We start from the raw sequence: 68,132 nt of genomic DNA on the forward strand, positions 1-68,132 counted from the left end.
CAGCATGCTAGCACGCTAGCACGCATAGCGCGCCAGCTGCTAGCTTGCTTGCGGCCATAAGCACCAGCCCCGCAAGCATGCCTTGCGATGTGGTTGGTGGCCTAGGCTAGCCTAGCACTCGCATGGCTAGGCCAATGCGAGGATACGGCTTAGCTCGTAATTTTCGCTTGCTTGATTTCTCGTCTTGTCGAATTCTAAATTCGACTCGACTTAAACGCTTGGTTTCGACGCTCTAAGCTCGATATCCGACGTCTTTGTTCGTAATACTCTAATGACTCATCTAATCCTTCGAATTGATTCGTCGTCTCGGATCGGTTATTCGATTGGGGTGCGACCTAAAGGGTGCAATCAAGATTAAGCTGTAATATCAATTATACTTTAATATTACTGATCGAAAGCGGCCTCCACCTAGGCATCCCGATCACTTGACCTCACTGAAGAATTAGCTATCTAATAATTCTAAACCCTCTATCGGAATAATACACTTGTTGGAAGGACACCATTCCTTTCAAAAATTTGTTCTCAGATGGTATATTATGTTAATCTCATTGTAACTGCTTTTGGTATATGTACTAGCTACCAATAAACCTTAAGATGGTATACGATATTCATACCAACGTATCGTGAGTTGGTATATCATGGGAAAACCAATAAGTCCTGACGTGATACATCATATTCGTGATTAAGTAAATACAATACAAAGTAATTACCACTATAATGAAATAGTACATAATAGCTATGTCATAGTAAATACAAGCCAAAGCAGTTAACACAAACATAGTAGTAGTTCACTTAAAGCAAAAAGTTGATGTATTAGAGACCTCTTACATAGTAATGAGGTAAACACATGTGATATTAGTACAACCTTACATAGTAAGAAAAAGGGGGTTCCTAATAACTGAGTTGTTTTCAACCTTAGCATACCAACGAAGACGTTACGTATACCATCACAGCAAACTTCGCCTTGGACCATTACTTACATACCTTTTTGGTATGGTTATCTTGTTCATCTTTTTTCTCCATTAGGAAAAGAATCACTTAGTTATGTTTTTTTTGAAAAGTTGTAAAGAAGAATAGAGGGGAGACCAAAGTGGTGTTGTTTTTTAATGAAATAGAAAGAGGGTTGAGTAGAAATTGAATGTGATGTTATATTTTATGTCACATTTTCTGTCATTTTAAGTGAGAAAGAGTACACCTGCATTGTTAAGGATTTTAATGCAAACATTTAATGTTCGATTTAAAGTTGTTATGTGCTTTGTATTGGTATGTGATTTCTACCATTCAAGATAAAATTTATACCATCCAGGTGAATTGTTAGCCTACCAACCGGAAAAGTATTATACCATTCAAGACAATAACATAATAAGTATTACACAATATCATAATGACTCTTACACAATAAGATAATACGCCAATAAGTATTACACAAGGATAAGCATAATAAATATTACACATTAACGTTATAACTCTTAAAATTAGTCTTAAATTTAATAGGTCATACATAATAACTACTACAATAACAACATAATTCTGAAAGCATAGTATTTCTGTTACTATTAAAAAATAGCTCCAGTACAATTAGTCGCTTGCCAGATGGTGTATAGTCAAATGTTACCATACTTCAGTTCTTGCAAGATACGCCTCACATTACTACACAAAGTCCACTTGTACATTAGATGGCATACCAACGGAAAGCATATGTCATTGTATTGGTATTATGATCGAAGATAGTTACACTAATGAAGAAAGTAAAAGTAAGTAGTACCAACAACCCATCTGTTAGTAGTACCTGGTTAATGGTAGAACCTGGTTATCAAACAATTACCTTATAGAGAAAGAAACATCAAACAACTCATTGTAGAACGGGTTGGATGTGAGGTTTGTAGCATCTTCATAACCATGAAAGCCTTACACTATATTACTACTCCCACAACCACAAAATCAACCAAAATCTTCATAATAGCGACTTTTCAACTCCAAATTCTAGTTATTAAACCATTATTACCAAATCATGAAAGCCTTTCCACCAAATTGGAGTCAGTGACAAATTTTATAACGAATTTTCATTTTATAGTAACAATTTTATACTATAATCAGATCAAGTTTTCAAAATAACCTATTTTAATACCACTTTTTCCCAATTTCAAGATACCAATCAATTTTTCCCCGGTTTCAAGATACCAATCAATTTGAAACATCAAAAACCCTACATTAAACTATATTATATCAATTAATAATCATACAATTACGCATATTCACACAAATAATACTACAAAATTTGTTTCGGAGTTTTTTGATGTTTCCTACGGGAGAGTTACAATTCCGAGAATGCCCTTCACCGCTTGTACCTGCAAAACCACGGAGTCTGCGATTGGTTGGAGATCCGCCTCCAATGATCAAGTCAGTAACGTACAGGAGGACAAGTGTGCGTAAGTAGGGAAATTACTTCTCACGTAATGGGAGAATTCTGCAATTAATATTGCTCAAGATTGATGTGTGTATTTTTTAATGTATTCAATGCCCCATTAATGAGGATCTCTCCACTATTTATAGTGGGGAGCCTTAGTTCCCCATTTAGGGGTCTCTGGACACGTGTCAGCAGGGGATTGGAGCCCTGCTGACCAATGGCTGGGTGCCACATGTCACTTGACCATTGGGCCACGTGTCTGGGGTATTTTTACCCCAAACATTTACCCCTCACAGGTGCTGACGTGGCAAACCTCTTTAGATTCTAACTGAGGGTAAGGAAGGAAAAGCAGAAGGGGAAGAGTCGCGACTCTTCGCCTTCTGGGATAAACCCTATAAATAGGGGAGGGTGCCCTCAAGCTCTCATTTACAAACTTTGCGAAATTTCTTGATTTTGAGAGCATCCGGTTTTCAGAGTTGAGAGTAGACGGAAATTTGATAGTTGAGAGCAGCCGGTTTTCAGACCGCTTGTGTTGTTGCGAGCAAGCAAAGAATTTTCGTGAGGGTACCCAAGAGAACTTAGCCGGTTTTCAGACCGTCTGTGTCTCCGCAAGCATCCCCAAGAGATTTCTTAAGGTTTCAACAAATTCTCAATTTCTTTAGGTACCGTCACTATTCCTTCTAGCTTTTCCATGTATTTCCGTTTGCGTCTTTTGCTTGTGCTTTTATTTATTAGTCCCATAAGTAGATGGACCTTTTATACCCATACCCGGAACATAGTTGTGAACTCAGCCGGTCAATTAGTACAGCTGAGTCTAGAACTGGATCTGCCGCCTCTGATCTTTGGAGTTTCCCCTTTTCAACGCCTATATCGATCGACTCCGTGTCTGTGCAGGACACGATGGCCAGGATTAGGGGAACAGCTACGGACCCCAATTATAGAGGCGGGAACTCAGATGAGTTGTCGCCTGAAAGACAAGCCCCGGACGAGGTGGCTAGAGACTCACCCGGGGGCATTCCCGCCACCTCAAGCGATAGCATTCTAGACTCCTTCACCAAAGAGTCTTCCTCTGCTCAGGAGGCTAAGCTGCAAGGATCCGTCAACGAGGATCCCAGCTCCCCATTCGGCTCTGATGCCGGTCGCATTGAAAGCAATAGTACTAGCTATCTGACCTCGTCTGAAGATAGCGAGGAGGCGGAGAGGCCTACTTAGCAAAGTAGAAATGACCCTCTCATGATTGTCGTGTCTACTAAGGACAGGGCCCTCATGCGGTCCTCCCTAACGGACTTCGTCACAAAGCGGCCGCTAGGAGAGGGTTACCAATTGTCGGTACCGGGGGAGTTTGGAACGGTTGTATGGGAGGACGACCAACCTCATGCGGACAGCTAGTTTGGGTGTTATGAAGCGGCTTTCCTAGCCGGGCTCCGCTTCCCTTTACACAACACAATAAAGGCCATTCTTAGGGGGTATGGCTTAGGCGTCTGGAAACTCACCCCTAATTCCTGGGTAAACATACTCGGGTATATCGCCACCTGCGAGATGCAGGATCTTAACCTCGGCTGGGAGGCGTTTGCCCACATGCATTATTTGAGTAGAAGTCCAGGCGGCTGGAGAGCCTGGTACACTTTGACGACTTATCCCCAATACTTGATGACGCTGGATAAGCCGTCTAAATGGTCGGACTGGAAGAACCGGTTTTATTTGGTCAAACCTCCGACTGAAGAGGAGAATAGGGAGTTCCGGACCTACAACCGTAAGCCAGAACTTTTAGGGAAAAAGTGTCGGCTGCCACCAGTGCCGGATAATGACAGGGAGGCCATATTAGACTCCGGATTTTTTGAGCTAGTCCCTTCTACTCTCTCAACTGGAGAGATAATAAGGGTGCCCAAAAACTGGGTGCCCAAACATGAATTCTTTAGGGACGAGTGCTTCTTGTCCGCCTACGGGCTTAGCAGCATGTTTGAAAGACGTAGGTTACGAGCCTCAGCCGGTTAATTTTATGCCGGCTAGCAATTTTCCTTTGATTGTAATGTGCGATATTATTATGATCTAGACCGGATGTATTTGATTTGTGTTTTGCAGAAGAAGAAAAGAACATGTTGCCCACCGCCAAAACACCCACTAAAAAAGCTTCATACATCCGGAAGGAGAATCTGGAGAAGAAACTTGCCGCTCAAGCGGCTAAAAAGGTTGGACCGCCTGACTCTTTCTTGATTTTGCTTATTCTGTTTTGGTTATTTCTTCTCCTGACCGTTTGTGACTTCGTTACAGGATGGGAACAAAAATCCTTGCTCCCTGCAAAAACAGATCCGACCAAGGCCGTCTGTAGAGGAGCTTGCACACAAGGTGCAGAAAACTGCTTCAACCGCCCGGGCTTCTACCAGCGGTAAAACAATAAAGACCCCAGGCGGGTCTAATACTGAAATGGCCTCGAAAGAGGTAACACCTAAAAAGACCACAACCGGTCCATCTTCTACGGGAGGCCAGTAAGGCTCCCAACAAGGTACAAACCCTTTCAACCTCACGTTGCTTGACCTACCCATGCGGGTTAAGTCATATTCTCAGTCTCAGCCGGGAGATTCTCCGATCAGCCGGCTATCCGTAGGAGGAGCATATGCAGCTTTCTCACCGTCTGTTTCTGGTGCAGATAATTCTCCACGTTGGCCGGATGCTACTCAGTATGCCCGGGCCATGCTGAAAGCCGTCCCCCGGGACGAGAAAGAGGCGATTCCTAGAATCAACACCTTCAATGCCGACCGTGTAATGGTCGAGCTGGCTGATGTAAGTTGATGAGTGCCCACCCGACATTTTTTTTACTATTCCATCCGGTTTTCTACTAACACTGGTTGTATTGATGCAGGCACTGCTCCGCGTGAAGGGGCTCAAGAAAGCCTACATCCGCAAACAAGAGGAAGTAAGAAGAGTCAAACATTCTGCGGATGACGCACATAACGTTGCCCACTATTCAATGATTGTGCATGACTTAGAAACTAAATTTATAATCATGCGACAGGCGGACCAAGTCAAGACCCTCCAACAGGCCCTCAAAGAGTCTAAAACCAAAGTAGACAATCTTCAGGCGGCTCTGGACAATGCTGAAGATGAGATCAAGAAGTATGAGGAGCCCCTCAAGCGGCTTGACCAGGCGGAGAAGAGCAGCAAACGCCTGCAACAAGAGAATGACCGCCTGGTCAAGGAGGCGGCTGCTGCATAGGGCAACTTCCAGGCCACCCTCAAAGCTGAACAGAGCCGGCTCATTGAGGAGAATGAGAAGGACTGCGAGAACTGGATGAAGAGGGAGTTCTCCATTATCCATCCGGGTACAGACTACAACGTCTGGGAGCTCGCCTACAAATACGCAAATCTTGTCATTCTGGCTGAGGAGGAGGGCAAGCTGGGGCCTGAACCTTATGAGCAGTGGGTTGAGGCGGAGTTCAAGCGGATGTAGGAGGAGGCGGCTGGCAACGAGGAGGCAGTCAAGGATGAAGTTGTTCACGGCTCCATTCCCGCCACCGACCCATCTCATCCGGAAGGGAACCAAGACCAGGCTGACTGGGTGACTGTGCAGCTGGAATAGCAGCGACCTCCCGGCCTGCGTGCCGTGCATTATTTTGTAATAGCGCCGGAAGGGTCTGCTTATTCTGCTGTTATTTTTTATTTTGAATATTGATATACATTTTCACCGGGTGTGCCGGTTTTATTTGCAAACAATTCCACCGGCTGAGCCGGCTTTGAATGAAGTTCCTCGTAATTTCTTCTGCACTTTCTACTAATTTTGCTTACTTTTTGCAAGTATATAATTTTGCTTACTTTTTGCAAGTATATAATTTTGCTTACTTTTTGTAAGTATATTTCCACATGATCCCCAACCGGACTGGGTGAGGCTAGGGTAATTGCCCCTGGATAGGAGGCTGGCAGAAGTGACATGGTGTCAGGCGGCTATCCATATTCCATAATACGAATATTAATAATTTAGCTGAATGAATGCCAGCCGGTTTCTACTAATCTGCCGGCTGGTATTTTTGTAGAGGTCTTTTCGTAGGCTTAGGGTGTCCATTTGCCGGTTGGGCTTTTGCAAGGACACCCTTACATAGGTTATGGCCTAAACCAAGTGTTTGAGGCCTGCCTTCTCTTAGTAGATCAGGCGGCGACATTGGGTACCGACTGTCTGTTTTGAGACCAGCCTTTGGTGGTACTTTTCCAAAAGAGTGAGCCGGCTGCATGTTTGGGAATGCTAGCCCACGTTTCTTGGGTGCAATGGATCAATTAGGTGGGTAGGGCTGCCGGGGTTTGATCACTAGAACAATTTTCCACCCAAATGGGAGATGTTCTCTTTGGTGAATTCACCCGTATGGGAGTCACCGGATAATTCGTTAGTTCTCAAGGCCGCTTGTGTTGAGCACAAGACATGGCGCATGTAAGCATAATATGTAGTAAATTTTTTCTCATTAATCATGCAGAAGATTACAAAAGCTATACATTTTCTAGAAATAGTACTTTTTGAGGTTGTCTACATTCCAGGTTCTAGGCAGCTTTCTACCGTCTGGGGTTTCCAGGCGGTATGTGCCGTCTCGTACTTCTTCAAAGATCCGGTAGGGTCCCTCCCAATTTGGGGTTAATTTGCCTTGCTCATTGGCCCTACCGGTTGCTTCCATTTTGCGGAGCACAAAATCTCCTACTTTTAAGGGCCGCTTGTGAACCCGCTTGTTGTAGGCTCTTGTCATTTTCAGACAGTAAATCTCATGACGCAAGGCTGCGTTGCCCCTTCGCTCCGGGAGAGTATCCAGTGCAAGCCGCATGGCTTCCAAGTTGGCCTCCTCATCATACAGCATGATGCGGAGGGTTGGCTCATAATGCTCAATGGGGAGTACCGCCTCGGTGCCGGATGCCATAAGAAATGGGGTTTCACCGGTCGCCCCTTTTTCAGTTGTCCTGATGGCCCAAAGGACATGAGGTAATTCCTCTGCCCATAATCCACCGGCTCTTTCAACTTTCTTCTTTATACCGTCTGAGATCAGCTTGTTGAAAGCCTCAACTTGCCCGTTTGCCTGAGGCCGGCCAACGGATGCAAAACAATGGGTGATTCCTTGGTCCCCCAACCAGCTCTTGAGGACAGGCGTTTCAAATTGTGGTCCGTTGTCAAAAACCATAGACACTGGAACCCCAAACCGGGTGATGACGTTTCTCCAGATGAAGGAGATCACATCCTTTGTTTTTATGCCTTTAACCGCCTCTGCTTCGACCCATTTGGTGAAGTAGTCTACTGCCACCAAAATGTAGCGGCGATCGCCTGATGCAGGCGCATAGGGACCCAGAATGTCCATGCCCCACTTTGCGAACGGTACCGAACTGTGAATGGCTGTCAGGTCTGTTGCCGGTCGATGTATCAACCGGGCAAACTTTTGGCATTTGTCACATCGTTTCACCAAATCCATGGCATCTGCCTCAAGAGTGGGCCAAAAGTACCCTTGTCGTCTGGCTCTTCTAGCTAGGGACCTGCCGCCTATGGGTGAGGCTCAAAAACCCGCGTGCAGGTCCTCTAGGACTTCTCTTCCCCTTTCCGGGATTACACACTTCATAAACGGCTGTAAGTACCCCTTTCGGAGGAGCTCCCCTTGGTGCATAACAAAACTCAAAGCACGCTTCTTGATTGCTACTGCTTCAGAAGGAACATCCGGTAGAGTACCGTCTGTCAAGTAAGCCTGGATGGGGTCCGTCCATGTGGCACTTTGGTCTAGAATTCCAATGGGGTCATGATCAATGCTTCTTTTGTCAATGACCTCCCAAAAGACTGTCCTAGGTGCATCACAGGAGGTGGATGATGCCAATTTGGAGAGGGCATTCGCCTGATTGTTCTCGGACCGGGGCACCTGACATAAATAAAATTCGTCAAGTGACCCGGCCTCTTCTCTGACCGCCTGCAGGTATTTGATCATAGCCGGATGGGTGGCCTCGTAGTCACCATGATATTGGCTAACGATCAACTGGGAGTCTGAGCAGGCGCTAACTTTCCTTGTCTTTGCCACCTTACACATGCGTATACCGGCTAACAGGGCTTCATACTCTGCCTCATTATTTGAGGCTTGGAACTTGAACCGTAGTGAATATTCAAACTTATCTCCTTCCGGAGAATGGCATATAACGCCTGCACCACAGCCGTTCACTGTAGAACTACCGTCTACAAATAACTTTTAAACCTGATCAGGATTTTCCGGTTGCACCGGTCTAGTCATCTCGACAATGAAGTCGGCAAACGCCTGACCTTTCACTGCCTGCCTGGGCTCAAAAGTTATCTCTAGGCTTTGTATTTCAACAGCCCATTTGATCATTCTGCCGGATGACTCGATGGTGGTCATTGGTCGTTTGAGCGGTTGGTCTGTATATACAACCACCGGGTGAGCCAAAAAATAAGGCTTCAACCGCTTGACTGCTACGAACAGGGCCAACCCAAATTTCTCGATCATAGGGTACCGGAGCTCAACATTTTTAAGAACATGACTGATGAAATACACCGGGAGCTGGTTACCGTCTCTCTCAACAAGGAGTACGGCACTGATGGAATGATCAGAGATGGCTAGGTACATGTAGAGAACCTCCTGGGGTAGGGGGCTCACCAGCCTTGGCAGAGAGTGCAAGTGTTGCTTTAGCCTCTAGAATGCCACTTCCGCCTCTTCTCCCCACTCAAATCTGGACCTCTTCCGGATGGCCTGGAAGAAATAGAGGCACTTGTCGCCTGACCGGCTGAGGAATCTCCCCACCGGTCAACTTCTGGACTTCTTTTACAGTGCGGGGAGACCGCATGTTCATGACCGCCTGTATTTTTTCCGAATTATCCTCTATGCCCTTTTGGTCGATCAAAAATCCGAGAAACTTCCCAGACTCAACACCAAACACACACTTTTTTGGGTTAAGCATGACCCGGTGCCGCCTGAGTGTGGTGAATGTTTCTCGGAGGTCCAGTAGGTGATCCGTCTGTAGCTTGGATTTGACTATCATATCATCGATGTACGGCTCTACATTCTTGCCAATCTGGTTGATGAAATTTTTTTATCATGCGCTGGAATGTAGCCGGTGCACTCTTTAACCCAAACGGCATCACCTTGTAACAAAATAACCCTTGATCAGTGACGAAGGCCGTCTTTTCTTGATCTTTTTTCCACAGGGGTATTTGATGGAAACCTGAATAGGCATCCATGAAACTCATCAGAGCATGACCGGCTGTCGAGTCGACCAGACTGTCGATCTTTGGAAGCGGGTAACTGTCCTTGGGACATGCTCTGTTCAGATCTGTGTAGTCTACACACATCCGCCAGGTGTCATTCGGCTTCTTCACAAGGACAACGTTTGCTACCCAATCTGGGTAGTAACAGCCTTTTGACCTCAGTCGCTGCCACCTGAGATCTCTCTTCACCGCGATCCCTCTTTTTCTGCCTGACCGGCTTCTTTTTAGGGTCCACGACGAGCTTGTGGACGGCTAGATCCGGGCTGACGCCTGACATCTCTTCCACTTCAAAGGAAAATATGTCTTTGAATTCCTTCAGAAGTTGAAGCAAATCTGCTTCCAACTGTTCAAAAGCAACCGTCCCAATCTTAACGGTTCTGCCAGGGCAGCCGTCGTCTAAGACGACATCGAGACAGTCACCAGCCGACTGAGGTCGTTGGTCATCTAACCTTTCCCCGGCTAGTGATTGTCATTTCTCTTGTTTGACGGGTTCCGTTTGGTCCGCCTTTCTTTTCTTACCGGCTGCCCTTGGAGCCGGGACTGCTATATCGCAGATATCAGTGTCTATGGGCTTGCCATCACCGGCTGCCCCCATAGTCGGCTTGACGTCAGAGAGATAGCACTCTCTAGCCGTCCTCTGTTCCCCCTTCAGGAAACCGACTGTACCATCATCCTTTTCAAATTTAATGAGCATGAGTGAGGGAACGATCACAGCCTTGGACTCGTTGAGGGTCGGACGACCAAAGATCATGTTGTAGGCGGCAAGTTCCTCTACAACTAAAAACTTCACCACCATGTGGCGTCCTTCCCCCTTTTCACCCAGCCGGACGGGAAGGTCTATGCTTCCTACCGGATGCACTACTCCCCCCCCCCCAAAACCAACAAGTGGGTGAGGCGCCTGGCGCATGTTACTGGGTTTGTACTTGAGCTTGGTCAAGCACTGATAACTAATTAGGTCAGACGAGCTCCCGGTATCTATTAGGATCCGACCAACCCTCTGATTGGCAACCTTACACTCGATGACTAGGGGATCATCGTGAGGCCGCCTGACCTTGCCCCGGTCCTTTTTAGAAAAAGGACCTCAGGGAAAGTGTCTTTCGACGCCTGGCTCTCATCCACTGAGTTGACCAGCTTCCTGATGTTATCTTTAGTGCCCCTAATGGTGGGACCCCTCCGAAAAAACCGCCTGCTATGGTGAAGATTGTCTCTTCATCCGTCTCAGAGTTGGTGAGCACAATTTTTGCCGTATGCCCCTTCTTTGCCTGTGTGTTACCCTTGGCTTTTGGCAGATAGGACTTCAGAGCCCCCTCATCAGCCAGACGAACTAATAGCCGCCTGAGGCTATAGCAACCATTAGTGTCGTGGCCAACGTCCTCATGATACTGGCAGTATTTTCTCTTGTCCCGGTTGCTTACGGGACTTTTCATTGCAGCCGGTTTTTCGAGAGACATCCGGTCTTTGATCTCCATGAGGATGAAGGAGCAGTCCTTCCTGAACTCGTACTTGGGAACGTACGGTTCAGATTTCCGTCTGAGCTTCTGAGCCGGCTGACCAGATCGGTCTGCCGCCCAGACCTCTTTTCTCTTCTTTTCTTCCTTTTTCGCCGGCTGCTGCTGTTGCCGGCTATCTCTTCTGTCGGATTTTTTGGAATCCGACAGCTGCTTCACAGCGCAAAGCTCCGTCGCCTGTATATAGGCTTCAGCTTCCATTAATGCCTCTTGAAGGGTGGCTACCCTTTTCCGGACGAGGTCGAACTTAAAGGTCGACCCATCCTTCAGACCCTTAAAGAAGTCTGTGTAAGCAACTTCGTCAGACAGTCCTTGAATCTGAATTCTCATCAGATTGAACCGTCTGACATAGGACCGGAGCCCTTCTCTGTCACCCTGCTGTATTGCCCCTAGATCAAGGCTAGTCTTTTTGGCAGGGATATTCATTGAGAAATTTGACGTAAATAAGTACGCCAAAGTTTTGAAGTTGTTGATGCAGCCGGCTGGTAGATTATCAAACCACCGTTGGGCAATGCCCTTCAGGGTAGCCGGGAAGCATCGGCACTAGACGACATCGTCCAACCCCTGTAGGTACATGAGGTTAGAGTAGGCCATTAGGTGGTCTTCTGGGTCAGAGGTACCATCATAGGCCCCTACCAACACGTTTTTAACCTTATCTGGCTGTGCCGCTTGGGTTATCTCGGGGGAGAACGCTATGGGTTGTTCTCCCAAATTTAGCAGGCGTAGTTGCCAGTCCATGGGTTGGTACGGCTGCTGCACATGCTCACCAAAGAGACCCGACTGGGTAAAGGGGATCCACCCAGCCCATTTGGCGAACCAAATAGACCAGGCTGGATCACTTGGGGTCCAGACCGGGCGGAGGGTTCGCCCGTCTGACTACCTAGGCTTGTTCCCGTACGCCTGTTAGAGGTGTCACGGAAGCTGTCTAGGAAGGTCGACGTTGAGGCCGACGCAGACGCTTGACTTCTCTTTTCCTAGAGGAACGTCCGGGCATCAGAGAAAATCTTCTTGGAACCATCCGGCTGTAACTGCCGGATGGGTTTTCTGAGTTCCGCTTGAGGGAAGCGAATCCTATTTTGATCGAAATTGAGGCCCTCTCCCTCCTTTGGCTTTGGGTGAGGGGTAGGGACCCGGTCTTTCATCGTCTTCTTCCCAGGGGAAGGCTTCTTGGCCGGCTGACTCTTTTTGGGAGTAGCTGACCGAATAAGGTTCTTGATCTCGCCCTTGAAACTATTCATGAAGGTCATGAGTTCGTTCCTGGTGACGGGAGCAGATCCTTCTGCCGCCTGGGCAGCTCCGACCGGGTTGCCGGCTGGATTTCCTGGAGCAGCCTGGTTGTTATCCAGTTCCTTCTTATCCCTGGAACGGGTGTGTCTTGTTCTGAAGGACCCGTCTGGGGCCACATAGGTGTTGACTTCATAGTCGTCACTACTTTCATGGTCCGTCTGAACCTCAGGCTCGGCCAACGGTACATGGTTAGAAGTCATCTCAGAAGTACTCTCCCCATAGACGACGCCAAATGTTTCGGGATTTTTTGATGTGTCCTACGGGAGAGTTACAATTCCGAGAATGCCCTTCACCGCTTGTACCTGCAAAACCACGGAGTGTCCGATTGGTTGGAGATCCGCCTCCGACGATCAAGTCAGTAACGTACATGAGGAAAAGTGTGCGTAAGTAGGGAAATTACTTCTCACGTAATGGGAGAATTCTGCAATTAATATTGCTCAAGATTGATGTGTGTATTTTTTAATGTATTCAATGCCCCATTAATGAGGATCTCTCCACTATTTATAGTGGGGAGCCTTGGTTCCCCATTTAGGGGTCTCTGGACACGTGTCAGTAGGGGATTGGAGCCCTGCTGACCAATGGCTGGGTGCCACATGTCACTTGACCATTGGGTCACGTGTCTGAGGTATTTTTACCCCAAACAAAATTAGTCCAATTTTCCCTAATTATCCACATCGCATAAAAACCCTAACTTCGAAATTCGTCTTCTACTTCAACATATATAAATAACTTACTCGTAGGGGGGAAGATTTCCGGAAAACTTGTTTGATTTCATCGGAGTACTCAGATCGCGCTTTGAATCGCCACCACCTTTTATTCGCCGTTCGCTCTTTGTATCTTCTCTCTTCTTTTAACTGGAACTCTTTTGTTTTCTCTCTCTTCTTTTAAAATCTAAATTGCCTTTTGATTTTTTAATATTTTTTTAACAATTTGCTCAGCAAACTATTTCAGAAAAAGGGATCCACCACTACACCTTTTGTTTTCAACAAATATAAAATTACTATTTTACCCTTTCTTAGAGGCATCTGGGATAAAAGTTCCTAGAGCTTGAGAAATGCTCATGCATGCCACCCAAAATGAATTAGAGGAAGTTATAACTTTATGTCAATTTCAAATACGGTCAACTTGAGAAGAGGAATCCTTTCAGTCTATCTTTTTTTATCGTCCTTTAGTTAAATGGTGAGATGGGCAAAAGTTATTACTACTACAACACCAATCAATAATAATATTGATACTAAAAATAAAAATACAAATAAAATAAAAATAAATAAATTAATAAAAGCAGATGAATGAAGGAGTTGATGAGGTCAGTGAGTTGGGCCATAGGACAAAACATTACACTAAAATAATAATAGCAATACATAATTATATCCAAACACATGGTGTACCAGATAGAAAGAGAAACACTGGGGTGGCCTAACGATAGAAATTGTTAAAAAGAGAATTTTTTTTTTTTTTTATAAAAGAATTTAAAAAGCTGCACCAGAGAAGCACATGGTTGAAATGTAAAGGTAGCCCATAAATAAAATAAAAAGTGACTCACTTTTCTCTTTCTTTTTTGGTCTCTTTTCTTACTTTTCTTCAATTTTAATCTTTACCAAATTATTATAGAATAGTTGTAGTATACTTCGTTATAGTGCAACACGTATGAATTTTATTAATTCTTAATTTCTTAGACACAAATATATATAAGTATATTATTTTTAATTATATATGTATTATCTATAAGTAAAAATGACTTGGTTAAAAGATGATAAGAAGGATATGAAATATATGTATTTATATGAAAATGAGGTATTTGATCGTAATGGATGAATGAGGAAAATTTTGGTGGATAACTCTACGGAATAATTACTTTTAATTTATGTAGGCAACCTCACTTATGAGTTTAAGGCTTTGATTGATTGATATAAATAAAAATAATATAAGGTTGTTATATTGAGTTGAGTCAGGAGTGTACAAGATCATATAGAACATAGTTTGCTTTTATAAAAACCATATTAATAATTAAAAAAAATTGCTGCATGATTTGTGTAATGGAGAAAATATACATCAAATTGAGTTTCCTAAAATATTAGCTTTCATAGAGGTACTCCACATACAATTTTATAATAGATATAATTTACAATAAACTATATGTTGTCCGATCCTTGTATCATATTGATTTTACTCTATGATCAATTTTGTTTTATGAAATGATTTCAAATAGAAAGAACAATATGATAAAATGGAGGGAATATAGATATATGTACTTCCCTTAAATAAAAGATAGATATGTGTACTTTATATTAATTACTTAACATCTTAAATCTCGCTCTTACGTATTATATGCATACGTTCATCATCACAATAAGTAATTGTAGTATTTGTCCATGCTACATATATAACTTAAGATGACAAAACATAATATGCGAAATATTTTGCGGTAAAATTGTAAACATATTAAGTGCAATAAATCCAACAAATTTTATTTATTTATTTTTATTTTTATGTTGTCATTTCTCTTTATATCTCTTAGGTTCTGTTCACTTCACCTTAAAAAAAAATATTAAGTAAAAATAATTTCAGTTCAATTAAAATAAGTTCAGTTCAGTAAAAATAATTCCAGCTCAGCAAAAATAGGTTCAGTTCAATAAAATTCAGTATCTTTAAAGAAGAAATATAATAGAAAATCAGTAAAAATAATTTCAGTTCGGCAAAAATAATTTCAGTTCAGTAAAATTAATCTCAGATCAGTGAAAATAATTTAAGTTCAGCAAATATAATTTCAGTTCAGTAAAAATAATATAAGTTCAACAAAAATAATTTCAGTTCAGTAAAAATAATTTCATTTCAGCAAAAATAAAGTGAAGTGAACGGGGCCTTATCATACATACATCTATATTTTTTTTCTTTTCATTATACACTCACACATAAATTTTATCTAGATATCCTAACAGCTTCTAAAGTTACAAATATTATGAAATAAAGATACTCGGTAATAAATTAATTAATATTTTGAAAATGATAATAATCCGGAGTAAAAAAGAACAGGAATCACACGTAGTTTTCCTAAAGACAATTGAATAAAAAATGAAACAAACTCAAACCTACGTCTTCAGCATCACTGGTCTCTGCATAAATAGAAAGATAGACAGTGATCATATTCATTCATATATATCATCTATCTCATGAATAAATCTATCTCTGAACTTCACTGATTCCCAAGAAGAGAGAGAAAAATGGAAAAGAGTATAAATGTACTCGTATGAATTTAGGGGAGAGTTTGTTTGTGTCTGAGAGGCTTTGTATGGTACTGAGAGCGACGACTGAATCTGTCATTAAGCGTTACAACTGTTGGCACTGAAAAACATGGTGTCTGAATCTCTATCAGCATTTATATGATAAACGGACCATCTTTATTTTTATTTTTTAATATTTAAAGAAATATGCCCAGTGATTAAAGTGCTTGTCTCTCTTTCTCAACATTCAAATCATTTCTCCGTATGTTTTTTTTATTTTTTTTTATTTTTTATTTGTATCTTTTCTTTTCGTATTAAATGATGTAAAGTACTCACAATTTGATCAACAAAATGAAAATTATACAGATCTTATTAAGCAGTGTTTCATGGTGTTAGATAACAATTTAAAGTGATATTACATATTATTCGTATAGTTAAATTTTGATTTTTAAGTATTAAATTATTAGTTTTTTCCACTCAACTTATCTAACAATGTCAGAAAGTTTGTTAACTTTTGTCTTTAATAAATTAAAATCTAAAATTAGTTATGCTTTTGTTTTCTTTTTTTAAAAAAGTTCTTAATCAAACTTATCAAATGAAACAAACCAAAAAAAAAAAAAGGAACATCAAATGTATTTTCAAGCTTGGCCATTCTTAAAACAAGGTGTCCACTATAATATAGCAATTAGGAAAAAAAAAAATTGTGAGTACAGAATACATGATTGTAACGTTATTCAAACTAAGTTGCTCGGTCCAATTTAACAAGTTAGTCCTTTATAAATAGGGGACAACATATATCTCAACCTCAATTTAGTGAGATTTTATGCAAAATCTTAGGATCTTATGAAATATAGATCCCTACTAATTAATACATCAAGTAGTACATATATAAACCATGAGAATTGTACAATCTGTACAAAAATGAGATTTTAAAGTCAAATTAGAGAAATAAAAATACTAATTAATGTTTTGAGGAGGGGTCAGGTCATCACCTCAACTCCTTATCTGAGCCTCTGACCAACTTCACCCAACAAAGATTTCTGAATAGTCCAAATAAGATTCTGACTCTCTCTTAATTCTTTTACCCTAGTGTTTTAATAAAATTTATATTTTCTCTTAATACCTAAATAATCGCAACAATTTTAACGGCTTAAACGATTAATAAATGATTAGTTTAAATGGAAAAATTAAAAAAAAAAAAAAAAACCACAAACTTATGTTAAAATAAAAAGTATTGCAATTATTTAAAAAAGACGACCTAACAAGATAAGTGTTTTAATTATTTATATTAATAGATGGAACATTAAATAAAATACAACGTACATTAAAGTAAACATATGAGATCTTCCTTTTTCAAGCTATTATTCTATGAGATTTTCTTAACACTAGAATGGAAATAATATTATTAATTATTCAAAGCCTTAATTCCTAATCTATATATTACAAACAAAATACCATACATTAAAGAACAAAAACATATCCTTAATGAAGGCCCTTTTTCTACCTACATTATTTATATGATTTTACCAAATTTAATCAACAAATTAACAAACCTCCCTCCACACCAAAAAAAAAAAAGAAAAAACAAAAATAACTAACATACACATGAACTCTAAGTACTATCATAGGATTCCCTCCATTTATATATTATGGTTAAAACCTCCAAAATGATATATTTAACGACACAATTAAGGGCAGGCAATAGTACAAGATAATGTGTAAAGAGCTAACGTCAAAAATTTTATTACATATTATTATCATCTTCAACCTGGCTTTCAGCAAGAGAGCTGTTCTGGTCTTCTAGATGAAGAGCATATGTTGTTGCCGTCGTCGTTGTTGTCACTGTCGTAGGCGAAGCGTTGAACTGTTGTTTACAAGCATGACAAGTAATCTGCATGAGAGTGGCACTGATTTGTTTCATAGCATGGTCTTTGAGTGTTTGAGCTTTGTCTAACTCAGCTTGCGCTTGCTGTCTTATACGCTTGGCGTTAGCAAACTCTTTCTCTGCTAGCTCAATCTGTCGTTTCGCCTCTCTTCTAGCGTCTTCTGCGTATGCTTTTTCCGCCATTGCGAGTTTAAGTTGCTCGCTCGCTTGCTCCTTGAGCGTTGTTGTTTGATGATGTGAAGGACTCGATGCTGAAGCAGCCTTCTTGTTTGATTTTGAGTTTGTTTCTGGAGTAGCGTTCTTTTCACCCATATCCGAGGTGGAACCAATGGATAGCTGAAGCTGAGTCGATTGGTTCTCGTGATCTGTAGCCTTAGGAGACACAGAGAGCTGGAGCTCAAGATTGTGAAGGTTCTCAGATAATGAAGGCTTTGTCATTGTCGTCGTCGCTGTTGTCATTGTTAGGCCAGTGTTATGCCATGGACCAGCCACATTAACATTGTTGTTAGTAGTATCATTCGACGGGCTAGAACTCGAAGCAGCTCGCGACAAACACACCGTCGGCTGCTGCTGCTGATGTTGCTGTTGTTGATGATGTTGCTGTAGTTGATTCGAATTATTGTTTCCGGGTTGATGATGATCTGTAGAGCGGAGACGTCCCATGTGACAAGCGTCTTGGTGTTCGATGAAGCTTTCAACTCTATAGTATTACAAAAGATGAAGACAAATGGAAGAAAAACAAAAAGAAAATGGGATTAGTCAAATATTCATGATGAGTAAGTTAAAATGAATAGTTTGTAGATGCTATACAAAAGGTAGAACAAAGTGGGTTTTTTTCAAAAGCAAGCTTCATTGCGTCGTTTGTCCTTATACAAAGAGATGAGTAGTAGTCTAGTAAAGACAAATAGAGGAAGACGAAATTTTGAGTCTTGTTGATTGACTTACATACGACATGTAGGGATTTCACAAAATTATTTTATTCTTTTTCTTATTGAACTTATGGAATAATCATCTCCAAAATCTTATAGTAATAAACTAAACACCATAAAATATTAGTAACAAAAAAACATATTAAGCTTGTTTATAAGATCAAATTTTCAGAGTTACGACGTGAGTTAGATCATAGATTTTGAACAACAAATTTTGAGATTAGAAATGGAAATTTATAGAAAATGATTATGCACAAAGCCAATGAAAACTTTTTCTACGAAGATGTGTACTTTTATTCTTAATTAAAATGGTAGCCATGGTCGTAATTAAGGAATAGGCTCCATTACATAATAACAAATTATTCAATAAAACGTCAAAATTATATAAATTTTATACTACTATGACCATTTATAGCGTATTTAATTAACAGTTTCAAAAGAATTCTTTAATATCAAGTCAAAACTCCCACGCCAAAAAATGTATTTTTTTTTTTTTAATACAGTCTTCAAATAATTCTGATTCTTAACCTTATAAATACTAAATCCGTTAATTTTTATTAGTTGCAACAAAGAAGTTTTTTATATTTTATAAATAATATTCTTTATTGCAACAAAAAATTAATAGTAGTATTATGATACCGTAGACGAAGAAGAGTGTGTAGTAGATCCTATAAGTACCTGGAGAAGACGCGGCCGCAATCACAGGAGTGGCCGCGAGTGCCACAAGTCTTGAGATGAGCTTTATAATCAGATTGAACAGCGTAAGCTTTAGAGCACTTATCACAGACCCATTGCTTATGATTACTGTGTTTACGGCGGAAGTGTTTCTTGATGCCAACCAAGTCGCCGAGTGCATGGCAAGGATCATGGTGAAGGCAAGTAGGTTCGGGGCACACGAATACTCGTTTTTTAACAACCGGATTCTCTCGCTTCAGTAGCTTCCATGGTACTTTATGCCGTCTTCTATGCATCTGTAAGTTTTGGTCCCTTTGAAACCCTTGATTGCAGATCTCGCAGACGTATCGGTCCGACTCTAGCAGTGTCTTCGGCGATAGCGACACCACCTCCGCATCTGGATCTGATTAATCAGACAGTAAAACATTCTCATTAATTAATCAGGATATTGTTATGTGATGATAAAAGGTATTATTATTATGGTAACAATTGAGATAAATCACCTGGAGTACCAGCAGGGCGGCGTTTGCGCTTGCTACTATTCCCGTTGTCAGCTGGACTATTACCACCCATATTGACATGCTCCGACGACGGAGCTGAGGACGAAGAAGAACCGCCTAACATGGTTTTGTTTATGTTTCTTTGATTCTGTTGTATGTTTGATCGTCTAAGAGTGTGATGGTGTAATAATATGATATGATATGATGTTGAAAAAGAAGAATTGAGAAGAAATGGTATAATTAAACTGAAAACGCTAATGATGAGTGTAGTGTGTGTTTCACTTGGGTTGAGATTTGGAGAGAAAGGAAAGTGAACATGGAAGAGGGGGAAAAGGCAACATCTTTCGGTTTTCAGCTTTCTTTAACTTTATCTTTAAAATAAGCTTTCAGCTTTTCAAATCAGCTTTTTTGCATTGCTCCTCATCTTCATTCATTAAAGACTTTATTTATTATAAATTATTAATTTTTATTTTTTGATAAATAAAACCGCTTAAAAAGTGAAGAGGAGAGGAGAGAGAAAGAGAGAGAGATTGATTTGGGGAAGCAGAGAGATCCAACCACGTTGGTGGAAAATGAACCCACAACTTTGCAACTGGACAGAAAAGAAAAACATCCCCGCAAAGAAACAAAAACCTCATCATACCTTGCGCCACTGTAAAATATATGCATGCACAAAAATAATGCAAGTATTACCTAAATCTCCGAGAATTTTGTATCTTCTTTACAAAAAGTTACATTTTCATTTGTACTTGGTAGTATTATATTAATATAATCAAATCTTTTAATTAGAGCATATGGGATCAATTTTTTAATTTTTTATTTGTTTTTAATATATGCGAAAATTTTAATACTTTTGGTTTCTAAGTATTACACTTTAACTAGAACATAGTTTTAGGTCGATTATTAATCAATCAATAACTATATATTATTGCCCTATTCATTTCACCTTAAAAAAATACTCTATTCGTCCCCTAATACCAAACCTTATTTCCTTTTTGGGTAAACCAAAATACAATGCCTCTTTCTATTTAAAGGTTGTATTTTTTGACATTATTACCCTCTTTTTGATGAGCTGTCATCTTTTTTCCTTTATTTACATTTTTGTACTTTTAATATCAATTTCCAACACTTTCGCTCTCTAACTCTTCAATTATTCTCAACTACTTTTTTTTTCTCTCTATCTCTCTCTAACCGCACATGCACTTATGTACTTTTAATCATTAGTTTTAAAGAATTTACAACTTTCTTAATTCCCGCGTAAAAACCAAAAGAGGCTTTGTATTAGGGGACGGAGGGAGTAATGATTAGTAAAAATATTTCAGTTCGGTAAAAATAATTTTAGTTTAGCAAAAATAATTTCAGTTCAGTAAAATTAAGTTCAGCTCAAAAAGAATAATTTCAGTTTAGTAAAAATCAGTAACTTTAAAGAAGAAACATAACATAGAATCGGTAAAAATAATTTCAGTTCAGAAAAAATAATTTCACTTCAGTAAAATTAGTTTCAATTCAGTAAAATTAATTTCAATTCAACAAAAATAATTTCAGTTTAGTAAAAAAAATTTCAATTCAGCAAAAATAAGGTGAAATGAACAGGGCCTAAAAGACACACCAAAAGTGACATGTGTCGTTTTTTGGTGTGTCTCTTAGTTTTTTCTTAAAAATATCTATTTAGGAAACAAATCTTATACGAAGTATATAAATAAAAGATTATAAAAGATTTAATGTATCCTTCCACAGTATATATTGATACCATAAACTTAAGTAAAATAAAATAAAAAAAAAATTAAATTCTTAATATAAATTGTGACATATATAGTGTTACGTACTATTTTACCATTATTAAAAAAGGATTTTTTTTGTAAAGTTTTATTTTATTTAATTATGTATAAAAAACTTGCCAAGAAAGATATGAAAAATTATTTTAAGTTGGTTGATTATTGAGGAAAAAAATAATACATAAGAGAGAATGAATAATAGTGTGCAAAAAAAAAATAAAGAAAAAAAAACAATTTACGGGTTAAATACATATTATTAAGGGTTCGTTTGGCATTGTTGTGGTTTTCTGTTTTTTGGTTTTTGATTTTCAAAATAATATGATATATGTCGTATAATAAATAAAAATTTAGTCAAATTTATTACAATCCTGATAATTTAGAAAACTGACAACAAAAAAGTGAAAACACTTTTTTCTTGTTTCCTGTTTTTGGTTTTCAAAAAAATTAGAAAACTAAAAACAAAAAACAATGCCAAACAATCCCTAAGATATTCATTTGGTTACAAGAAGAAAATGATATAAATTTGTTGGTGAAATATATACTACGTATAAATATACATGCATGCGCATTTCAAAATATTTTTTTCGCTAATAATAAATTTATTTTTACGAATGAATAACTTAGCCAGTTTTTTTTTAATCAAATATAATGCTAAATAAAGAATAGTTATTGAAAGTTACCGTGCATGGCACATTAATATATACTAAAAGACACATCAATAATGACACATGCACTAGTACATAATTGACTTTATGTAACATGTTATCGGTAACACTTCTTGAAATGCAATATATTAGATTAATAAGTAACACTTTGGTAACACTTTATTAGAATGTAACACTCAATGTAACACTTGTAACATAAGTAACAATCCATAGTAACACTTTTGAAAAAAGTAACATTTTATGGTAACACTAAGAGGTGTTACATTTTTGACAAAATTAAAGAGGTTGGAAAAATAAACCCATTCATCTAATGAAAAAATTTCCAACACTAACTTGTAAATAATTGAAAAATTACATCTTCCAATATGAAGATTAATTAAATTTCAATCACAAGTTTTGAACTTTTAGGAATTTAATCAACTCAAATATGATTAAATCCAAAAATTAGTTCACCTGGAATTTGGAAATCAAAGTTCCAACCAAATAACCAATTAAAGATTGGATCTTTAACATATTAGGGACTTTAAAATTGCACATTCACCATAAACATTCACACCTGAAGCAATTAATTTGCAAAATTGTGAAATTTTAAGTTTATGTGAAAAATGAGCTTTCCAATCAATTCAAGCACCAATTATGACTTCATGTACATGCTTAATAAGGTTTATTATTACAGTAGATTAGTGATGCAACCATACATTTAATCTACCTTTAACATGTCATAATTAATCAAGGTTTAAAGATTTAAAAATTTTCGTTAAAAACGAAAAACCCCTCGAAAAACATGTTTCTGGGTGGATTTTGGCTTCTGGACAGCCCTTAAAGAGAGTCAAAAACAATTTGGAACATCGATTCCAATATTTTTGGGTCGAAATCTGGGTTCATGAACCAAAATTAGTAAAATACAAGATTAAAACTAATAAAAACGAGTTTCTAATCTAATTAGGAAACAAAACCAGAATTTAAATCCATTTTAAATCACCTCAATTAATTATTAGTTACAATAATTTAAACGAGTGCGGCTCCGATACCATTGTTGGGTTTTGTAGCGTCCAACACTACGCGGAAGAGAAACTTGCCCAAGACCCGCCCACTAATTAAAGCAACTAAGAGTGTAATCACATAATTAAACAACAAAAGAAAGAGAAAGGGAAATGACATTCTTACCCTCGACGCATGCTTCGCTCCTATAGAGCTCGGACTTCAAAGCCTTAGCTCCGCAAGCACGAGAGCCTCCGACGGAGTCCACCCTCGAGACCCGACCCGAACGGCCTCTACCCCGAAGGTTAGTCGGGGCTAGACCAAGAAAAGACTAGAGTATTACGAACTTAAATGTTTTCTCACCTATAGGGAGATGCCTTATTGAGTTCAACTCAAGTGATTTTTAATTTCCCAAACCCAAAACTTGGGTATTTATAGGGAAAGGAGACTAGATCTCTCTTCTCCCATCAATGTGGGAGAATTGCATTTTTCAAATGGAACCGGGCTGTAGATAGCCGTTAAGTTTGTGGCCGGGCGGTGTATGAGCCGGCCAAATCTTTGACACTTGTCACACTTTTTCACCATTTCCATGGCGTCTGCCTCAAAAGTAGGCCAAAAGTAGCCTTGCCGTCTGGCCCTCTTTGCTAGAGTTTTGTCGCCTATATATGATGCACAAAAGCCCGAGTGCAGATCCTCTAGAACCTCTTTGCCCCTTTCACGGGTAACACACTTCAGCAACGGCTGGAGGTAACCCTTTTTGAAGAGCTCCCCCTTGTAGATCTCAAAGCTCAAAGCTCGCTTTTTCAATGCTGCCGCTTCTGAAAGGGCATCCGGCAAGGTGTCGTCTACCAAATAATCCCAGATAGGATCCATCCAGGTAGTGCTTCGGTCCAGAATTCCAATGGGATCATGTTCAATGCTTCTTTTTTCCATGACTTCCCAAAAGACTGACCTAGGCGCATCACAAGTGGCGGATGATGCCAGTTTTGACAGCGCATCCGCCTGATTATTTTCTGACCTGGGCACCTAACTTAAATGAAATTCGACAAGTGTCTCGACCTCATTTCTGACCGCCTGCAGATACTTGATCATTGCCGGATGGGTGGCCTCATAGTCACCATGGTATTGACTAACGATCAACTGAGAATTTGAGCAAGCGTCAACTTTCCTTGCCCCTGCCGGCTTACACATACGTATACCGACAAGCAGGGCCTCATACTTCGCCTCATTATTTGAGGCTTGAAACTTGAATCGTAGTGCGTATTCATATGTATCTCCCTCCGGAGACTTGCAAATCACGCTTGCACCACAGCCGTTCATAGTAGAGCTCCCGTCTACATACACCTTCCAAACCCGATCAATGTTTTCCAGCTGATCCACCCTTGTCATTTCAACAATGAAGTCAGCAAACGCCTGACCTTTCTTGGTTCGAAGGTTATTTCTAGGCTCTGCATCTCAATAGCCCATTTTAGCATCCTACCGGATGACTCCAAGGTTGTCATTGGCCGCTTGAGGGGTTGGTCTGTGTAGACCACCACCAGATGTGCCAGGAAGTATGGTTTTAGCTTCTTTATGGCCATGAAAAGGGAAAGGCCAAAATTTTCAACCAAAGGGTACCGTAGTTCGGCATTTCTAAGCACATGGCTAATGAAGTACACTTGGAGCTGATTGTTGTCTCTTTCAGCTAGGAGAACGGCACTGAGGGCGTGATCTAAGACGGCTAAGTACATGTAGAGAACCTCCCCAGTTAAAGGACTGACCAGCCGGGGTAATGAGTGAAGGTGCTCTTTTAGCTTTTGGAATGCCGCCTCAGCATTCTTCCCCCCATTCAAATCTTGTTTCTTCTTGATTGCTTGGAAGAAGTAAAGGCATTTGTCGCCTGACCGGCTAAGGAATCTTCCCAATGCCGCCAGACAACCGGTTAATTTTTGGACTTCCTTGACAGTGCGGGGTGACTTCATGTCACTTACCGCCTGTACCTTTTTCGGGTTAGCCTCTATCCCCCTTTGATCAATCAAAAATCCGAGAAACTTCCCAGACTCAACACCAAAGACACACATTTTGGGATTAAGCATGACCTTATGCCGCCTGAGGGTGGTGAAGGTTTCTCGTAGGTCAGCAAGGTGATTCGTCTGCAGCTTGGATTTGACTATCATGTCATCGATGTACGCCTCAACATTCCTCCCAATTTGATTAATGAAGACTGTATTAATCATTACACTGGAAAGTAGCAGGCGCATTCTTTAACCCAAACGACATCACCGTATAATAGAATAGCCCTTGATCAATGACAAATGTCATCTTTTCTTGATCTTTTTTCCACAAGGGTATCTGATGGAAGCCCAAGTAGGCGTCCATGAAACTCATCAAGGCATGTCCGGCTGTAGAGTCGACCAGACTGTCGATCTTTGGAAGTGGATAACTATCCTTTGGACATGCCTTGTTCAGAACTGTGTAATCAACACACATCCACTAGGTACCATTCGGCTTCTTTACCAGAACAACGTTGGCTACCCAATCCAGGTAGTAGCATTGCCGAATGAACTCGGCATCCATCAACTTCTTGACCTCGGCGGCAGCCGCCTGAGACCTTTCCTCACCGTGATTTCTTTTCTTTTGCCCAATTGGCTTCTTCTTAAGATCCACAGCGAGTTTGTGGACAGCAAGATCCGGGCTTACGCCTGGCACCTCTTTCACTTCAAAGGCAAAAATGTCTTTGAATTCTTTCAACAGTTGGTGGAAGTCTGCACCCAACTTTGCAAAGGCAACCATCCCCACCTTCACAGTTTGTTCTAGCCGGCTGTCGTCAAGAACGATATCAATGTTATCACCAGCCGGCTGGGGACGGAGATCATCAGACCGCTCCCCGATCAGTGATTGCTATTGCTTTTCTTTTTTAACGGCCACTAAGTGGTCCGCCTTTCTCTTTTTACCGGCTGCCTTGGGAGTAGGCGCGGCTTCTTGACAGTCATCAAGGTCAATAGACTTCCCACTTTGGCCGGCTGCAGCCACAGTAGGTTTAACGTCTAAGAGATAGCACTCTCTCGCCGCCTTCTGATCCCCGCTCAGGGAACCTACTAACCCATCATCCCTCTCGAATTTCAGCAACATGAGAGACGGAATGATGACTGCCTTGGACTCGTTGAGGGTAGGATGGCCCAAGATCAGGTTATAAGCGGTCAATTCTTCTACCACCAAATATTTGACGACTATGTGTCGCCCTTCCCTCTTCTCACCTAGTCGGATGGGTAGGTCAATCCTCCCCACCGAATGCACCACTCCTTCCCCAAAACCAATCAAGGGGTGAGAGGCCTTGTGCATGCTGGTAGGCTTGTACTTGAGCTTTGCCAAGCACCGGTCAGACGAGCTCCCGGTATCGATGAGGATCTGGCCTACTCACTGGTTGGCGACTTTGCACTCGATGACTATGGGGTAATCATGAGGCCGCCTGACCTTGCCCCGGTCCTTCTCAGAGATGATGACCTTAGGGAAGGTGTCTTTTGACGCCTGGCCCTCATCCACTGAGTTGACCTCCAGTTTCCGAATGTTATCTTTTGTGCCCTGGATGAGTTGACCGCCTGCTATGGTCATGATTTGCTCCTCATCAGTGTCAGAGCTTATAACAAGGTTGTCTGGCTTCTTGGACGGTTGTCCATTGTTTGCGCGGGGGTTTCCCTTGGGTTTCATAAGGTAAGACTTTAAAGCCCCCTTATTAGCCAGATGGTCCAGTAACCGTCTGAGGCTATAGCAACCATTGGTATCATGGCCTATGTCCTCGTGAAAATGGCAAAACTTAGACTTATCCCGGCTTTTGATGGGACTCTACATTGCAGCCGGTTTCTCTATAGACAACCGGTCTTTAACTTCCATGAGGATGGAGGAGCAATCCTTGTTGAACTCGTACTTAGGGATGTACGATTTCAACTCTCTCTTCTTCTTTTGGGATGACTGACCAGAGTGAGCAGCCACCCAGACATCTTTTTTCTTCTTGCTCTCTTCTTTTTTGACCGACTGAGCTGGCCGGCTGTCCCTTTTGTCAGACTTTTAAGAGTCCGACGGCTGCTTGATGGCATAAAGCTCTGTCGCCTGTATGTAGGCTTCGGCTTCCATCAAAGCTTCCTGGAGGGTTGCTACCCTCTTTCTGACTAGGTTGAACTTGAAGGTCGACCCATCTTTCGGACCCTTAAAGAATTCTGTGTAAGCAACTTCTTCAGACAGTCCCTGGATCTGAATTCTCATCAGATTAAACCGCCTGACATAGGATCTCAGCCCTTCTCTATCTCCCTGTTGTATAGCCCCCAGGTCGAGGCTTGTCTTCTTGGCCGAGATGTTCATAGAGAAGTTAGACACAAATAGGTATGCTAGTGTCTTGAAGTTGTTGACGCAACCAGCTAGTAGGTTGCCAAACCATCGTTGGAATATGCCCTTCATTGTTGCCGAAATGCATCTGCACCAGACGGCATCATCCAACCCCTGCAAATACATGAGGTTGGTGTACGCCATAAGGTGGTCTTCTAGGTTGGTGGTACCGTCATAGGCACCAACTAACACGTTCTTAACCTTGGCCGGCTGAGCCGCCTCGGTTATCTCCCTAGAGAAAGCCGAAGGTTGTTCCCCAAGGTTCAGCAGTCGAAGCTGCCAGTCCATAGGCTGGACATTCTGCGTCGCCTGACCCCCGAAGAGGGACGGCTGCATGTAAGGAGATCCATACGGCAAGTATGGATGTTGGGGTACATACGGAGCCGACTGGATAATCTGAGGGCCAGTTCGTGCAGACATGCTGCCTGACTGACTCTCTCGGTTTGTCTCCAAATAACTCATTGAAGTATTATGGAGACTGTCTGAGTATGTCGACGTGGAGGCCGACTTAGACATTTGTTAACTTCTCTTTTGCTGGAGAAACATCCGAGCATCGGAGAGTGTCTTTTTTTACCCATCCGGCTGAACATGCCGGATGGCTTTCCTCTTCCCTACTTCGGGGAAGCGAAATTTTGAAAGATCCGCCATGGGCCAATCCGGTCCCTGTGGTTTAGGATGAGGAGTTGGAATTCGGTCATCAACTGGCTTCTTCCCAGAGGGAGAAGGCTTCTTCCAAGATGGAGAAGTTTTTTTCCCAAGGGAGATGGCTTTTTGGCCGACTAACCCTTGTGGGAGCCTGCCTTTTTGCTTATCAGGTCCTTGATTTCCCCTTTGAAACTACTCATGAATTTCATGAGTTCGTTTCCGGTAATGGGGGCAGCACCCTCAGCCGTCTAGGCTTGTTCAGCCGGCTGGCTGAGACCTTTGTCATTATCCCTTTCCCTTATTTCTTTGGGACGGGGGCGCCTGGATCTGAACGACCCATCTGGGGCCATATAGGCTTCGACCCCTTGGTCGTCACCACTATATTGGTCCATATGGACCTCAGGTTCGGCCAGAGGCCGTTTCTCGTTATTAAGTGGTACAGACTCATGGGATGTCATTCTGGAAGTACTCTCCCCACAGACGGCGCCAAATATTTCGGGGTTTTTTTAGTGTCCTGCGGGAGACTTACAACACCAGAACTAGTAGCCGACCGCCTGTACCTGAAAAAGAACGGAGACTCCGGTTGAGTAGAGTTCCGCCTCCGACGATCAAGTTAGAATACGTCTGAGTGAGTAAGAATGCGGAAAGTAAATAGTCTCTCGGATTCCGGGAGATTTTGCAATTAATATTGCTCGGTATTTGTATTTGTATTTATGATAGTGTATGAATGTGCAATAAATGAGGACTTTCCTCTATTTATAGTAGAAGGAGATCAGTTCCCCTATTAGGGTTATAGTGCCACGTGTCAGCATCCGATTGGAACCCCTTGGGCCTCTCTGGGGCTGACATGTGTCAGCATGCCATAGGACCACGTGGCATAGGGTAATTTTACCCTAAACACGTCGAATTCCAATTCGACTGGACTTACGACGCTCGGTCTCAACGCTCTAAGCTCGATATCCGACGTCTTTGTTCGTAATACTCTAATGATTCATCTAATCCTTCGAATTGATTCATTGCCTCGGATCAGTTACTCGATTGGGTGTGACCCGAAGGGTTCAATGAAGATTAAGCTGTAATATTAATTATACATTAAATTACTGATCGGAAGCGGCCTCCACCTAGGCATTCCGATCATTTGACATCACTGAAAAATTAGCTTTCTAATAATTCTGAACCCTCTATCGGAATAATACACTTGTTGGAAGGACACCATTCCTTTCAATAGTATCACCATATTCGATATTATGTATCACTTTTTGCAAACTAATGTTATCAATTAATTGGTAACGTTTATTATTATTATTATTATTATTATTATTATTATTATTATTATTATTATTATTATTATTATTATTATTATTATTATTATTATCTCACTAGTAGAAAAAGTGTAATCGGCACTAGTTCAAAGCCGAATTAGAGCACCGGTTCAAACTAGTGCCCTTAACATAAATTAAGGGCATCGATTTTCCCTTGAATTGGTGCCTTTTATGCCTAAATAAAAGTAAAATTGATAAACCATTATATATATATAAACTTAGATACTTTTATTAATAAATTCTTGTAATATTACAATTTCATACCAAAAAAAAGAAATTACAATATACAAAATAGCAACAGCTTGGAAACAGAACAGCAGCAGCTCGGAGATAGAACAACAACAGCTCGGAAACAGAACAACAGCAACAACAGCACATATGCGGAATAGCAGTAGCAGGAAATAGTAGCAGCACATATGCAAAACAATAGGAGCACATATGCGGAACATCAGCAACAAGCAACAGCAGCAACAGGCAAGAGCAGCAGAAGCACCAAGCAAGCATCAAAACCTAAGGACATATACTTGCTAAAGAAGTCAGCTATAAGGAAACAACTTAATATTACAGCTTATAAGTTGGAAGAATAGACAATATTACAACTTATAACAACCCTTTCTTGATCATTCTAAAATTTAGATTTAAATAATGCACAACAAAAGGAAAAAAAAATCTCCTCTTAAAAATACACTTGTGTTACTGTTTGTGCCTTCAATAGAAACACACTTAGATGCTACTTTCTACACAGGTTCACTAGAGGTGTATACTTCATGATTGATTCTTGAGGTATAAGTTTTCATATGCAAGATACTTATGACTTATAAACAAGTATAAAGAGAATTCAAAGCATTACATTTGCCAATGATAACTGACATGTGTGGTGTGCTAATGAATGTCAGCAGAATGAATATTGAATAGCATTAGACATATAAAACTAGGTCATTGTCATGGGCGAGTAGAACTTCATTTATAAACACACAATAGAAATGAGGGAAGAGTATGAGAACCAAGTCTTAGTCTGAAGCTCATTCGGAGATGGTAAATTTATAATTTAACAAGACTATAGTCAACAATCACGAAGAGAAGAATGCAATGTACCTTGAAACTGTTGTAGACTTAATATAATGTTGTCAATCCCTTGAGCATGTTCGATGCTGCAGTGATAGGATCGACAGAAGACGGAACAGGGACATCTCTATGAACAAATCAGTAGCTTGCTTTGCCTTAACTTCCAATGTTACTTTGAGGTCAATTGTAGAAAATCATGTACTTCACAGAAGAAAACGAAAGCCTTCATTGCAACGATAGCAGCCTATGTCGCTCTCTTTGTCTTACTTACAACTGGTTTTCTTTCATTTTTGGTCCACATGAAGAAAGAAGCAATGTATGAAACTTATTACATTCTAATTTTGATATTTCTCTCATTATTAGTTAGCCACAACACCGTGCTCAAGAAGATAATAGCTAGCTATAACTAACATACAGGAAGGGTGGAATAAAGTAATTTACTTATTCAGAGATAACAAACCTTACAAAAGGCTTCCGAAGAGAACTAGGAATAGGTGGATTTGTAGTTGTTTACTATGGTTGCTTGAAAGATTGGGTGGAAGTTGCTATCAAGATGCTCTTTCCTTCAATTAATGCTTTAGAACAATGTAGTACTGAGGTTAATTATGATCAAACTACACTACCGAAGCTATTGTTTGTCTTGAATCATATAAATATTAATGATGAATTTTTCAATTTGAGTGATGTTGAGCTCTTAATGTCCATTCGCCACAAGATTTTGTTCTCTTTAATAGACTAAGGTGAGGAAGGAGCCACAAGAAAAAGCTGTGAAAGCAGTGGGATTTACTCTTCAAACTCCTCAAACCTAAGACCATATACCCAAACTCACAAATTGTCATATCTCAAGATATACTCTACAATCTACATCCAACTCCCTTGCTTCGCATTTCATCTAATAACCAATTCAACATCAATATTTGTATACATAACTAACAAAATACGATGTCAGATTGTAACACTCTACAACTCCATTAAATTAAAACTAATAGGCTTCATTTTCCATTTACAATCAAACATTAATTTAAAAATCATATTTTTGTAATATACATAGAGAATACTACATATTAAACTAATCCAATCAACAATTAAGCACAAACAGTAAAAGAAATCAAATTAAATTTGAAATAGAAGTATTAAAGTGGTGAATCAGTAATTTGGTTGAGCAATAAACAATGAAAGCAAAAGACAAAGTGTAAGAGAGAGAGAAAGAGGGACCTAGACAAGAGCGAAAGAGGGTGTTGCGAAAGGTGGATTTAACGATCGCTGCCCACAAAAGAGGAGAGTAGCCGGAACTGTAAACTTATGCTCCCTGCCATTCTCTCTATTTTCACACTTGCGTTATCTATACGAATAGTTTGTTGAGCTTGAAACCCTAATTTCAAAAAATCAGCTATTATAACAAAATTATGGAAATTAAACATGAAATTGAAATGGGAAAGAAGAAAAACCTGAGAGTCTTTTAGTTTCATGACATAAATTAGGGTGTGGTAGGCAAAATTGAGCTTAAAATCGGAGTATCGAACACAACCACAACTATTCCAGCTTTTCTCTCATCTAGTTCGTGATCTTCTGCCATTTTTTTTATATAGTTGTGGATGTGATCTTCTGCAGCTACACTTTCATCTTTGAGAAGAGAGAGGGAGGGAGGGAGGGAGAGAGGAGAAAGAACGACAGATTGAGCAAATGAGAGGAGGAAAAAGAAGAAATCAAACGAAAAAGCTTAGGTTGGAGAAATACGAGGGATGAAGTTGCTCAATGTTGGTTCTTAAATAAATTTAGAATCGATTTTAGGTCACACATATATCGGGATTAAAATCCCGAAATAAAAGCACGCAAATCAAGGCAATGACCGCCAAAGTACACCACATGGCTAGTCGGGCTGCTCTCGCAACCTACATGTGGTTGCCGTGGTGTGCATGGACTGCCTATGTCTCGAAGTGATGCTAATGTGTGGCGGTTATGGGCTTGGTGCACGCATGTTTCTACACGCATAGTGCGGTGTGTGTATGTTTGGTGCATCGAGGATGCAAGGGTGATGCGCACGAGGTGCTACAATAATGGTGCCTTGGTGTTGCGATGTGTTGCTAGGCAACATAAGCTCGCATGATTTAGGACCATTGAGGCCATGTCTTGTGTGTGTGCAAGTGCGCTGATGTGGCCAGTGTAACGTGTATACGACATTGAGATCACTCCCACGTGCTTGGGCCACAAGCGGTTGTGCGGGTGCGGCCACACAAGGCACCTGAAGCCTTAGTGCTAAGCACTTAGGGATCGTAATGCATCGTTGGGCTATGTGTTTTCTATTTTGCCATTTTAATTATTTATTTAATTATTTAACGAGGCTATGCCTCGGTTTTGCCGGCCTTTGCGAAATATTTTGGTAAAATATGGGTTAACCGGCTTAATTAATTAGATTAATTAAGTTGGATGCAGAATTTAGTGGGAGCTTCGTTAATTACTTGAGCTAATTTATTGATTTGATCACATAATTGATAAACAACTTTGACTAGTTTTAATTAGGCGTGTTAATCGGATTAACCACCTAAGTTAGTTACTAGTTTGTGCGTGTTATGCATTGTTACTTGTTTTTTGTTGTAAAATGCATGGGCCATTCACATATAGTGAATGGATGAATGGAATGTATATTGTATCACAGGTTTTTGATAATGGCAACTAGTGGGACCCGACTAGGATAGTAAATACGGACTGCGATCCGTTATGTATTTTTGTAAATCTAAATACGGTATACGTCCGTTGCGTATTTTATACCTTAATATTTAGATTAATCCTAGTTATAGTAACTAGTAGTTGCATATTTGGTGGAGATGTCTCGACGGCGTTTTTAAGAAGACAAGCCAAGAAGTTGCATCAAAGACCCATGGAGATTTGAAGACTCAAGGGGTCTTGCTAGTTTCTAAATACATCTTTTACTTTTGTTCTATATATATATATGATTGTATTTATATATGATTGATGCATGTTTAGGATTTCAAATGTTGCGATGATTAATTAAGTTCACTTAAATCAACCAACATAGAAACCCTAGGTCCCTATAATATTGAGCCAAACTTGTCATTCCAAGAAAGACACTTACCGAACTAATGCGCGTGGTGATGGGATACGCTAAAGCGAGGCATCACCGCTTCCCTAGGAACGTAAGGTATACTAGGTATACAAGTTGTCTTGGTTAAGCTCAACGATATCAGTAAGGAGTCCTTAGATGTCGTGGCAATGGAGATAAAATGTCAAGGAAGCAATATATGCGACGTTTTATCAAACCAATAGCAACTTAGAGCTATTAGCAATTGGATTGCTTACCTCAAAATATTAAGTGTTAAGATAAGCTAAAGCATGCTTAATCACTTTTTGATTTTTGGGATCTTGGAATTGTTTTATTCTCACCTAAAAGGGACAAAATTTTAATGCGTGGATAAGACGCGTAATAATATTGAAAGTTTGCATGTATGCTTTGAATTTCAAACTTATTATGTTATGAACTTGATAAATGGTTATAGTTTGCACTTATATTTGTAGAATTCTAAATTAAATTATATTGTTTTCAATGATTGGTAAAAGAAATCTTTTGAGAATGGTTCCTAAGGAAAGAAAAGGCATTTCTAAAATACAACTTCTCATAATTGACTTTTATAACTAAAGTCCGAAAGGACAGTTGGATATCATGTATTAAAAATACTAGGTAGTTTTGATGAACATGAAATATTGAGTTGAAAACTCAAATAGTCAATAGTTGTCAACCAACATATCTTTTCGCTTCATACACAAATGAGTAGGACTCATTGATGTAGCAATTCAAGTACTAATTGAAGGAAAAGATGGAACTTTGTTTCACGGCGCAATTGAAAGGAATGGTGTCCTTCCAACAAGTGTATTATTCTGATAGAGGGTTCAGAATTATTACAGAGCTAATTCTTCAGTAAGGTCAAGTGATCGGAATGCCTAGGTGGAGGCCGCTTCCGGTCTGTAATATTAAGGTATAATTAATATTATAGCTTAATCTTAACTGAACCCTTCGGGTCAAACCCAATCGAACAACCGATCCGAGACGACGAATTAATCCGAAGGATTTAATGACTCGACGGAATTTTACGAATACAGACGTCGAATATCCAGCCTAGGGCGTCGAGACCGAGCGTCGCAAAATCACAAGCAACAAGTACAAGCATAGCCGTAGCTAGGCTAGGCTAGCTCATCGCAAGCCTAGGCGTACCATGTGTGTCCTAGGCGCGCTATGCGTGCTAGGTGCACAATGCAGCCCATCGAAGCCTTCGCATGGCATGGCTGCACCATCGCAGGCCACACGCAGCATGCAGAGCACTATCGCATGGCTAGGCCTGTGCGTGTGCATGTGCCTAGGCCATCACAAGCCATCGCAGGCCACACGCACCAAGCACAACCATCGTAGTGCTGGGCACTTGCGTATGTGCGTGTGCGTGTATGGCTCGCACCATCGCAGCAGCAGCCTCGCACAGCAGCACCATGCCAGGAATCGCCCTGTGCGTGTGCGTGTGCGTGTGCGAGTGCCAGTGCATGCTGACTAGCAAGCAGCAGCAGCGAAGGGTGCTTGGGCTTGTGCGTGTGCGTGCGACTGGGAAGTGCGAGGGGCATTGCATGTGTGTGTGCGATAGCCAGGCAGCATCGCCCAGCGTCAGCACTAGGTGTGGCTCGCTAGCAGCACGCAAGTGCTGGCCTGGGTGATGCACGCCAGCTGGGCAAGCTAGGCTAGCTGTGCTAGCTGGCCAGCGAAGCAAGCTGCCAGCACTGCCATAGCTTGAGGCGGTTTGAAGTGAGTGGGGACCAAGGGCTTGGAGCATGCCTTGGGGAGCAAGGAAATGGTCCCCCCCAAGGTTCATGGTCCTCACCTAACCTTCTCTCTCCCCTTGACACTTGTTGCATTGTGATTGCATTTAATTAATTATTTGATTTGGAATTAAATAAATTAATGTTTTTGCACATGATCCCACATTGATCATGAAATGGGATTCAAGTTCCCATTCTCTATAAATACCCACTTGGTTGGGATTTTGAGAAGAACACTTGAGTGGAAAAGTAAAGGCAACTCCATTGTTGAGTAAACCTTGAAATTCGTAAAAATCCAAGTTTATATTTGTCCGGGCCTCGACTAACCTTCGAGGCTTAGGACGCTCGGGTCGGGTTCGAGGGTACGATCCCGTTGGAGACCTCGTATTTTCGGGGTTCAAGTAAGAGCTCATTGTTGAGCGAAGCACGCGTCAAAGGTATAATCTTTTATCCTTTCTTGTGTTTAATTATGTTTTGCTTGTTAATTACATTTATTATGGGGGCGGGTCTTGGCAGGTTTCTTTCCGCGTAGTGTGGGTCACTACGAAACCCTACAGCGGTATCGGAGCCACGCTCCTTTTAATTTTTGCAATTATTGATTAATTAAGGTGTTTTAAAGTAAGATTTAATTTCTGGTTTTGATTTTCTAATTAGATTAGAAGCTCGTTTTAATTAATTTTAAAACTCGTATTTTTATCGATTTGGCTGTTGAACCCAGATTTTGGCTCAAAAATAGTGATTTTTAGGTGGAATTGACATTCTGAAACAGATTCAACCCTATGGATTGTCCAGAAGCCAAATTCGAACCAGAAACCCACGTTTTTGGGGTTTTTTTCGTTTTACAACAAAAATTTTAAATCTTTTTAAGCCTTGATTAATGCAAGCATTACAAGGTTAGATTAAATGCATTATTGCATCCCTAATCTACTGCTATTTTAAATATTCTTAAGCATAATTATGGAGTTTTAATTAGTGCTTAAGTTGATATGTTGTTTGTCACACAAAGTTGATTTTTCACAATTATGCAAATAAATTGCATTAATGTGTGAATGTTTGATGTGAATGTGTAATTTTAAGTTCCCAAGTATGTTAAAGATAAAATCTTTAAAGGTTTAAATGATTGGAACTCTAACCCTAAATTCCATATTGAACAAAGTTTGGATTTTTCATTTTGGTTGATTAAAATCCATGAAATTCAAATACTTGTGAGTAAAATTTTGATTAATCTTCATATTGGAAGATGTAATCTTGGTATTTTACAGAAGTATGAAGGTTGGAAATTTTTTATCATTGGATGATTATTTTGTTTTTCCAACCCCCTATTTGTCAAATCCATTATTAATTTGCATTTTAGTTAAATTAATTATGGATGTAGCCCTTCAATTTTGTTGCATCAAGTTAGACCTAAAATTGATTCAAATAATGGTTCTTGAATAATTTAGGCTTGTGCACTATTAAAATTGAATTTATTTAAGTTAGACTTGTTATATTTTCTCTTTGCTCTAAATTGATTCTAAAATAAATTTAGAATTAATTTAATCTCACACGAATGTTGGAATTAAAATCCCGAGTCAAAAGCGCACAAATCGAGGCATAAGACACCCAAGCACCACCAAGGCTAGTTGGGCTGCTCTCGCAGCCCACATGTGGCTGCCTTGGTGCGCATGGTGGTGCTCCCACCTCGATGTGTTGCTGCTGTGTTTGGAGCAAGCATAGTGCACCAAGCGTGCTGCTGCGTGTGGTGTGTGGCTGCTGGGCACTGCTCGCAAGTGCTGCTAGGCAGCGAGGCAACAAGCCATAGCAGGCCAGCCACACCTGCCAGCACACATGCGCGCATGCGCGCATGCTAGCATGCAAGCATGATGCGTGCTAGTTCTAGTAGGCGAAGCAATGCCTTGCTAGGCAGGCTGCCTGCGCCCAAGCACAGCACGGCCGCAGCCATGATGCTAGGCACTTGGTTTTGTGTGGGCTGTTTTTCGATGCATGGGCTATGTACTTTGCGAAATTTTTGCTGAGGTTAGACCTCGATTTTCCGGCTTTTGCAAAAAAAATTTGATTTTGACAAATTATGGGTTATGCCGACTTAATTAATCGGATTAATTAAGTATGGATGTGGAATTTAGTGGGAGCTTAGTTAATTACATGAGCATTTTAGTTTTAGAAATAATGGATTAAACAACTTTGACTAGTTTTAATTAGGCGCGTTAATTGGATTAACCACCTAAGTTAGTTACTAGTTTTGCGTGTTTAATTATGTATTTCGTAAAATGCATGGGCCATTCACAAATAGTGAATGGGTGAATGAAAGTTTGTTTTCAAAACAGGTTATTAAAAATGGCAACTAGTGGGGCCTGACTAGGATAGAAAATACGGACTGCGTTCCGTTATGTATTTTTGTAAATCTAAATACGGTCTGCGAACCGTTAAGTATTTTTGTACTTTAGATTAATCTTAGTCGTACTATCTAGTTATTTTATTTTGGCCAAGATGTCTCAAGACGGCGTTTCGATGAAGACGAGCCAAGATGAAGACCCATGGAAATTGAAGATTTCAAGGAGTCATGCTAGTTGCCAAATGCATCAGTTTATGTTTTATATATTATTATATATATGAATGTTAGATGCATGTCTAGGATTTCTACATGTTGCGACGATTAGTTAAGTTCACTTAAATCAAACCAACATAGAAACCCTAGGTCCCTTAATAATATTGAGCTAAAAATTTGTCGTTCTAAGAACAACACTTACCGAACTAATGCACGTATGTGATGGGCTACGCCAAAGCGAGGCATCACTACTTCCCTAGGAACGTAAGGTATACTAGGTATACAAGTTGTCTTGGTTAAGCTCAACGATATCAGTAAGGAGTCCTTAGATGTCGTGGAAAAAGAGATAAAATGTCAAGGATGCATTAGATGCGACATTTTATCAAACCGAGAGTAGCTTAGAGCTATTAGAAATTGGATTGTTGACCTTAAGATATTTAATGATTAAGACAAGCCAAAGCATGCTTAACCATTTCTTGATCTTTGGGATCTCGGAATCATTCCCTAAGGGACAATTTATTAATGCGTGGATAAAATGCTCAATAAGATTGAAAATATGCATAAACGCTTTTAAATTTCAACTTATTGATTTATGAATGGTTTTTCATATCAAATTCTTTCAATTGTAGAACAATGTCTGCAAGTAACTCAAAAAACAACCAATTCTCTTTATGCTCAATTCTCGACAAGGAGAAGTTGAGCGGGCCAAATTTTCTTGATTGACAAAGAAATTTGTGCATTGTACTAATGCAAGAGAAAAAGGAATACGTCCTTGATGAGGAAATGCCCGACGCTCCCAATGAGGAGGTCACTCAGGGGGCCCTTAACCGATGGCAAAGTGCCAATCGGGATGTCAAATGCATCATGTTGGCCACTATGTCTCCGGACCTTCAAAAGACTTTCTTTGAAAAGGAGACGGCTTTTGAAATCATTTTTGAGCTTCAGAATATGTTTCAAGAGCAGGCCCGAACTGAAAGGTTCGAAACCCACAGGCAGATCCTTGAGAGCAAGCTCAAGAAAGGAGAGTCATTCAGCCCGCATGTCCTCAAAATGATTGGATTATTTGAGAACATGGAAAGGCTTGATGCTGGGTGTTCAACCAAGATGGTGACAAGCGCTAAATCGGTCGCACAATCTAGGCTAGGTCAAACATATTTATAACAAACACCTCACTCAAGCAAGTATAATGGCAAGCAAGGGTTCGGTCCACGGAGAACGGGAATCAATTACTAAATAATCTTAACGCTCAAGCTAAATCGAAATCAAGGTATGAGTGGTGATTAACTAACAAACTACAACTAAAGGTTGAATTCAAGGGATTAAATCACTAGGGGAATGAGATTCACTCAACCAATAGCAATTAGGAGAATAGGGAGGAGCAAGGATAATGGGATAGCAAAGACCACATGCAAGACCAACTTCAAACGATATGAAAACAACTCAAATCACTAAGCTTAGATCCCTCATTAACTTAGCAACAAAAGATACATAATCATATTGCAATAGGTAATGAAACATTCAACCCACACTTCCATGTCGAACCAAAAGAAACCAAAGGGTATAACTTCTACAATAAATCCGAGAACAAAGTGTTTGTTGCTCGTGATGGTGTCTTTTTGGAGAAGGAACACCTTTCCAAAATAACAAGTGGGAGGAAAATCGAACTCGACGAAGTTCGAGAGGACGAGCAACAATGTCAACCTGATAAAACTGACAATCTATGTGCTTTGGAAGCAGTTGGGAAGATTGGTCAGAATCAAACAGACAATGTAAATGCTCAACCTATTACCCTTCGTAGGTCGCAACGACAAAGATCACAACCAGACAGATACCTTGGTATTGTCTTAACTGATAATCAAGACATCCTACTTATGGATGGAGATGAGCCAGCAACATACAAACAAGCTATGACGAGCCCCGACTCTGCTAAATGGCAAGAAGCCATGAAATTTGAGATGGACTCCATGTCTGAAAATCAAGTCTGGGACTTGGTGAATTTGCCCGAGGGTTACACACCCATTGGTTGCAAATGGATCTTCAAATTAAAGATAGACAAGGATGGAAATGTATCGATATACAAGGCTAGACTGGTGGAAAAAGGTTATAGGCAAGTCCACGGGATTGACTATGGTGAAACCTTTTCACCAGTTGCAATGCTAAAGTCTGTCCGGATTATTCTAGCAATTGCTGCATATTACGATTATGAAATATGGCAGATGGATGTCAAAACCGCCGTCCTGAATGGGATTTTGGAATAAACTGTGTACATGACACAGCCAGAAGATTTTGTCGATCCGAGCAACGCTGGAAAGGTTTGCAAGCTTAAGAAGTCCATTTATGGACTATAGCAAGCCAGCAGGAGTTGGAATCTGCGATTTGATGAAGCCATCAGCAAGTTTGGTTTTATCAAGAATCCAGATGAATATTGTGTATATAAAAAGGTCAGTGGGAGTGACATCGCATTCCTAGTCCTATATGTCGATGACATACTGCTCATTGGAAACAACCAAAATTACTAGAGTCCGTAAAGGGCTGGTTGGGAAAGTGCTTTTCAATGAAGGACTTAGGAAAGGCACAGTACATATTGGGCATCAAGATCTATAGGGATAGATCTAAGAGGATAAGGTACTGGCACGATTAAACATGGAGAATGCCAAAAGAGGGCATCTCCCATGTCCCATGGCGTAACTCTCAGCAAGAAAAAGTGTCCACAGACACCTGTTGAGCGAGAGAGAATGGATCAGATTCCATATGATTCGCTAATTGGATTGATCGTGTATACCATGATATGTACCAGGCCAGATGTATCGTATGCCTTAAGCGCTACGAGCCGATACCAATAAAACCCAGGAGAGGCGCATTGGACTGCGGCCAAAAATATCCTGAAGTACCTAAAAAGGAACAAGGATAAATTCCTGGTCTATGGTGGCCATAAAGACCTGGTTGTTGAAGGTTACACTGACGCTAGCTTCCAGACTGACAGAGACGACTTCAAGTCACAGTCAGGGTACATATTTTTCCTAAATGGAGGAGCATTTAGCTGGAAGAGTGCCAAACAGAGCACAACTGCAGACTCTACAATTGAAGCCGAATACTTGGCTGCTTCAGAAGCTGCTAAGGAGGCTGTTTGGATACGGAAGTTTGTTAGTGAACTTGGCGTTGTACCCTCCATCAAGGGTCCGATAGATCTCTACTATGACAACAATGGAGCTATCGCTCAGGCTAGAGAGCCAAGAGAGCACCAGAAGGTCAAACATGTCCAAAGGCGATTTCACATGATAAGGGAATGGAAATCCGAGGGTGAAATCAGAATTTGCAAGATCGGCACAGATGATAATGTAGCCGATCCTTTGACTAAACCTTTGCCTCAAGTGAAACACAACAAGCACGTTAAGGCAATGGGAATCAAGCATGTGGGAGACTGGCTTAGAAATTCCCTATACATGTGTTTTAATTAAACTGGTTGTTTTAATGTAAGACACTATATTGAAACCATTCATTAATGGAGTAGTTAATTTTGTGCAAAATTATCATTCACTCCATTACTATTTAATTGTGGTTTAGAATTAAATAACGAGTCCGTTCGATTTATGGAAATATTCAAAACAGGGTATCAAGACCATGTCTTGGATAAAGAAACGCTTGTTAAGTGAACATTGAATATTTAAATCGAAAATTATCCCTAATCGAGGTCAGCTAACTGATGGACGATTGATGACCACCAGAGATTAGTGTGTAGTATGATTTACAACACCGTTTCTTGTGTTGTAAGGACATGATGGTCATAAATCATTTTCACAGGTGCCAGTTTGGAACTGCACTGGATCGACCTATGAGAGTACTTTAAGAGATTAAAAAATCGTCATAAGTACATTTCTCATTATAGCTATCGGAACTCGTTTCCTCGACCATGAGTATTGTGAAGTTTTCTTGTTTGAGAACTAGTCTCTTTGATGTTGCCTAACGTCTGCCGTAACTGGGGATCATAACGGGAACACTCGGGAGATTAAGTCCTCTTAGTAAGAGAAACTTACAATTCAAGATTGGGAATGTCCCCCTATTAACAATAGGGAATATGTCTTTGTTGTTTACAAGGCCACTCGATGAGAGAGACTGTGAAAATGCATGGTCGTGCTCAGATGGATTTTAGAAATCATATGCTTATTGACAGTCAAACTCGGAGATCGAGAAACACTTCTGAACGTAATAAGGATGACGATGAATCTTACCTTATAGTTCACGAAGAGACATTAAGTGACATAGGAAATGGGCTATACACTACATGCACACTTGTCCAGAAGGACAAGTGGGAGATTGAAAGGAATGGTGTCCTTCCAACAAGTGTATTATTCTGATAGAGGGTTCAGAATTATTACAGATCTAATTCTTCAGTAAGGTCAAGTGATCGGAATGCCTAAGTGGAGGCCGCTTCCAGTTTGTAATATTAAGGTATAATTAATATTACAGCTTAATCTTAACTGAATCCTTCGGGTCGAACCTAATCCAACAACCGATCCGAGACGACAAATTAATCCGAAGGATTTAATGAGTCAATGGATTTTTACGAATACAGACGTCGAATATCGAGCCTAGGGCGTTGAGACCGAGCGTCACAAAATCACAAGCAACAAGTACAAGCATAGTCGTAGCTAGGCTAGGCTAGCTCATCGCAAGCCTAGGCGCACCATGTGTGTGCTAGGCGCACCATGGTGTGCTAGGCGCGCCATGCTTGCTAGGTGCATAATGCAGCCCATCGCAGCCTTCGCATGACATGGCAGCACCATCGCAGGCAACACGCAGCATGCACAGCACTATCGCATGGCTAGGCCTATGCGTGTGTGCGTGTGCATGTACCTAAGGCCATCGCAAGCCATCGCAGGCCACACGCACCATGCACAACCATCGCAGTGTTGGGCACTTGCGTATGTGCATGTGCGTGTGTGCCTCGCACCATCGCAGCAGCAGCCTCGCACAGCAGCACCATGCCAGGCATCGCCCTGTGCGTGTGCGAGTGCCAGTGCATGCTGGCTAGCAAGCAGCAGCAGCGAAGGGTGCTTAGGCTTATGCGTGTGCGTGCAACTGGGAAGTGCAAGGGGCCTTGTGTATGCGTGTGCGATGGCGAGAGAGGCAAAGGCCCAGCATCCCAGCAACACTACGCACCCAGCCAGCAAGGCTGTGCGTGTGTGTGTGATAGCCAGGCAGCAGCGCCCATCGCCCAGCACTAGGTGTGGCTCGCTAGCAGCACGCAAGTGCTGGGCTGGGTGATGCGTGCCAGCTAGGCAAGCTAGGCTAGCTGTGCTAGCTGGTCGGCGAAGCATGCTGCCAGCACTGCCATAGCTTGAGGCGGTTTGAAGTGAGTGGGGACCAAGGGCTTGGAGAATGCCTTGGGGAGCAAGACAATAGTCCCCCCCAAGGTTCATGTTCCTCGCCTAACCTTCTCTCTCCCCTTGACACTTGTTGCATTGTGATTGCATTTAATTAATTATTTGATTTGGAATTAAATAAATTAATGTTTTTGCACATGATCCCACATTGATCATGAAATGGGATTCAAGTTCCCATTCTCTATAAATACCCACTTGGTTGGGATTTTGAGAAGAACACTTGAGCGGAAAAGTAAAGGCAACTCCATTGTTGAGTAAACCTTGAAATTCGTAAAACTCCAAGTTTATATTTGTCTGGGCCTCGACTAACCTTCGAGGCTTAGGACGCTCGGGCCGGGTTCGAGGGTACGATCCCGTTGGAGACCTCGTATTTTTGGGGTTCAAGTAAGAGCTCATTGTTGAGCGAAGCACGCGTTAAAGGTATAATATTTTATCCTTTCTTGTGTTTAATTATGTTTTGCTTGTTAATTGCATTTATTATGGGGGCGGGTCTTGGCGGGTTTCTTTCCGCGTAGTGTGGGTCACTACGAAACCCTACAGCATTAGATGCTTAATTATGCCTGAGAAAGTGTAAAAGTCAAGGCACTTAAAGAAATGGTCTTAAAGTTATGAGATGGTGTATGATAAGAAGTATAGGAAACAGGGAACAAAGGAAAGGAATAAGATTTTTTTGCTACCCATGAGTTCATGTTAGTGTGGTTAACTTAGCAATTTGTTATCTTCAGAAGTATTGGATACTGCTTGAGTGTTCCACTTTGAAAGTGACCTCAAACCATTGAAGACAAGCCAAGTCATTGACTTACAAGCTTAGAATGAAGCAAGTAGTGCTACATCAGTTCTAAGGTCATTTGTTTTGTTTAAAGTCCTTTTAAGCCAAGGCTGGAACCAATAATGGTTATTGTGTTCCATAATCAGCAAACGATCTGTTTACACACGAAAAGACTTACATTCAATAAAAGAGTAATAGTTGCGGGTTTTATTTGAATGGCATGGTTGTCTAAGCCATGAGTTAAGAATGCTAGATTATAAACAAACATTTCCCTAACATGAAAGCTCACAAAGTTCAAGTCATGGACATGTTTTGTGTAAACATCTTTAGCAATGTCACATCGACATGAACGTACTCAAGGCTCTATTAGGTAGACTCTTGATAGTTGATCGATTCAGAATTGTTCTAAGACAAGCAAGTCTTACTTGTTGAAATCGACAAAGAAAGGAGTTATTGTGCTTGGCATAGATAATTGACTCCAAAAGCTAAAGAGGATTCCATTAGTTCAACGTCTCACAAGAATTTGAAAGAATATGGTTATATTCATCAAATGTGAACAAACTGGACCTTGAGTAGCTCAAAAGTTCAATGAAGTATGGAATCGACTTGGCAAGATATCAAAACGTCTAGATTAGATCGAGCGATGTTTGCTTGAGCCAAGAGTGATCATATCAAATATATGAAATTGAAATTTCATAATGAGCTCCACAAAGAATATAGTATGTCTTAACGGAGACCTCGACACCATTTGGAAATGACTCGAATGATGATGGATCATATCCCTTCCTATAAAGTTCTTAAAGATTTGCACAAATGACTAGTGTTACACTAAACAGAAATATTGTCGAAGCTATGAAAGGACACCATATTCAGTTATGGATAGAAATAGTTTCTAGCGTCTTTTCAAGTATATGTCTAGGGCTCTTAGCTCAGTGGGAGTTCATTGGCTCGGTGGGAGCTAAGTGGCTCAATAAGGGCTAGATAGCTCGAGAAGAAGATAACTGTTTGTTTCACAATGAACTCTTACCCAAAGACAATATACATGTCTCTTTGTAAGTATTCAAGTGAGACTACGGGCATTACTTCCACAACCTAATTGAGAACATAGTATTTGTTGCTCTAAGTGGTGTCTTTCTAGAAAGTAACATATTTCCAAAACGACAAGTGGGAGGAAAATGAACTCGATGACCATCGAGATTAGCAACAAACTAGAACTGAGAATCTCCGAAGACTTTAGAAGGGTTTCATGAGAATGATTGATCAAGAATACTCTAAGGACTTTACAAGTGCCTTAAATGAGAATTCAATACTCATAAAACTTTAGAAGTGGTGGAGTGAGATCAATATAATCAAAGGGCTTTAAAAGCACCTTGAAACTCAGTGTTTGATGCAATTACCCCGTATAGGTATAGAATTCACCAAACGCTTGGATTGAATCCTATAAATTTCTACTAAGTTAAATAAACCTAAGACTTACAAGCATACTATTTACCATTGGATGGTGAAGGAATAATGTCTTGTAAATTAGCTACAACGCATCCAAATTTTGAATAATGGTTAGAGGCCATAAAATGTGAAATAGAATCCATGTTTGTAAATCATAATTAGAACTTGATTCATTTGCATGAAGGGTGAAAGACCCATCAATCGTAAATAAGTTTTCAAGGAGAAAACTGACAAATGTGGAAATGCATAAGCATACATAGCTAGATTGGTTGAAAAGGATACAATTAATTCACGGCGTTGATTTTAATAAAAACCTATTCACCAATCGAAATGCTTAAGTCTTTTTGTGATTGTTCTAGCAAAATTGCGCATATAAAATATGGCAAAATAGATAACAAAACCGCCTTCCTAAAATTGGATTTTGGAAGAGACTATGGAAATAGTCTAAGGGTTTTGTAATTCTAAATAATGCTAGATTTGAAAGAAAGCTCAAGAAATCCATTGTGGGATTAAGTGAAGCATTGCATGTAGGAATTGGAACATGTATTCTCATAAAGTTAATAAATGGTTTGGCTTATGGAGAATCATAGAAATTCTTATGAATAAGAAGTTTAGTGGGAGCAAGAGTCACTACAAAAAAATGAGAATAGGCAACACACAGAATTGCAACAATTTTACAAATGTTGTCTTTTATTACAAAAGGCAACAAAACATGTTTATTACCTTGATCCTAAACAATGCATACTGCACTACGATGCAACAGTTCAGAAAGTGTTGCTTTAGACTATGTAAGACAACAATATGTAAAATGTAGCCTTTTTTTTTTACATAAGACAACATTTATTTCAAATATTGTCCAAAAATATAACAACAATAAAATTGTTTCTTATGCAACAATTTTAAAAACGTTGTTTCAAGGTATAAAAGACAATGATTGTTTCATGTGTTTCCATTGCCTTATGTAACTGATTAGAGTCTTATGGGGAAAGTGTGAATGATGTGAATAAGATATGATAGCAAAGAGTCAAGTTTATTGAGAGTATTTGACTTCATAATTTCACACGGCAACTTGAATTAGCATAACAGTGAAGTAGAATTAGTCCAGACTATAGAGATAATTATAGCTTTCAGAAATGAATTACCAACAAAAAATAGAACTAATAATATTACACAAAACTACAACATATGAGTAATTTATTATCTTATTCACTGGCATACCGACTAAAATGACAGTAATTAGTACATCAATTACTTAAGAGCATGACTATCTTTTTTACATTGCTAGTATTCTACATTGCTAACAGCTTAAAACTCGCAGTTTTTCTTCGTAGTACCCTTCTTTTTAGACTTCTTAAAACTTCTTCCACTTTCATGTGAGCTTCATAACAGGGCTAACAGTGCAAGTCTGTAAGGTTTTTCCATAATTATTCTAGCGGCTTGCTGCTGCCTGCTAGTGGCTGCTAGCTGCTGGCTACAGGCTTCTAGCAGCAGGCTGCCAACTGCTGCTAACGGCTAGCGACTACCTGCTGGAGTAAAGATGAAAGCAATGGTAAAACTCCCATTATAGAAGCACGAGCCCCGAACATCAAAATTATTGTGACAGCATCTGACTGATGGTTTACAAGAGGAAGTAGGAATATCGCACCAACAACAAACATGATCGCCATTGAGTACTTCCAACTAATTTGATCAATTAAGATGCCAGCGATAATGAGTCCAGGGAGTTCTTCATAAATCTACAAATATATCAGTTCAGTATGAAACAAAAATGTATGAAGAAAAAAAAAATCAAAAGTAGAAAAACATACTAGTAAAACTAGTGATGAACACATCTCTGTAATCAATATCAGGCTTAGTATTCTCTTTCTGATGAACAATATGAGAATCACAAGTATTATCCTTGGTGTTCAACTGAGTTATGAGCAACACGATACCATAGTACACGGATGCATTACCAAAGAATCGACCCAAAGGAGCAAAGTGGTGGGAGCTAGCTTCCTCGAAAGAAGTACTTTAAAAGATCGGATGACAAACATATCAACATCCTCATACTTAGATGCTACTGCAGCACCTTCTTCTCCTGAAACCACTTTTGTAGGATTATTCATCTCTTCTTGCTCCATATCAGTTACAAGTGCACCAAGAGGCAACTCTTTGCCATTTATTCTGGCTATTTTCTCCAAAACTTGAACTGCTTCTTTCTTTCTGCCTTTCAAACATTAGTATCTCGGCGATTCAGGGGTAATGAAATAGAAAACGAGCAACACGAATGATGGTAGAATAGATAATCCTAACAGCCATCTCCATCCTAATTTTGGCATTATAATATGTCAAAAATCAGCACCATATTTAGTGATTGATACAAGTATTTGTTCTAATTGCAAGATATTAGCTAACGCCTGGATCATTCCATGTTATGTCATTAAAATATTTATCATAACATTATTGCTATACATTAATATTTCCGAATAATTGAAGATATAAAAGTTTGGTGAGAATTAGCATTGTAAATGATATTGCTTGTGATTGTAATGATACAAGAAACTGAAAAATAAATAAAGTGAATAACTAAACATTAATTACACTGATCTATGCGTGACTTTGTCCTGATTTCCCAAATTTACACTCCATACTCAAATGTGATCTATTCGTGATTTTGTCCTGGTTTCCAAAATTTACACTCGCATACTCAAATGTCATTTATGCGTGATTTTGTTGGTTTACCAAAATCTCTTCTACCATTTTAGAAAGTGTATTTAGCCTTATATGCAGCTATTACCTATGTCATATGGAAGCGATTAAAATTGTAATATCATAGAGAGTAAGAAACGTTGATCATAGGGGCAACTAACATACCCACGCCAAAGCAGCCTCGGTAATAGAACCAATGGTCCAAAAGGCTTGGAAAAGGACCATCCAAGTACCCCTGCTTGGTGCAGGTACAAACTCTAGGAACCAAGTGAGTAAAATTGGACTAGCACCTAATCCCACGCCCACCAAACATCGAGCTACTAGCAATACTACAAAGTTCGGTGAAGCTGCACTCAGTAGACCAGCTGCATATGTAACTACTGCTGAAAACACAAAACCTTTCCTGAAACATACAGAGTTGCAAATAATTTAGAAATATTTTCGTACGAGAGAATGATATAATTATATTATTAATTATGTCCTAAAATCTATCTAATTCTCAAAAGTTATAATTCCAAAATCTGACATGGCAGCAATAAAAATATCAATTAGCTCACAGCAATGCCAATTCCAAAATCTAATTCTCAAACTTATTCGTATTCTAAAGTCCAATTTAACCAATACTTTTGCAATCAAACAAAATCAAAACTGCTAACCAATCCCAAGCTGTTAATAGACCACCTTCTAGGAAGGGAATCTGAAAACAGAGAAGGAAAAAACACACTGGACTCAAGTAAATAGCCACCTTCTAGGAAGGGTACTATTTACGAGGACTATGACAGACCATAGAACAGCCAAACAACAACACAAACAAGATAGCTAAAAGCAACAGTAACACCTCCTCTAAAAAAACAAAAACCTTCCCGAAGACAACCTGCAATCCAGCAACAAAGAACCACAACAGTGAGAATAGCTGCTCCCAGCAGACTAGAGAACAAGAGAAGCCAGACCTGCAACACACTAGCAGCTCCCAGCAATACAGGAAAGCATGAGAAACCAGACTTGAAGTAGAACAGGATAGAAATAACAGCAGCAAACAGCTAAGCAAGAAAGCAGCTACAAGCACAGCCAGCCAAACTAACAAAGAAACGAGGACCTGCAGCCGAACAACACAGAAATAACAGCAGCAAACAGCTGAGCAGGTTAGCAGCTACAAGCACAGCCAGCCAAACCAACAAAGAAACAAGGACCTACAGAACTCAACAGAACCAACCTCACAGCAGACAACAACATAACAAAAACAGACCACTCCCAAGAAAACACAGCAGGCAGCAAAAACAGGAGAATAGTAACTAGCTAGGAATGCTCGCTCTAAGCTGAAATAGCCACTACTTGCTGCCTGCTGCTAGAGCTGGCAGATGCCTGCAGCTTTCCAGGCTGGTGGCTACACGCTATTGTGTGTGGCTGGCTGATAGAAAACTCTTAACATTTCCTCCAACAGTCATAAGCTGATCTACTAGCATTACATGTAAAGTAAAAAAGCTAGTTTAAGAGGTCATACCAGCACCAAAAGAAGTTTCTGAAACCCCATAATGATTGCAAGCATGTGAGACATAAAAGGGGGGAAATCAATAAAGTAAAGTTTAGTCAAGAAAGCAAGAAGCTTTGAGCCAGGCAACCTAGGCCAAGATAAGATATGACTACTGGAACTTCATATTTATTTGATTTGGGTAGTTAATTGATTCTAATCCAAAACAAACAAATTAAGCTTCATGATATTATCAAATAATCCCAAAACAAAACCAAAAAAAAAAAAACCGAACTTTAGATCATTAAAACAAATATTTTTGCAGTCATACAAAACCAAAACTGTTAATGCTAAAATCCCTAAGCTTTTATTACTTAAAAGTTACTAAAAATAGAATACTAGAAAGGACCAATCATATTTCCTAAGCTTCATCTTCACTTGCTTGCATGAAATCCCATAGAGTATTGTCCTCGATTTCATCATCCGAATCATCAATTTTCGGCTCTGCTTGCATTTCTAACATGTATTCTGGAACGTCAACAATAGTGGCAGGCAAGTCCTCTCTCAACCAACTAACATCATAGTCATCAGTAACAGTTGCCCCTAGGCGAACACCATCGCTAGCAGATTCATCCCAATAAGAAACCCCCACATCACCATTTGATTCTTCACTCATATCAAAGAAGTCTCCAGGGACAGTTTCCTTAACATAATGCAAATGCTTTTCTTTAGAATCTTTCACATAAAAAACTTGGTTTACTTGATTAGCCATCACAAAAGGGTCATTAGTATAGCATAACCTTTTAAAATTTGCACATGTTAGCCCAAACTCATCTTGCTCCACTTGAAACCAGTTACAGCGAAACAATACCACTTTTAAATGTCCAAAATAATCTAACTCAATGATATCCTCCACCACTCCATAATATTTGACGTCCCCAACAACAGGATTTTGATCCCTGGAACTTGCAAAACTCGACATTGAAGATGTTACACTAACTCCACTACATTGAGTTTTCCTTTTAGACTCATGTGCAGTTGTATGAAATTTGTTACCATTTATTAAATACCCTTTAAAACTTCTCACAGTATAGTCAGGACCTTAGGATAAAGCCTTGATTTCTTTGGAAACATTTTCTTCCCGTACACGGTCCTTGAACCATGCTCCAATATCATGATTGTGTTCTTGTGCTCTCGCCCACCTACTCCGCTTACCCCGTCTACCTTGACTTTTTTTACGATTCACTAAATCTTGGTGTTCACTACATACATATGACAAAGCAACTTAGTTGTATTAGTCAATTATAAAAAATAAAGATTAAATATAGTTAATATGAAAATAATACCAATTTAAATTTACTTACTAACCTTATGTAATCACTTATTTCATCACAATTAAAGAGTACATAGCGATGAACTTTCATCAAAGTGTCTTCATCTAAAGAAACCTTTTTGCCTTTACTTTTCTTTTTTACACCTAAAGGACGTCCAACAGTAGGAAAAAGGCTTCCATCTTCATTGGATGAAGTATCATCATCATCATCATTTCTAGGTGCTCGATTTAACTTTGAACTAAATTCATCGTGAAGATACCGAGAACAAAAAATAATGCATTCTTCTGCCAAGTAGGCCTCTGCAATGGAACCTTCGGGTCGACTTCTATTTTTTACATATGACTTCAATTTACCCAAATACCGCTCTTTCGGATACATCCAACGACTTTGAACATGGCCCCCAAGCCTAACCTCCTCTACAAGATGAAGTGGAAGGTGGACCATTATGTCAAAGAAACTAGGGGGGAATATCTTCTCAAGTTGGCAAAGTATCTCTATGATTTCAGATTCAAGATCATTAAGATCTTTAGGCTTTAGAACTTTCCTACATAGACCCCTAAAAAAGGATCCTAGCCTAATCAAAGTCGATGCTACTTGCTTAGGCAAGGTATTCTTTACAGAAACTTGGAGCAATTAATGAAGCATAAAGTGGGCATCATGGCTCTTGTAACTAGCAACTTTCCTCTCATTGGATTGGACACATCTGGAGATGTTTGATGCACAACCATCAGGAAACTTAGCACCTTCTATCACACTGCAGAACAAGTCTTTTTCACTGGAAGATAAAGAAAAACAGGCTTTGGAGTATAAACGATTCCCTCTATTATTTGTTGTCTTTGGATGGAGTTCAATTCTTATACCCATATCTTGTAAATCAAAGCAGGCTGCCGCATGGTCCTTAGTCTTTCCTGGGATATCAAGCAAAGTACCGAGCACACTGTCACAAATATTTTTCTCAATGTGCAAAACATCAAAATTATGACGCAAGGTATTAGTTTCCCAATAAGGAAGCTCAAAGAAAATTGATTTCTTCTTCCAAGGAAATTTCTTTCTGCCCTTCTTTTGAGTTTTCCCAAACTTATTTTCAAACCCTTCTAAATCTTTTAATACCTCAGAACCTGAGAATCTAGCAGGAGGAGGAGGCCTTGTCTCTACATTACCATCAAAAGCTCTCTTATTACGACGCCATGGATGATTTTCTTTCAAAGAGCTACGATGTCCCATTTAACACATTTTCTTGCTATACTTCAGGTATTTGGACCAAGTCTTATGATTGCAATTCGGGCAGGCAAATTCTCCTTTGGTGCTCCATCCAGACAACATTGCATAAGCAGGGAAGTCATTGATTGTCCATAACAAGGCTGCCTTTAAAGAAAATTAATGTTTCATCTTTCACAGCATCATATGTCTCAACTCTAACTTCCCATAACTCCTTCAATTCCTCGATTAATGGTTGAAAGTAAACATCAATGTCATAACCTGGAGAAGAAGGACCAGGTATAATCAAAGACATGATATTGTACTCAGACTTATTATATAACCAAGGAGGCAAATTATAAATGGATAAAAACAACAGGCCAAATACTATATGACACACTCATAGTTCTAAATGGGTTGAAACCATCAGTTTAAGACCCAACCTCACATTTCAAAAATCATTTGCAAATTGAGGATGTGCAACATCGAAATCTTTCCAAGATTGTCCATCAGCAGGATGCCTTAATTTGTCATCTTTCTTACGATCAGTTTCATGCCATGTCATGAGTTAAGTCGTCTTAGAGCACATGAAAAACCTTTGTAGACGAGGTTTAAGAGGAAAGTAACGCAAAACTTTTGCAGGTACTCCTTCGTCAGGCAATGCACCTTCCTCTTTTTGCTTTCCATTTAACTTCCACCTAGAAGCTTTACAAACATGGCAAGACTTGTCATTTGCACGGTCTTTCTAATACAACATACAATCATTAGGACACGCATCAATTCGTTTGTAATTAAGTCAAAGGTTCTTCACCATTTTTTTTAGCATGATGAAAAGAAGTGGGAAGCTTTGCAAATGGAAAGGCAGCACCTTGAAGCTTCATCAACCCATCGAAAGAAGAATTGCTCCACCCGTTAAGGCATTTAAGTAGATAAAGTTGCAATGTGTATGAAAGCACTGAAAAATCCTTACAGCCTAGATATAATTGCTCTCGTGCATCCTCTAACAATTTATAAAACTTTTTAGCACTCTCATCAGGACCCTTTCGATGTTCTTCTGCCTCGGAGCTTAAACCTCCTATAACATCTCTGAAAATATCATTAATCATCTCATCCATATCGTCTAATGTGTTTTGATTATCATACTGATGCCCATCTCCCCTTGAAGAAGACCCTATTGTGAATCCTTCGCCATGAAAGTTCCACACTTTATACCTCTTATTAAATCTATTAGCAATTAGGTGATTGAAAACCTCTTCCCTTGGGAACCAGAATCTGTTAACACACTTCATACATGGGCATAAAATTTCCGGTTCATCATCTTCCTCTGTTTGCATGGTTGAATTTAGAAATACAAAATCTAGAAAATTCTCAACTCCTTTGATATATTCTTCGGCATTGTGGGGTGCATCAATCCAATATTTGTTGATGTTTGCCATTATAATACTCTATAAAATAAGAAGTTATATGGAGGATCAACAACAAAGGTAATAAACTAAGAGACAAATATTGACATGAATTCTTGGACTGGCAAAAACAAAATGAGAAGACAAACTTTCTTCAATAAAAATGCATATTCAATTTTTATAACAACAGCAATTCATGTAGTATTAGGGAGAAAGCAAGGGTTACTGATGAAAAAAGAAAAAGTATATATCAGATTACTGATGGTAACAAGCACCTAACAATTATATATATCAGGTTATAGTCATTAAACATCAGATTCTATTATACATCCGATACAGCCAAAGAGAATTGCAACAAGAACCTAACGAATAATAGAATGAAGAAATTATATTATCCATACATCACATTATAAATAAAGTACGCAATATTATATACAGCCATTACCTAGAGGTTGTCAACATTTAAGGATCATCTATCTATGTTATCCCACTATAAGATTGTTTGTCTTCTTTATTAATTTAGATTATCAAACCAATTAAACCATAAACATACTTATCTAATTTGATGGGAAAAAAAATTCTCTAACTTTTCAAACCTACTAAGACTTAGCCTGACATTGAAATTAAAATATCTAGTTGAGTCGAGTTGCCAAACTTACTTGTCTTTGTTTCTTCCTCAATCTACAAGCTGCTATCTTTAATCTACTCCACGCAAGATGGTACCAAACAATCTACAATGTTTGTTGCGCGAATTGTGGTTGCGAGGTGGGAGTGCAAGGAGGTGGATGTGCGTTTGGGGAATAACTTAATGGGAGAAGGGAGAGAGGGGTAAGGTGGTGGGGGCGGTTGGCTGACCGACGTCAGTGGTTGGGTGGCCGGATCTTTTGGGTTGGGGTTTGGTTAGGTTGAGAAACATGAGGGGGGTGGATTCTATTTTTTTTTATTTTATTTTAATTAATTTATTTTTATTTTGGTGAACCAATTAGCATGCAACACGTGTCAAATAAATGGTTTAAATTTTTTTTAACCCTTTCTTCAAGTAACCGGTAATCTGGACCGAAGAAAGAAAAGGCACCCTAAAGTTGGGATTATTGCAGAATAATCAAAAGTTGGGATTATTTAAATTAAATTGGGCATATGGGATTATTAAAGTGTATTATTCCTAATAATAATATAGTATGAAGTAATTTGTGAGGGGAACATACATTTATTGAATCATGATTAGATTTATTGAAAAAGATAATCATGAGCTTAAACTTTATATGTTATTATCAATTATAATCTATGTTGTGTCAAAAAAAATTATACTCTGTATGTTAGCTATGGAGTGTATTTTCTTAAATAAAGTATGATTATTGATGGTTAGATGAATAAGTGTGTAATAATGAATGATTAATTGCCTATTCATTATAGGTAGAGTTGTCAACTTGAAATATTGTATCAATTACGGGCTTACCCTTGACGGATCGAGTCATAACGAGTCATTTATCAATTGAGTAAAGATGACATGTTTGACTTTTTTCACTATTTGTATGCTAATTTTGACCATCGGTTTTTAGTAACGTATAAAAATAAAATTTATCATGAAATATATTCTTAAATAGGTATTACTCGTAATAATAAAGTTTTGTAATCTCAACTTGTTACTATTTGTTACCAATATAAAATCATATTTATCTAAAGTCAAAGTAATGCATATGTGTCAAGTTTCACTAGGATTATATAAGAACATGATTAGTATCAACTAGTTATATCGTATCAATTCAATTACGGGTTGATCATTTAGTGATTGGATCATATTGAGTCAAAGTTACCATTTTAATCCCGTTTGGATTAGATTAGTCGTGTCAATTCAACTTGTTATGTTCGAAAACAAGTTAGGCTAACATCAAATCGGCTCAAAATAGTTTGGATTACATCAGATATCTGTATAGGTTGATGTGGCGTCGGGTTAAGTTCATGATTGTCAAACCAGAATCAGTTGAGATTAAATTTGGTGAAATCGCCATAAGACTTATTAACATAATAAAACAATGTGACTCATTATATGATTCTTTATATTCTATATAATAATTTGACTTTCACACCTGTATAATTAAAAATAGATTGTCATAATGGTCAAGGTTACCCTTTTAAACCACTCGGTTTGGGTCATATCAGTTTTTAGTCAGGCCAATAACTATCGGGTCCATGTCAGGTTTGAGCAAAGCCATTAACTTCGTATTGGTTAATGCTGAAATTGGAGTATTAGGTTCAACACGGGTTTGGGTGGGTCTATTTCATATCAATTGATTTTGGGTCTCCTTGATTTACAGTTTTGCTGATTTCGTTTCAATATTACATTTGTATAAAATTTCATCAAAAATTATTACAAACAAGACTTTATTGTGTTCAATTTTATTCCCCTAATTTTACAAAAAAAAAAATAAGCTCACATAAGCTTAGATAAAATTAAATATACTTTAGAGAAACTTGATATAGTTCAGTAAGGTAACTTTTTTGCCAATTTTGGATAATTTTTAATTTCTTGGGCAACTTTGAAGCTGATAAGATTTTTTAATATAAATTGCCATTGAAAATAAGGTTTATAAGGATATTATTGTTACTTTTACTTACAAACCTTTAATTTTTATATGAGAGCGTAAATTTATCATTAGAACATAGACAACATTTTATTTATATTGGGGGGTAATATTTGTTCATAGCAGACTAACTAATAATCACTTTAGGGAAATATTAATACGAATATACAATATTTATTGTACATCCAATTTTTATTTTATTTATATCTTTCCTAAAAGAAAAATAGTTTGGTTTTTATTTTATATTTTTTTTAATCCCAATAATAGATTACCAGCCACAAACTAGCAAGTTGCAACTAACTTTTAGCCATTTTAAATTATTTGTTATATCACATTACAACTTTGTTTCATAAGATTAAGATATTTTTTAATCCCACCCAAGTAAGATCCCCTAGTTTATTCCCAAGTAAGCTACAAAGAAGTGAAGAACCATCTTTCAACCAAACTTTAAAAATAATTTAAAAAACAAAAAAAAAAAAAAAAAAAAAAAGTGAAGAACCAGAGTTGGTCCTATACTCCAAAACCCATCATCCTCAACAACTCGTCAACTCCTCAACCTCGATTTCTTCTCCAAACCTGCGAAATGGTAAATTATTTTCGGCTCCAAAATTTTTTCATTATGAATCAGCAGTTACTCCACTTTTCAGTTGTTGATCTCATTATTCAACACACTCATCACCTTAAAATCATCATATCCATCAATCGGTTACTCACCTCCTTTCTTTCTACTCAGGTGAGACCTAATTAAGAGTATAAAGTATCTGTTTTGTAATTAAATAGTTGATTTGATGTTGGATCTGATTATTAGATGTAAATATCTTGTGGGTTGTCTTAATTCTTTCATTTTTTTTTGTTTGTTGGTTATGTTTCTAGGTTAGCTTTATGATTGATTGAATTACTAAAAACTATCTAACTTCTGGTTGTTGCTTGCGGTGATTATGCATTTGTTAAGGAGTTATATATAATTGCAATTAGTTGATAATACAATTAATTGTGGTGGGTTTTTTGTTTTGGAAAGATTTTGGATTTGGGTTTCAATTAGTTTATACAGTGTTTTGATTGTTTAAATTCTTGCAGTGATGAAGCTAAATTTGTGCAGTCATGTACAAGTGTTTTGATTACTCTTAATTTGTACAAGCTTGCTTTATGAGTGCTTATATATATATATATATATGATTTTTTTAGGGAAATAATTTGATTCGAATAGGTAGATTAAAGAAGCTTCAAAGCTCTAATTTTAGGGAAATAATTCAATCGATTTTCATTACCATAATTAATTCAATCGAATTTGAGTAATTTTGATCAAATTACACTAATTTTATTTGAATTACATTTTTGCCATTTTCAATCAAAATGATTTTCGCCAAATTAATCTTACGTAGGAAAAATTTGCAACCCTAATTAGACAAAGAAAGTGGGGTAAGGAAATTGATTGCCACTAGATTATTGGTTTGAATATTGTGTATGCATTGATGTTCAATTTATTTCTGTGATAATTAATTTAGGCACGTTGCTTTGCTTCTTTTTTTTTTTCTTATATTCCAAAATCAGTAATTAGCATTAAAGGTTTGATCATTAGCATGAAAGAGAGAAAGTCCTTTAGCTAGTAACCAATTACTGATTGATTGTGCTTTTTCTGTAGTTTCTGATAACAAATAATGTTGATTCTGATATTGTGCATAATGATAAAATTATGTAATGTGTTGAGAAGGGAAAAATTAGTGCCAAACTTCAAAACTAATGTTGTGTTTGTATTACATTTTTGACATAGAGTGCGTTAATGTCTCAAAGTTCAGTGAAACTTGTTATTAAATGTGAGAATGTTGCAGTTACTTCTGGACTTTTTTTCTTTTTGAAGTTTAAATGAAGTATTTATAATTAATTATGCAGCAGACTTAAGTTTTATAAATAAAACAGGCCAGTTTAAAAGTCAGTACCTAAAAGAGTATGAGTGGTAAGTTACCTGAGTACTCATTTTTTACTTTTGATACTTAGGACAATGAAGCAGTTCTCGTGATGATTAGTTAGTGTGATTCATTTATATGTCTGTTGATTTATTTAAATTCGAATAACGTAGAAATATTCTCTGACATGACTCGAGAAATTTTGAGCCACCTTGTCAAGACCTTCACATTTTAGCTCCCATGTAAAACACTAGCTCCCTTATCTTAAGTGTTCCATCCCAGTGTTGCCTCCCATGAGTCTATATTCCTCTTTTTCGTCTGATTTCTTCCAAGCCCCATCCATCTGAGAAACAAAATCAGGGTATCCCTCTCTAATTCTGAGCTCTAGGTTAGTTCTAAAGCTTGTTATTTATCACTTTTTACATTTCCTTGTGCAAAATCCAACTCTTAATAATGTCACATAATTATAGCATTGTTGACTTTGATACTTTAGACAAGTATTACTTCCATTATATGTTACGACAACTCATCCCCTATACCTACCTAGAGTGTCACTACAACACAATCATCTAGTAAATCAGTGGTTTATTGATAGTGCAAACACTAACCAAGTTATATTTTGATTACTCTTTATTTGTAAAAGCCTACTTTATGAGTGCTTATATATATATGATTTGTTTTCTTTTGTATAATTGGATTCATTTTCAAATTAATTAACTCCAAGTATGACAAAGAAAAAATTCACTGAGCTTGGAGTTATAAGAGGTTCAAGTGATGAGCATCAAACTCATGAACCAAGAATGTCAGAATATGAGAGGCTGAGAATGGAAACGAAGAAAAAAATATGAGAGGCTGAGAATGGAAGAATTAGGTTTGAAGGAACAGGCTAGTCACTGATGGCGCGACTTCAAAATAATAGAGGCAATCAAAGTAAGAATAAAAAGAAAAAGGTTTCGGGAGACGATGAGCTTTATAGGCCTAACCAAGATAAGGAGCATGAGCTTCATTCCACCGATGAAGAGTTTCCTGTTCCACAGTCTAACAGTAAAGAAAAGTCCAATCTATTCAATGGAAGGTAGTTGTTTCTATGCTATACATTTATCAATAAGCATGTCTCTTATATTTACACATGTAAATTCTGTATGCATCAAAATGTGTTATGATGCTACATATATGTGGGTTTAAATTAAGAATGGAACACTATTATCTCATGCAAGTATGCAACTAGGCATAATGATTGATGTTTGAATGTTTTGCTTTGCTATCAACTCTGAACATGTATTGGTAGCAAATTTGTCAGTTCTGTACAGATTTAGAAAGTAGTAAGAACCTTATTTCCAATTCTTTCCCTATGACTATGTTAACAGTACATAGGATGCTGCTATACCCCAGCTGCCTTGACCTCTAGCTCTCTTTATTGATGTCTTGGTGTTCTGCTATAGCTTTATAATGTTATTGTTGCCTATTGCTTTGCGGTTGTTGAAACACTAATTTCATTACCCTAATGCTGAGTTTCTACCCCCTCCCCCACGCGATGTGACATGGCAGTGATGGTACATGCACTGGTCATTGAAATTTGGAATGTAAGCTGTAACTGGACACCTAATATCCTGAAACATACCATCAGTGAAATTAAACCTCGATGTTTATCTATGCAAAACATGTAATGGAGTAGGTACCTTATTGCAGCCAAAGTTACTGTAATTGACAATACTAAGTGCTCTACTAAAAATTTGAAAAGAAGGATCACGAATTCCAGCTGTTTCTTAAGGACCTGCAATCAATGTTAAATATTGATTCTCCCTTCAAATTAGAGCATAAGAGCCAATAGGTACATGCACTAGTGCACTTGTGTTAAAATTTTGGCCTGGAAATGTACTTGTAAATATAACGGATACCTATAGCTGTGTCTAGTAACTTTGGCTGCAATAAGGTACCTACTCCATTACATGTTTTACATAGATAAACATCGAGGTTTAATTTCACTGATGGTATGTTTCAGGATATTGGGTGTCCAGTTACAGCTTACATTCCAAATTAGACCAAAGGCATAACCGACTCCTAACACAATGCTGAATAATGTTTATCTATATTCCTGAACATGAGGTTATTTGGGAATATCCTTGCTAGTCTTAGGGTCAACTGTCAAGCTGCTACAGCATTCAATTTTGCATAACACATTTACATTGTATCCCGTTGCTTGCCATTTGTTATTGCTATGAAAGAGAATTTAACTAGAGATATGAAGTGTGAAACTTTTTTTTTTGTAAGACATTATTGTTTTTTGTATAATGTTTATATATATATATATATATATATATATATATATATATATATATATATATTAGAGTATTGTATATCTTTCTTTTCCTTGTTTGTTCACATTTGCAGATTCGCAAAATGAAGGCTCTACCTCGAAAAGCGGTAACAACACCTTTGACTTTTAAAAAATGCCAGAAGATAGTTGATTTGGCTTCTTCATGTGGTGTCTTATCTACTCCTAATCATACATCGCAGCAACAATATTTAACCAGAAGAGAACTTGATGAAACACTAGGATCAAAAGTCGAACACGTAAATGGAAATGAGAATGATAAAGAAAATGGCAAGCTCTCTTTTGTTTTTGTATTTTAAAATGTTTACCTGTAATCATTATTATTATTTTTTTTAGTTTTGAATTTCTTTGCTCATGTTAGGTGAAAAGGATAAGCCTAGAAGAGGACCCACTATGTGCTACAACGTTCATGGACGCAACGAAGAAGAACGCTTGGAAATTAGCTCGAATGAGCATGGAAAACCTGTTGGTCTAGATGACAAACACATGTAATGAGTTCACTAGTTTCTTAGGAACAATAGCCCGAAAAGCAAATATCCTACCATTGAATATCAAGAATTGGCCCATACTAAGGAACGAGAAGAAAGAAGAACTCTAGGAATATGTCTTGGTGAGCTTATAAAACAAATATGATAGAAATGATTTATAATTGCTTACGTGGTGTTATTTTGTCCCTCCTACCATCTCTTGGTGAATTACTCATACTTTCTCTGAAGCTTAGTCGAATTCTAGAGCTTTAATTTTAGTTCACTGTATAATGTGTTAGAGTGTCATGGTTAACTTTATTTATTGGTATATCTTATTGTAAAAAAAATAAATAAATAAACCTCCCAACTGTATTATTGCTACTGATCTACTATGGGGCAGATGTAGGCCTGCTGCGACTGGGTGATGTTGCATGATGTGTATGCCTGGCTGCTTGTTGCGTCTGCTAGCTACTACTGCATTGTATTGTGACTAAATATCATTGAATATACTAATTAATTAATGCTAGAATTGTGCAACTGCATGGATGCAATAACTATTGTTTATAATTCAGTGTTCTAAGTGGCAGAATAGGTTTCAATAAGCTATTTTCTTATGTTCTTGATTTGTGATTAAGATTAAGTGGCAGTAAGTTGTTTTGCAATGCTAATTTGATCACTTTTATGTAGTTCCTTTTAATTTTATTGTTTTTGGAAAATGTGTAGAAGTGCTTATACCCTACGATTTACCAGAATGTACTTAGTATGACAGTTGAGGTTGGAGTCCTTTTTTTGTAATTAGTGCAGTTTAGGAGTTATGACTTAACTTAAATAGCTTATTTTGTAAAGAACTTAAATAGCTCAAAATGAGCTAAATTAGGCTAGTGTGTGAGTTTAGGGGTAGAGGTGTTATTTGTCATACTCTATTATAATATTGATGAAGTAGAGACAAGAAACTTTTTAATTTTTAATATGTTACTATCATAGAGCTAGTCTGTTTAGTGGTATAAAGGTGAGATGTAGGTGTGTGCAACACTTGTTTTCCTTTATATGTTGTTGAACTTTGGTATAACTTACTTTTTTGAATTGTGTAGAGACATTATATTGTCCCAATTGAGGCCAAAAAATGGGTTTTGCAAACCATTGGCGCTGCTTGTAAACAATACAAATGTTATTTGACAAGAGTACACTTTCATAAATATGACAATGATAAAAAAAAGGATGATGAAACGACCAAAACAAGTGCCAAAAACAATGTTCAAGGATTTGTTAAAGATTTGGAATGATGACAAATATGAGGTATTTACATCTATTTTCAAGTCTCTTATATTTCCCCTTTCTTTATAATGAATTCATATTTCTTATCTTAAGAAAAAAGTTATTTATTTAGTTCACCATCTTAATCTATCAGGAACGATGTATGCAAAATAAAGCAAATCGGTTAGTTGGAAAGGAAAAGAATATTATGCATACTTCAGGCCCAAAAAGTTTTGCTAGGGCCGATATAAGTGGGTGAGTTTGTTTGTTTTCTTTTCTCATCACTATTATTATTGGGTTTTTTTTTATTGTTAAAATGATTGACACTCATCACTCTTGTATAGAAAAAGGATAATAAAACAACACGAAATCCTACTTTAGCTCAAATGTTCATAGCAACACGCAAGGAAAAGCTAACAAAGCGAAAGCCTGGTGACTTAAGGGACAAATTGATTGTAAGATTCATTCTCATTTCATGTAGTTAATTTTTTTGCATTTATTTTTGTCCATACTAATTTTTTTTTCCTTCTCTTTTTAACAATCTAGGATGAACTTCAGGATTCAAAGAAGGATGTTGATAGTGTGATTTCAACTTTTATTGGTTCTAATAACAAGAAAAAGTCTCCATTAAATTTTTATGGAAGGGGTGTTTCATCAACTTAATTAAAACAGAAGGCTTTGATGAATGAAGTTGAAGAGAAGCTGATGAGTGGCATTTACGCCACCATTTCACCCTTTTCACTATTGAATTCCACTTATTTGTCACTTGTTTGTACCTGTTCTTATTGTTTTTACCTTTATTTTAGTTACTTTCCCTCTTTCTCGTGCTTTTCCTTTTCTTTTGATTTTTACCCTTTATTTGTTCGCTTTGATAGCTCCTAGCACTCGTGAGGGAAATTGGAATTGCTAAGCGGAGTCGAAGTTGCTGGAGCTGCTTGTTCCAAGGAAAGGAGAAGCAAAAGGGGAGACGACGCGCTGCCACAGCAAGCCGCGAGCGCGGGTGTTACAGCCGCGGGCGCGGACAAGAATGCAACTGCCGCGGGCGCGGGTGCCATTGCCGCAGGCGCCGTCAGAGACCCTGAGCTGAACACCCAGTTTCTAGAGATGGTTGGAAGATGGCAAGGAGAGGGCGCGACCCTAGTAGCCGCGGGCGCGACATAGTTGGCCGCGGGCGCGACGAGCTGGGTTTTGCCAACTACGTACCCACAATAGAGAGGGCGCGGAAGCCTTGCTAGAGAGGCCTCTCCCTCACCCATTTCCTTTGTTTTATCAAGAAGCTGTATATAGTCTTTAGCTTGAATTTCATGACAACTTTTGACTATCATTCTCTATTCCATTGAAAAACATTGTAGAGAGAGAACACAAGATTCTAGAGAGAGAAAGTAGCTTAACCTTCAAGTTTCCATTGTTGTAATCAAGATATTTTCAAGTTTTCTTCAAGTTTTCATCTTTTCAATACAACTAGTCCGTGTTTGCTTAATCCTTCAAGTTTAATAGTATGTAGTAATCTCTTTATCCCTTATCTTTTATTTGGTTTATTTGCTTTTAATAGTGTTTATTTTGATAAATTTCCTTGCTTTTACTTATTTCATTGCTTTTTATTTGGTTTTGAATCATGTTTGGCTTTGTTGGGATTGAATACATGCTTAGTGTAATTAATATGGCTATTTTCCTTTCTCTAGCTTAGATTTTTAGCTAGGGAAGGGGGTGAAAATCATGATTGATTGAGTTTATATTGATGATTGATTGGGTTTTGCCTTGAGTTGATGATTTTGTGCTTATTATGCTTGGAGCTATTGTTGTGCACCAGTAGCCCCAATATTTGAGTTCTAGATTAGATGCATGAGAATGATCTAGTTTAGGTCTAATCGATTTCATTAACTTGCTTTGAGTGATTGCATGAAAATGAATCATTTTGAGTAGAGTTTATACTCCTTGGCATCATGATGATTATCATAGTTGTCTTAGTAGATCATGACTCCCACTCCCTAGTGTTTTTGATCATATTTTCAGTAATATCTTATCTTTCATCTCTATTTTAGTGATTCCAGTTTAACTTCTTACTTTGCTTGTTTTAACCACCTCTTAGTAGATAGTTTAATCTTAGATATTCTCAAGAACAAACCAATATACCCCTTGTTAATTGCAATAGATTCTTTATTTCACCTTGATTGTGCAATACCCCGTTTCCTTGTGGTTCGACCCTACCTTGCCACTATCTAGTGTAAACTTGATAGAGTTAGGTTAGGAATATAAATTGTTGATTTGATCTAGGATAGTAGACACGACCTATTGTCCCCCGATCAGAAGCATGCTCAGGAGGTTCAAACTCTACAAAAAGATTATGAGGACAAAAGACTACAAGGTAGAAGGGAGATAGCAAATGGTCTTAACTCCCTCATTTCTCAACTTCAACAACAAAATCCTCAAATGTCTTTTGATCTAAGCATGTTTGGCTCTTTATTTCTTGATAATCAATGTGGGAAGGATGGTAATACGGCAAAAAAGTTCCTACTTCATTCTTCGGCTTCTACATCTAAGGTACAAACCTTTTGATTTTTATATTACGCAAAGTAGAGGTAGATAGTGACTAAGGTCTTTATTATTTTTCTCTGTTTTTTTTTATGCATTTGAGAATATAACTAAGTTGGGAAATTCTCCACGACAGCTAAAGACACATTAGAAGTCATCTTCCTTTCACAAAAAATTCATTGAATTTCAAATAGCCTAACATTACTATGTATTGCTAGGTCTAGTACCTTATATATTTGTTTGCAGAGCTTTTTTAGTGTTACACATTAATTTAAGGAATTATTCAGTTTTATCAACATTAATATATGCCTTATTTAGCTAGCCTTGTAACTTTATGGTAATAGTAGTATGAAATTGTTGTTATTAAATTTCTGTTGTTTATAATTCAAGCTAGTTAAATTTCCATTCTTGTATTTGCAAATATTTTTTAAGGGAAATCTAATTGAGTTGTATTAAAAATAAATAAAAAAATTTGCTGAATAAGTAGTTGATTCCGAACAATGCTACTGTTGAGAACTGGTTTCTACTTGAATTGTGTTTAATATACTTATCATTTTCTAGTAATTAGGTGTTTATTAATTATGGGTTAGCCATAAGATTAACTTAATAATGTTACTATGTGTATTACTCCGTATTAATAAAGAGTAGAGTGCTACTTTACGGAATATATGTTTTGTCGTGCCATCATATGTAATTTTTAGAGCTGATGCTATTGTATAGAATTCTCATATTAAGTTTTGTTAATCTGTAAAAAAAAAAAAAAAAAAAAAAAAAAAAAAAAAAAAAAAACATCCAAGCCTTGTATCTATTATTTTATTTATACATTTCTTTTTTGTTATTTTCATCATGTAGGTTATGTATTTACATTAGGACATTCGAAATACAAAGTATTTTAATTCCTAAATTTTTTTAAAAAAAATTTGCAGGGAGTGAATAGTATGGAGGATGAATTAGATGAAGATGAAGAAGGCAGTGTGTAAGAAGAAAAAGAAGAATGTGATGTCATTGTTCAATTTGAATTTGCTTTAACATTTCTATTATTATTTCTTGTTTGGATATAAATTTTTTTTATATTTATCAGCTAGACTAATATTATAGCGTATAACATACTATGAAACAATAGGTTATTGAGATGGATTTGGTGTTGAAAACATGTTGATACTGCTTTTGTTTTTATTTTTTTAGTAATTAATTACATAAGTTAGGGATCTCGAGTCAAATGCTTATTACATGTTTTAATGATCAAAATTTTTCTTATATAATAAATTCACAAGAATACTACATATCTCACTCTTTCAATATTATATAGCAATGTATTACAATCGGAAAAAAATAGTCAATTCATTCTAGTTATTCAATTTTATATAACAATTTTTAAAGTGTTGTCTTTAAAATATTTGGCAACACTTATGTATTATTGCTACCAAATACAACAAATGAAAAGGTTGTTGCATATTATGACATGAGGTGACAATTTTGAATCGTCTTTTAAGGTGCCAATAGTTTTCATTTGTTGTCTTTGTTAAACTGTTGCCTTAGGTATTATTTTACCTTGACTTTTAAAATTGTTGCCTTTGAACTAAAAAGTGTTGCCTTATGAATAGACAACGGGGGCATAAACTACGCCTCATATGTGTTGCTTTAGGTACAACGCAACACTCTTTTAATGTTAGGCAATGGTTTTTCACTATTACCTTAGCTTCATTTTGTTGTAGTGGGTCAGTATTGTATGGTCTAACAAGAAGTTTACGAACTCTATTGTGAAATGGCTGTCAAATGCTAAATGCTTAGATTTGAAAGGATTTTCGGCAATGGACCAAGCAAAATTCGATACTTAGTACATAGTGGGAATTAAGAACTATTGGATAGACTTAATGAAATGTTTAAACGAGTAGAGGAATTTACCGTGTTAAACATGAAGGACTTTGAAAGGCTTTCAACCAGTATGTATAAAACTAAGTAAATGTTTGAACTAAATATAAGCTAGGCTAATACTAAATCAAACAAGAAAGACTCTAGGATAGACTTTAGTTTCAACCGTATCATATAGCAAGCAGTTTAGCAAGACTCGGTGAAACTGGATGAACTAAAAGTTCACATGAATGGAATAAATTGGGAATAATTCTGCAATTGAAACCATCATGTGTGTTATGATATGGAGTCGTCACTCAACTTACATGCTTAGAGCATGAGAAGTATCAAATACTAATCAATTTAAATCTAAGTAATGGATCGCTAGATTATGATCAAGAACATCCAAAGTACTTGGATAAGTAAAAGGGATGAGTTATTGACGTATGGAAACAAATGTACAAAATTGATGTTGCAAGCACATCCTTAGCAAGGATTAGATCCTTAATAAGGAAGTCGTTTATAAGCACGAGCTTGAATGCGTCGTGGCTTGAGAATGGTAACATTACATGGACGCACATCCATGTATAATGTGCGGAAATTTAAGGTAAATTTCCATAATCACAAGTGATTAGGGTCTCCCATATCATTGTAAGCCGTTTGGAATGTAATCCAAGCAAAGAACCATCAGAAAGTCTACTGAAATATATGTTGAGAATATTGTTGCCTGGAAGGCAATAATAAGAAATTGTTCAATGGAAAGTTCGTTGTCGAACGTTGATGATTATAGGTTGTCGAGTTGAAAGATCTCAAGTCATGAAAATGAGTGGGAGCCATCACTTGGACAACAAATCCTAAATCACATATGATCCATAATACTCTCAAAATTTTATCATCTTATTATGAAATTGTTCGATAATGAAGATGCTAAGATTTGCAAAGTAATATAACTAAACCTATGTAATAAGTGAACAACAACATTCACCAGAATTGCCTGAAAGAAATCAAGCATATTAAATATGGGTATGATTTCTATAGATGTTTTGTGAAGAGTGTTAATCTTGAAACATTTAGAGAAAACCATTTATCATTAGATGAAATGTTGAAAAGGTTTCATAGTGGAATAATAATTTTTTACAAATAAATTCCACAAACTATTTAATTGTGGTTTAGAATTAAATAATGAGTCCATTCGATTTATGAGAATATTCAAAACAAGGTATCAAGACAATGTCTAGGATAAAGAAACACCTGTTAAGTGAACATTGAATATTACAATTGAAAATTATCCCTAATCAAGGTCATTTAAATGATAGACGATTAATGACCACTTAAGATTAGTGTGTAATATGATTTATAGCACCGTTTGTTGTGCTACGAGGACATAATTTTCATAAATCATTTGCACAGGTATTGGTTTAGAACTATACCGGATCAACCTATGAGAATACTTTAAGAGATATAAAATCGTCATAAGTATATATCTCATTATAGCTATCGGAACCTTTTTCCTCCACCTTGAGTATTGTAAGTTCTCTTGTTTGAGTACTAGTCGTTTTGATGTTGTCAAACGTCTGCCGTAAATGGGGATTATAACGGCAACACTCGGGCGACTAGGTCCTCTTAGTAAGGGAAGCTAACAATGCAAGACTGGGAATCCCTACTAACAATAGGGAACATGTTTTTGTTATTTACAAGGCCTCTCG

The 68,132-nt window shown here is 38.3% G+C and overlaps 1 protein-coding gene, 1 long non-coding RNA gene and 1 pseudogene across 2 annotated transcripts; all 3 read right to left on the reverse strand.

Annotated features, from left to right (window-relative positions):
* Positions 1-16,897: 16,897 nt before the first annotated feature.
* LOC110692418 (protein indeterminate-domain 16-like) lies at positions 16,898-20,297 on the reverse strand. Its single transcript, XM_021869413.1, has 3 exons — positions 19,638-20,297; positions 19,138-19,537; positions 16,898-18,230 (listed from the first exon to the last, which is right to left on the reverse strand). Exons 1-3 carry the CDS (start codon positions 19,756-19,758, stop codon positions 17,390-17,392), a joined length of 1,362 nt encoding a protein of 453 aa, XP_021725105.1. The 5' UTR covers positions 19,759-20,297; the 3' UTR covers positions 16,898-17,389.
* Positions 20,298-29,599: 9,302 nt separating this feature from the next.
* LOC110692419 lies at positions 29,600-32,238 on the reverse strand. The gene is made up of 3 exons (XR_002505464.1): positions 31,895-32,238; positions 30,477-31,818; positions 29,600-29,891 (listed from the first exon to the last, which is right to left on the reverse strand). It is a non-coding gene; the product is annotated as an uncharacterized LOC110692419 (long non-coding RNA).
* A 14,682-nt stretch (positions 32,239-46,920) lies between these two features.
* LOC110692391 lies at positions 46,921-49,630 on the reverse strand (annotated as a pseudogene).
* Between the last annotated feature and the right edge of the window lie 18,502 nt (positions 49,631-68,132).

Source organism: Chenopodium quinoa, unplaced genomic scaffold, assembly GCF_001683475.1.
Source record: "Chenopodium quinoa cultivar QQ74 unplaced genomic scaffold, ASM168347v1, whole genome shotgun sequence".
NCBI lineage: Eukaryota > Viridiplantae > Streptophyta > Magnoliopsida > Caryophyllales > Amaranthaceae > Chenopodium > Chenopodium quinoa.

What these genes read in the sequence shown, in the direction of transcription:
- LOC110692418 (XM_021869413.1), bottom strand. Translation starts at nt 19,758, where the DNA reads ATGTTAGGCGGTTCTTCTTCGTCCTCAGCTCCGTCGTCGGAGCATGTC. An exon ending in CCGCCCTGCTGGTACTCCAG is followed by an intron (nt 19,538 to 19,637) that starts GTGATTTATCTC and finishes CTGATTAATCAG; the next exon opens with ATCCAGATGCGGAGGTGGTG. An exon ending in TGCGGCCGCGTCTTCTCCAG is followed by an intron (nt 18,231 to 19,137) that starts GTACTTATAGGA and finishes GTAATACTATAG; the next exon opens with AGTTGAAAGCTTCATCGAAC.